The sequence below is a fragment of the Pinus tabuliformis genome, chromosome 4_1 (assembly GCF_031772625.1).
Source record: "Pinus tabuliformis cultivar Carrire ecotype Pingquan chromosome 4_1, CPIR1, whole genome shotgun sequence".
Lineage (NCBI taxonomy): Eukaryota > Viridiplantae > Streptophyta > Pinopsida > Pinales > Pinaceae > Pinus > Pinus tabuliformis.
Window position 1 is genome coordinate 286,598,539 of NC_142303.1, and position 72,089 is coordinate 286,670,627.

At 37.5% G+C, this 72,089-nt stretch overlaps 1 long non-coding RNA gene across 2 annotated transcripts; it reads left to right on the forward strand.

Moving 5' to 3' along the window:
• The first annotated feature begins 12,074 nt into the window (after positions 1 to 12,074).
• On the forward strand, positions 12,075 to 40,645 carry LOC149175383 (uncharacterized). 2 transcript variants are annotated; one of them, XR_016258549.1, is made up of 3 exons: positions 12,075 to 12,407; positions 39,858 to 40,003; positions 40,442 to 40,645. It is a non-coding gene; the product is annotated as an uncharacterized LOC149175383 (long non-coding RNA). The 2 variants fall into 2 exon arrangements; XR_016258550.1 differs by lacking the exons at positions 39,858 to 40,003; positions 40,442 to 40,645 and adding an exon at positions 16,393 to 16,538.
• The last annotated feature ends 31,444 nt before the right edge of the window (positions 40,646 to 72,089 follow it).

Genomic DNA, 72,089 nt, shown 5'->3' on the forward strand with positions numbered 1-72,089 from the left:
TCATTCCTAAAATAGTTCAATAAAAAAATGTTCAAAGGAAATAATAAACCAACAATTGTTACAACATTGCCATTAGTTAAATTCATGTAAAAATAACAATATTTGGTAATCAAATTTCCTGGAAATAATTCACAGAAAGTTAGACTTGAGAAATGTTTAGATAAACATTATCCTTAAGACACAAGTCATTGCAGGATAAGTTATACCAAATATAAATGCATGAAATGAGCTAAAAAAGTAAATAAAAAGGTGTTAATAGATCACTATTTATTTATGGACTAAAGTCACATAAAAATAATGTGTTTTCTTAATAATATTTCATAAGCCAATTCATAAAAAAGTCAGAATACCTAATCAAAGTAACCATCTTATGTTGGACAACTAGCATTGTCGGATGGCTAGTGGCTGTAAGTGTGTTAGCATTGATGTCAACAAGGTCATCATAGGGATTTGTGGCATAAAATGCTTAGGGGTAGTCGTATGGTTGTTGCAGTCTCTGGTAGAGAATCACCATAGCCACATGCTTATTGGAGAAGCCATAAAACAATGACTATGGTGGTTGGGAGTCCAAGATTCCAGGCATAGGAGAAAGACCATGGTGCAAAGAACAAATGAGAGTTTGTAGCCATTCCTTAGATACAAAATGAGCTCAGTCCCTACATCAAAACTTGTCCAATAAAAATTCCTCTAGAAGAGCTTTGAAACAGTCTATGGAGGTTTTCAAATGGCCTTCTGGATCAAAATTTATTGATTGTTGAAGTTAGGGTCTCAAAATCCTCATTAGGACAAATTTTGGAACCCAAAATTTGGAAGGATTATCATATCGGAACCCTGAACTAGGTGAATTTTGGAGGTTGAATCCTAGGGACCATGGAAGGTTAGATATTGAAAGGTCAGAAAATTAGGACCTCGGTGGTTCATTTTCTCAATGGTTTATTTGAAAGGAACCCAATAGCGGAAGGGATGAGCAAGAAAAAACCTCAGCATATCGGGACCTCGGAAGGATGAATATCGAAGTAGGCTGGAACCTCGAAAGGTCGAGACCATTGGAACCTCAAATTTTTGTAAGTCATTATAAATGAATTATTTGAAAGTGTCGAGGTTGCGAGGAAATAAGAATTACAAAGGAATTCGTTGAAAATCCAAACACCGAGGAACCCCTTTCTCTCTCCTCCAATAGGACACATGGCAGTAGGTGCTTGGCCCTATGAAGCTGATGAGGTAGATGGCATTAGCATGACATGGAAATACAATTTAGAATTTTGTATGCTATAATAGGCAAAATTCGTATGACGCTTGTCATCTCTAACGGGGCACCACTCGGAGGTTGGAATTTCAGAGGTTTGATTTTTCATAAATTCTATCTAATTATTTTATGGGAAAGTTATGAAACGATGTGTGGAGCTCCATTGTGATTAGAACATGGTCCTGGGAGACCCAAAGGATCAAGGGTGAAAAGCGAGGCTCATACCTAAGTGCTATGGCATATTTTAGGGGCTGAGGACATCGTAACTCTGCTCTAATTGCAATTTGAAAAATTTACAATACATGGGGCTTTCGATGTATTGGTGTTTAGTAGTGAAAACCAAAAGAAGGAATGTTGAGAGAAAATATACAAAGAGATAGGCCCCCAGTAGGAGCCATAAGGGCTTACCACCTAAGTGTTATGTCCCCGGTCATGACACCTAGACCCATTGAGGAAAAATAATAAGGGGCTAAGCAGAAGGGGTTGAAGGTAGATCAGGGTCTTTCAATTTTGTAACATCATTTTAATAAAATTTATGAGATATGAGAGCTTTGATATTCCAATATAAAGGAGAGTTATTTTTGAGGTCATAGGCAACGGTCCTATGACAGAAATTCAATAAGGAGATAAGCAGGAAGGGGCTAAAGTTATCGAAATTTTGTGATATCGTAATGTCTCACTTAATAAAGTTATGATATGTTAAGGCTATTATATTTTAGTACAGCGTGTTAACGGATGAATGGGTCGAAAACTAGAGAGTAAATGCATGTAAATGAGTTGGTGTCATACGAGTAATGGAGAATACAGATATCATTGGGTCATATTGACGAGGAACACGATTCTAAGAAAAGAACTATTGGGATTGTCTCAATGTTAAAAGAAAGCAATCTTTGATCACCCATGCACACCTTATAGAAATAAATAAAGAATAGAACAGTCGTGTTGAAGTACAGTCAAGCTACGTGAGTCATTAATAAGCATGGGGAGTCCCATTAGAGTGTGCAAGTGGACTGAAATTAAATTCTTAGCATGGAGGATACCTCATGGAGATGGTGAAGTGAATGAAGCCCATTCTTATGTTTTAATCAACGACATAATTTGTGAAAAGAAATAAAACATAAGAATGGAGTGCCATCCCAAGAGTACACTCCCAGGTAGTGTGTATGGTGACAGGCACAACATTAAGTTGAGTGAAATAGAGGAAAATATTAGTATTTCCATTGAGCAACTCGGGGAATACAATATCATTGTGTATATCTTGAAGGGATAGGATCAGAGTGTCTGAAAGTTGAGAAACCGGCCCAAGTGTTGAACTGAATTAGATTGTTGCAGAGTGAGTAGAGGATAGGGTTTTGTAGTATGACATCAAGAGAGCCTTTGGAATAGTAGAGGACCTAGAGAAGAAGTATGGTATTATAGTGAACCAGATTGTTATTTATCTATATATGTAATTTCCTATGTTTTCAATTTGAAAATTGCATGAAAGGTAGAACAATGGCCAGAGCAGGTGGTGGCCTGCATTCATAAGAGGTTGGTGCCTCCTGGAAAGTAGGTTCTTGCTATATTAATGGTTTCTATGCCTCCTATGAGTGGGTGCTCAAAAAAAAAATTATGTAATTAATTAGATGATTAATTTACATCATAATAACAAACATATTGGTGGTCTTTTCCCTCTGGGTTTCCACGTAAAAATACCTATGTCAATATGTGTATGTTTTTCATGTGTGTGTACATGTGAATGCCTTAGATTTTTGACTATCTGTATTGTTTATCGAAGCTCTCACAAGTGACTAATCATACTGAAAAGAGTTAAAGACTTATACTTAAAATTGAAATAACTTCACTATTATTGATTCACCCACCCTCTCAGTAATTCCTTATTCCAACGTATTAAAAATATTAAAGCCAAAGTAACCATCTTATAAAGTAATGAAGTTCAAAATGATAAAAGTTTACAGACATTAAAGCCAAATAAATTCCACAGTCACCAGAGAGTTTTTCAACATTTTCCCCTCCTCCTACAACATACAACCTTCATGTATGTGCACTACCTCCCCATTTTTTACAAAGAATTCCAACCCCTTATATAATAATACATGAGAATAAAATTGGAGTCTTTTAAACCTAAAATATTATTCCAATCAAATTCATAAATCTCATCGATTTCTCCAACTACCAATGTAACAACTCAAAATTCAAACATAGAACTAATTACATCAATTTATGCGATTAATAATCAACACACAAACTATTCAACTAATTAGCATAGAACTTTCAAAACCATTAGAAGAGAAGACTAACCTATGGCAATGATATACCTTACTCGTGACTTCATAGTTATCACGCTACCTGAGTCTTGATGGCGGTAACAAGGTTTTGCGGGTGACTCTCCACCCATTTGTAGGCTCAACTGAACATAATATTTCTGTAGCTCGCCACCTTGAGCCCTCAATAAACTGCTACTTCTAGGGAATCCTTTATCACAACACTCTCCCTTAAAAATAATTAATGAATGCTTCTCATCTCCCTTTTTTTTCCATTAAATGAGACAATTTGTTCCAAAAAGGGAAGGGAATTGGAAAGGGATCCGCATGCACACAATCCATGTGTAAACATGCCAACTTTTGTTTCTTTATTTCAAGTTTCACTTAACTCAATATTTTTTCTTAATTTAACTTTTGATTATTTTATTCTTTCTACATTTTGTTAACTTTATTTATTATTTCTATTTTTATGATATATATATATATATATATATATATATATATATATATATATATATAGATATATATTATATATATATATATATATATATATATATATATATATATATATATATTATTATATATATATATATTCATTTTTTTATTCATTTTTATATTCTCATTTTTTTTCTTAATATTATTATTATCATTGGATTTATTATTATGGGGCATTTCATACTTCACCCTGTTTAAGGAACATCATCCTGAAGTTAAGTTTAATATTTTAATATTTTATTGTTTTATTTATTTATTTATTACTTCACATTGTCTTTACACCCTGTACTGAACTAGTATACCAATAAGCATCAAACGTTACACAACATCCAAGAAATCCCATGGAATCTCAAGTAACATTCCCCCACTTTTAGAACTAGGAATAAAGCCTCATCAATCTGTAACATGGCCCCAAGGCGTAGATCTCATTTTCCCCAAGACAAACATCTGGTCCCAATACTCAAGTACTTTGGGCATCTCACAACACTGGCCCAAGTCCCTCCGCACTCACTAAGGTGCACAAACCCAAGCATTGAGGTCCTTACACCCCCTTTATACTTTGATATCCCAATCCAATATCAGGCACTTAACCTCCTCCAGATGTTCCCATAACCCTTCAAGGGCTATCCATCAAGAGTTATACAAGTGATCTAGGATCTTTTCTTCATTAATGTTTTCAAAAATTCATGAAAAGAGCATGTAGAAATCATATATGCAAATAGTTAAAGAAGAAGAAACATAAAAGAGACCATAAAGACAATGCAGACAATGTCTAATAACAATGTTCGTCTAATATGGACTATGTCTCTGGGCCCTACTTCAATAGTGGGGAGGCTTGTTGTTTTATGTCAAAAAAAATGAAAATGAGTACATGGAAAATACTTCATTATAGCTATAATCTTGAGGATGAACGAAAATTGGGTTGCTTGGTTATACTCTGCCATCGTCAACTGTAGACCCCCTAGAGAATCTATAAGTCTCCATAGCATATTCCTCATATAAATATTCCTGTAATATTCCCATAAAATATACCTTTCTTGAAAAATGTTCCCTTTGTAGGGTTATTCCCTCCAAGTTCTGTCCATGTGGTTCTGATTCTCCTCTACTCATGGATTCATTAGTCCTATTCTCGATCCAAATGGAAAATATGGCTTAAATAAGTTTGGGTGGGTGGAAATTTAAAAGACCCTTCCTAGGGCACATTAATTTGTAGGCTAAGTATAATAGTGGGTGGGTCAAGTTCAAACCTTCGACCCCCACAGGATTTTTTGGCTCATTATATATATATATATATATATATATATATATATATATATATATATATATATATATATATATATATATATATATATATATATATATATATATATATATATATATACACACACACACGCGCACACACACACACACACACACACACACGCACACAACACATTAAATTGTCATCGTTATAACATATTAATGGTTCGTTAAAACATTTGTTACCACTTGATAACAATCCATAAATAGAAATATGATGGGTTGGTTCAACTGAGGTCAGGTTTGGTCACCTGACGATTACCATATATTAAACAAAACAAAAAGCATTATACGATTGTTAAAATTTTTGAGGTATTTAAACATTTTGCCATTTCCACTGAATAATGCCATTTGGGTTTGACTGGGCCATTTTGTCCACCAAAATGGGTGCCATGTGAGACTAGTCGATTGGGTGGCATGGACCCATACCACTAGTAGAAAATGATGAAATTAATGACTAGGTGACTAAAAAGGTTAGTCACCACAATTATTTCAAGTGAATTACTACTAAATTTGAGCAATTTTAAGTGATCGAATTAAAAATGACTAAATTAAATGACTAATTTAGTCTAGGGATAGAATATACGAGTAATAATAAGTGACAAAATTAATAATGCTTAACATAAATGACTATTATAGTCCAAGAATAAAAATATGACTGAATAACAAGTATAACAAGTATAGGAGTTAGTCATTTATATTAGTAATTTTTAATTATGTACCAGTCCATAAATGGAAAACTGCAATTTTGATACCGAAGTGTTACATTTCACTATAGGGGTCTCCAAATACATCCACTATGTTAAAATTTAGAGACAAAGGGGTCTTTCAATCCATTTACAATGTTAAAATTCTATCAACAATGTTAAAATTGCTTTAGAATTTTGTATTTTAGCTATGTTTTGATTTTTTTCACTGAATATTTTCTGGGTTGATTTTGTCCAAAATTGAGTAGATGTTTGTTAAAATTATAAGTTTGAGTGGTTTGATTTGTACAATATATATGATTTAAGGGTTTTTCAGAGTGTGGAATTTATCTATTTAGTCAAATAAATAAATATTAGGAATTTTATTTATGTAGATGCTAGTTAGGAAGATGATTACCAATATTAGCCAAGACAACTTGATTTGAGCATGTACTCATGTTCTACACAGCAATTGTGGATGATACTGCTTTAACTGAAAGCAGGATTATGCATTAATTTCATTGAACCAATGCTATTGCCAAGTTGAAAACAGGCGCAATACAAGTTTGAATGTTGAAAATGGTAATCAATAATACGTCGGATGTTGCCTTTTTAAGAATCAAATGTTGATGGGAGTGCAAGGTGATTATGTTCTAGCCACCTATAGATATCAGTCAAGTACTGTCTTTTTCTTTCATTCTTCAGTCCCTCTGGTCCACCTTATTTAGTATATTCATGCTAAATTCAAACATTTAGGACCTACACTAATACTAGGTAGATGAATGAGAGTAACTCAAATGTTTATCTTAGGAATTTTATTTATGTGGATGCTAACAATGAGATCCATGTATACTAAATTACATATATACATTTGAGTAATAAATTATTAGTACCCAAACTAATAGTAATTAAGTGTTAAGAGAAACCCATGTGATATTTTGGTTGTGCATATCAATATTCAAAAAAGGAAACACATCCTTAAGCATTGTTATCCAAACTTATGTATAATCTAGATCGCCATATAAGTGAGAACCTTGGGTGAGTTTTACGTTGGAAAATTGACTTATTTAATTGAAATCTCATTTTATGGATTTTATCCATTGTGTTAGTGATGTCAACTAATCAAGGGTTTACCATAGAAGGAAACCCTAACTACCTAATATCTTATTTATGGAAAATCCTTTTTAGATATGGAGATCTTTTACTTTTTGAGGTGCGGATATAGGAATTGTGCTAATCACAATTTTTCATTCTTCATGTAATAGTTTTGGGTGCATTAACGTTTTTGCAATAGTTCAATACATGCCATGGGATGCCATTGTTGTTTTAGAACGGTGCATTAATGGAGGGAGAAAACACAATATCCATGTTGGAAGAGTGCAAAGCCTTGTTTTAGTTAGTGAAGTTGACACCATTATAGCCTTATGGGGAGAGTGGTGAGCCAAATTCACATGATATCCCCTTGGGGTGAATGTTGATACAATGACCAAGATCCTTTATGTAACTACTAGTTAGTGAATATGATTACCAATATCAGCCAAGACAGGTAGATTTCAGCATGTACTCATGTTCTGCACAAGCATTGTGGATTACACTGGTTCACCTAAAGACATGATTAGGTAGTAATTTCATTGAACAAATATTCATGAAAAGTTGAAAAAAAGGTGCACTACAAGTTTCAATGTTGAAAATGCTAACCAATAATATGTCAAATGTTTCCTTTGTAAAAATCAAACATTTATTGGAGTTCAAGGTGATTCTGTTCCAGCTACCTATAAATCTCAATCAAGTATTGTCTTGTGATTTCATTCTTCAGTCCCTCAGGTCCACCTTATTTAGTATCATTTCAAACATTTGTACAAACTTTGTCACCCAATAAGTACTCTAATAAGAAATTAAGCACAACAACAACACTTTCAGATTCAACATGTACGATTAGAAAAGTTTGAACGAGTCCTTCCTATTATCACTTTTTACTTCTTTTGGTGCATGTGAAAGAACTGTTTAGGTTGACCCTAAGTAACCACTAGTAGAACTACTGAATTTACACCATATGTAAATAATAAACACTATTAATGGTAAAATAATTGACTCTTTTATTATTCGAGGCATCCATTATATCTATATATTGTTCATAAACATCAAAATTTTAATAATGGGAGTGAAAAAACATCTTGCAGAAAGCAATAATTAGATCATACTAGAAAGACAAGAAACTTCAAATTATTAATGACACCATTATGCAGAGATGTAGATAATAGGCATTTAGCACATGCCTCAATCTTGACAAAATATAAAAATTTGAATGGTTGGTATCTTGTAAATTTACTCCACAACATGTTATCATGTGATATGTGTATGCACATATTTTCTCAAGCTCCACACAAGAGAAGGTTTGAGGACTGAGGAAGATCCACACAGATTCATGGTGAGCATTTTTAGTTTGAGTTGATGTGAAACTTCACATAGTACATACATTTGTGTAACATGCTGAGTTGGATTTGTATACAATGGATTGATAGGATCTAGATACCGCTACAGACATTTTGGGACCAACTTGTCTAGGGCCCGCTCCATGTGCATGAACAGATCATGATAACACCAATATCTCTGCTTCTTTCCTTTGGTGTTTCTCAGATAATATGTGGACCGCAATAAGGGCACTAATGACATATTTTCTACAAATGATAAGAGGATTAGTTTCCACCCTTAAATCATGAATTCCATAAAATTAATCTAGTTAAAATTTGTTGGAAGAAGCTAACATATGTGGCCAATATAAAGCTGTTGAATTCATTTCAAATCTTAATAACAACATCGAGATCAAACAATTACTTATCCAAATTGTAAATACCTGGAACATCTTGAAGCCCTATCCCTTGACCTAAAATCTATGAACACCCTAAGCCTTAACCCCTCATCCTCTTACCTTGTGATCATTAACCCCTAACCCCCACTAGTGCATATGCGTGAAAAATCTAATGTCGTACTTTGATAGGTCAGTCATATAGTTCGATTTTACTAGCAAGTATTTTTTGTATTTAAAAAAAACGACATTTGTCAGATATCCAACAAACAAAATTATCTTCGGATATCCTACGATAAGTTATTCATATATTTGAAGATAATTTTGTTGATCAAATATGTGTGGTCAATTATCTATCCATTGGAATATTAATGATTCATAAAGTCAATATTTTCGCTGTTGGACAACATCTCTATGGTTAACATCCATCGAAAGTTCAATAAGATGGCTATTTTTTATCATAATACAAAATATTCTATTTTTCTAATTGCATTACAAATAGTTAAACACTATTGAGGTTTATTTTTTAAGATAATCTTATAGTTGACCCGTACAAAAAATCTAAGGTCAGTCTATGATTAAAGATAATGTTGATTTTGGTTAAGGTTTAATATAATTAAGAGACTTTCTCAAAACCATAGAGGTGGTTGTCCACATTGGTGAAACAACTTTCTTTTCATCACTAAATTTCACCACCCTTATAATGCATATACACATCCTAATGGAGTACACATGACTGCCAATGAAACATCAAAACCTAGATTAGAGCCCTTGAAGTTAGTTTGGTCTAAGTCTTAAGAAAACCGTAAGGCATCAGTCCCAACTTCCAAGGATGGGATGATAATGATGATAAAGATTATGGTGGTTACATTGACAATGATTATGATAACAATGATGATGATGATGATGATGATGCTAATTACCTTGGCCAATCTTCTCCCTTTTTGATGTCATCATTTTCATAATCATAATCATTATCTTTAACATTGTCATCCAAGTCATCATCATTGCCATTGAATTTTGAGGATTTCCCATGATAGATTGCAAGTTGGATGTCATAGGACATGTTACCTTACTTTCTATATGATTTTTTAAGGATATTTTTAATTTTTGATTGTCATCTCAACCCCTGTGATTCTTTTCACATCAACCATTTCACAACTGATATATATGGATCTATATGTAATTCATGAATGCATCATTGGTTTGATGAAAACTTGGCTTATCTATATAGGACACTAGGTGTAGGAAGAGGTTGCTTTAGCTACCACATTTAGCTTGATATATATGATCCATGTGTATATGATATCTCTGATGATTGTGATCACTTAAGAATTCTATTCTAACTCTTGATGCTTTAGCTATAAACTCTAAGCTTAGTTTTTCCATGTTGCTACTTGTCAGTGGCTCTACATTAATGACATAACACAGTACCATCCTTAATTCAAGGAGATCATAACGATATACTTGTTTTGTTTTGTGATTAGGCTGAGCCTAAGCCACAGCTAGCCCTTTTGTTGGATAGAGGAAGACTGATCTATCCACAATAGGATGTTATTCACCATGATTGTGTGAGGCTTAGTCGATCTTGGATGTCCCTTGGGATAGTTAATTCCTCCAAAGTGACTTCCATCCTCAACCCCTTCCCATGAGGTTTGAAACTGTGACCTAGGGGGAAAAAATCTCATGCAAACCAAGTAGTCTTCACCTCATGGGTCATAATGATATACTTATTAAATGAGAAGTAACCAAATACCCAACAATATTGACAATAAAAATTAAACAATTCCCTTAACTTATTTTAAAATTATTATTATATATAACCGTTGAACAATATTTATTGACTATTAAATACTTATACAATTTGTTCTTAGAAATTCATTAATACTTATGATTAAATTTATCCATTTTAAGTTTTTATGTTATTAAATATATAAATAGATTCAAAACTTAAAAAATAATTCAAAATATTAAGTATATATAAATTTATTTATGTAGGATTTAGATATGTAACTTTATTATGGTAAGAATAGCATACCTAGGTAGACCTCCAATATTCCCTTGGTTTTTTATTGCAATTGCAAATGATAATAACTAGAATAACCATGAAAAATAGTATACATGAGCAGTAGTATACAAATTTAAGGCACTCATAACCCTCATCTTAGCCACGGTACTAGATACTCTTCACAAAATATGTTTGGTATCTCCTTCCAATAGTAATTCTTAACTAAAAGGATCCATCAAACGATATATTAATTTCACGTATTTCTTCTCAATTAATCTAAATGTACAACTACCTTAAGAAGGATGATTCTAGAAAAAAGGATCAAAATTATAGGAAATAGTAGTGGCTAAATCCTTATCTTACTCTATATTCATTGCCCATACCTAGCTAATGAGAACACAAAAACACCTACTTCTTTAGAGGCACCTATAATACTTTTGATGGTTTGACTAATCACCCTTTGGTTAGTGTGTACACACTAGCCTAGATTTTAAAGTGATGTCCTTTCAATAATAATCCACGAGGTGTATTTTCTCTTAAAACTATTCAAAGATAGATGTCCCTTTTATAGCCAAGTTCCACCAAAGTGATTCTTCCTACCTACCTAGTAACTCCATTTTTTTCATGACAAGACTACCCTACAAGCCACAAAATTTGTATCATATCCATGACGTCAATAACAATTTTTGGTTCAAAATATAGCCAAGTTGGAACAAACTTAGCTATAGAGCTTATGTCATTTTTCAACCCCTAATGTTTATGGACAAAAAGATATCAACATTCTAAAGAATGTGGAAGCCAAACTATCACCTTTCCCAAATTGACTCCCTACATCATAGAAAATCTCTAAAAATTATTTATCTTTACTAAACCAAACATTTCATTGAAAATAATTATTACCATAATATTACTACATTGATACACTTTTTAACTACACAAAAGTTATTTTAATTTCATCATAAATCACATTTTTAATGTCAATAAATCAAAATCCCCTGAAATAATGCTTGGTGACATAAAAACCCAACCAGTTTTTTCCAATTAATAAAACCCTATTAACCAAAAGAAAAGACTTACACATTTCGTTTAAATTTCATCCCACTGGAAAAACACATTCATTTCATTTAGTGTTTCATGGGATTTATGTATTTCAAAAATCAAAATAGTTTTTTCCCTCATTTATTTCCCTCCAGTTTCTCGGTTTCTCCAATCATGGTGATTCCCTGAGTCCTTTCAACATGAAATGTGAGTCTTTTCAGCCATTTAGGTCCTTCCATGAGCCATATGGGTTTTTCTAAAATAGCTCAGAGCCTTGTAAGATGGGTATTTTCTATAGTCAAATGACTTCGAACTACCCAAGATTACCAAATTCGAGGGTCAAAAAGTTTTAGGAAACATCATGAACAGAATTCAGGTGATTTTCCATTGTGGAGAATTTTCTTGGGGTGAATTCTAGTGAGAAATTGGGAGAATGCGAAAAGAATTAGGATCTGGAGCTCGGAATTCAGGGAAACCAGGAGTCGCGAGAAATTTGGAGAATGCAAAAAGAATTAGGATGGAGCTCGGAATTCAGGAAAACCAGGTGTCTCTATACTTTAATCAGGTAAACGTTTTGGTTAATGATTTGATTTAATTCATTCAAGATATTGGATTCTCGCTTTCTCCAATCATGGTTATTCCATTCTGCAAAGAGTCCTTTCAGCGTGAAACACAAGGCTCATAAGAAAAAGTCAGTTCTGGTTTTTGATTGAGTTGTAAAACTGTAAGATTCATACAAGGGACATCATATAGATATTTATATTTAGACCTTTGTGACCTCTTCAACCAGTTATGAATTGGGAGAAGGCATGTGACCTACGTGTATTGTCCATTCTAGGCATGCTCCCAAGTATACAGGCGTTTCAAAGACAATCTTCACCTCTGAAATACTACATCCCCTAGTTGGGTGGCCAACAACAACGCTGAAGAGTTGGTTGTGGAAGGTTTTACTTAGTGGTCCTTGCTGAAAGTTTAACTTTTGGTTAGACCTTAAGCTGCATATGATATATAAATGGTTAGATAGTGGGGCATTTTTTCTTCACTTTAAAATTAGACATCTTTCAGTGGCTAAACTGAAGAAATCACCATAAATTTGGATAAGATATTGTATAATTTATCTGTCACTTCATGTTTTTCCTTGGATTCGTCCTTCATTCTATCAAACACATTCTTTTGCCTTGGATTCATCCTTCATTCTATCAAATCCACTCAGATAAAATTTACAGAGCCAAATGCGTCTGCTCACGTAGATTCCACCTCAACCATAGGTAGATAAAATTGAAGGTTTGAGACAAATAATGAGGATGGGTAGACCCATTTCTAAGAGGCTAGCAGAGGTGATTATGTATCATGCTTCCACTAAGAGGCATGATGACGATGTTTACCCGAATGAGAGTGAGAGACTGCAATGATGTTTCCAATGCATGTTCAATGACAGAATGGCTCATCGGCTTCGATTGGGATTACCAAGTTGAGCAACAAGATTCTAGAAATTGACACAGTTGTCATGAAAGTGACTCTTAAGAGTGACATATTAAGATAAAAACAATGGAAAACCCCAATAAGCACAACCCTACGGATCCAGAGGTTACAATCCAGAAGAGATATGGCCATAAGAATGCTTGGCTAATAGAGTGAGTTCTGAGAGGGAAACAAAGCACCCACTTTGTAGAACTCATGTATTTTCTCCAAATCTAACTCATCTCCTTACTTTCCACAAATGGTTGCCACCAAACACCCCACAAAAAAATGGCTACCCGAATCACCAGAAGTGTCATTCTGAAGATGAGATTGGATGCCAGATTCCATAACTCATTGATTTGTTCATTCCATGTGTCAGATAACCAATGATTTATTTATGATGACTAATATGTTGTACAAACTAAAAACAACCTTCTTTTGATGGATTCATGCATCAGGAGTAGCCAACCGTCCTCAACATTTTCAAAGAAAAAAATGGAGTGCTTAGAAGAATGGCTTGAACTTCATGACACCCAATAAATAATTAAATAGGAGAAATATTTTTCCACCTAGGTAGAAATCAATTAGATGAATTCATAATGGTAATCATTGCCCAGATTTAAAAATAAGCCTATGTTATATAATTGGATAATTTGCAAAATAGAATCAGCACGAACAAAGCTCACTTAGTTCCAAAACTCTCAGACTCCTCGGAGATTGCTGCAACAAATCGAATGGCCATTGTTCAAGTGAATGAAATTTTGTAGAAGGGTCAGAAGGATATGCATCTGGCTCTCTTCTGATCAAATTTCTAGAAAGGAGACCTTCATCGCCCCAAATTTTTCTTCTTGTTTTGTCTCCCATTAAATTCTTGTGCATTCACTTTCTAAAATTTATTTTCCATGGAAGCTTTCTATTTTTTTCTCCTTATGCACCTGAAGGTGGAAGTATAGTATCTGTTTGAATCACATCAGGTGCTCCTATCAATGGAAGAAGACCTCCCTTTTGATTATCTTTTTAAAGAAGAATTTCAACATGATGTTTTATTGGAGCTAAATTTGATTAGGAAGAATTCCTCCTTGATGTTTTACTGGAGATGCATCCTCCCTGTCTCACCTGCATGATTTGTCTTGAATGTCCATTTGTGCATGATTTGGTTAATATGTGGTATGAATATACCTTATAATAATGGATTTTGATCCTGCAGACTCCTCATGGTCTTGACCAAATCCTTATCTAATGAAGCTTCCATAATTTTGTCTTCTTCACTTGTAAAGTGTTGAGTGTTTTGAGAAGTAGTCAAACACTTAGTGAAATTAGTCAAAATGATCTTGGAGGCTCTTCTCCACATGGATTTATTAAAATTCAGAAAAATTCCTCTAATATCCAACTATATGTGTCCCTTTTCCTCTTTCTCTTATTTCAAAGAGAACAAATTTGATGGAAGTGAATGTTCTTGCAACCTTCTTCACCCTCGAGAAGTTGGCAGCTGAAGAGATTTTGTAACTTTGGCATACAAAAATTCAAATTGGGTCAATATCAATTTGGTTGAGATCGGTAATCTGATATGCTATAGATTTGAACAAGTAAACTTCTTAGTTTCACTCTTCTGTGTAAGATATTTCTTAAAACTAGTTCTGCTCCAAATGAAGCTCCATGCTAGCTTCTATAGATTCAAAACTTATCATTTTAGCACTTTTTGGTACCCGTACTAGAAGCCTTCAAAAGTTGGTTGGGTGCTTGCTTTTTTTTGCAAATAACTCTCATTCTTTTGTACCTATGGGAAAACTTTCCATTGTTGTGGAAATAGTGAAATAGCCTTCCCATCATTGGTACTAGCCTTAAGTAAAATGGAGCATTTCAGTTTCTAACTTTTTCTTTTAGCTTTTTCACTTTCTTGTGTTCAAATTTTGTGTTTTTAGTTTTTATGTGTTTACTTGCCTGATTTTGATTCTAACTCTTCTTCTTTGCTTTCCTTCTTTCTCTTTTATCTTTGACACTTTCGCTTCCATGAATTCGCCTTTTTGTAACATTTTTTGCTTCATTTTATTTTGGTTTTTTCTTACATTTTTAGACTTTTTTGCTTTCACCTTTTTCTTTGATGCTTTCACATTTTTCTTTTTGGCTTCCAAATTTTATACTTTTCTCACTGACACATTGTATGGTACTGAATAAAAAATTAAAAATTCTTTCATACAGTCATCAAGAAAACGCAAATATGTTCTAGCTTCAGTGGGTCAACTTCAAATGGTAATTGATTTGGAGATAAATTAATCACTTTTTGTGTGAAACAACTGCAAAAACTAAGCTGATACAAAACACAGGCATATTCTAGCTATCAGACACCTAATCTGTAAAGGTTATGGTGTGGAATATAAAACATCATGAGGAGTCCAAGGGACGTTAGAATATGAATCCAACGGTCACAAGAAATTGCATTTACACGTACATATGTTTAATTAAATGTATTCCATGCTTAAATTTCTCTCTGATTTTCAGTCGGGCTCAACCTGATAGTGGTATTAGAGCCTACGTCCTCTTGAAGCTTGTCATATCTGGGCCTTGGTATTGTAAGATCTGTGACCTGCTCAACCTGATAGTGGTATTAGAGCCTACGTCCTCTTGAAGTTTGTCATATCTGGGCCTTGGTATTGTAAGATCTGTGACCTACTTTGGTTTTACATTCCCTTGGCCATTTCTCTATTTGTGCATCTGTTGTGTGTCCATTTTGTGGTATTTGAAGGATTTTCCAGTAATTTCATCATCATTCTCATGTCCAATTGTGTGCTTCTTCCACACACAACCTTCAGTATCAACATTAGCTACCTTTACATGTCCCTCTCTATCTTCTCAGTGCTTCAGAACCTTTGTGGGACATCTATGTACACCTACTTAACACTTTAGAAATCCTGCAGAATGATTCTCTCCATATACTGGTCCACCCAATCGCAAACATAAAACCTCACCTTCACCACATATGGCATAAAAGATGGACACACCCACATCCATTTCATTTTCATCCATTTCGTATCAGATGGGAATTCGGTCTCTTTAGCAGCGGATTAATCACCTCCTTTCATTTCTTGCAGCAAAATTTTGGATGTCAAGTGGGTGATACAAAATGAAAATGAAGGCTTACAGTTTGGTTGGTCCCTGTATCTTGCCAATGTGTTTTCTGAATGTAACATGTTCACAATATATCTCTTAGAAACCAAATTTGGCATACATTGTTTGAGGTATCTATATGGATATTGTTGTAGCACTTCCATTTGTTTATATTGGCCACGTAAATAACTCTTTAACTAATAGTATAGATACTTATGCCTAGAATTCCTTAAGGATATTTTATGTAATCGATGATTCATTGGCACTCTCAGTGTCTGCATGTTATTGGTGAGGACAATTAGTTTATTTGGAAAAGCATTGCATATGTAGTAACCCAACATCTCAAGAAACTTGTTGTTAATCTCTCCTGGGAGCAATGGAGCCCACTCTTGTATGTTGCATATGTAGATGGTTTGGTCAGGGATTACAACATATAGACATTTGTAGTTCATTATATTCTGCAAATTTTTGAGAAATGACGCTTCTGTATCCCCACTTCTTGCAACATGGGTCAAAATTGTTTTTCCAGATTTGATTCTCAACCATATATGTTCTCTACGTATTATTATTTAGAACTATATATATCTTGATGATTTGACATGTAAGGAAAATTGTTGATTCATTTAAAATATTCATTGAGGAATCTAAAGGGATGTTTTGCTACTACTATAGCTGCTAGTATAGTGATGTTATAATTTTGTAACATATATTTTCAGATCTAGATCATGTGGAATAAGTTGCCGTAGAGGACTAGAATGTATCCATGTTTGTTTGGTATCTTTGCTTCTTGGATCTCGTAGAAATTTAAATTGTTTGGAAGTTATATAATGTATTCTTTCTAGTGTTGTTTTTTACACTACTTGACAACATCTCTAATGTTGAAAATTCATAGAGTTAAGATCTGAAAAAACCCCTCATCAATGAGGTAAAATTTATGTTTTGCATTGAAATCTGAGATAACCAATCTTATTTTCTAGAAATTTTACATAAGTTCATATCACTACAAAACCATACACTAGAAAAATCATTAAAATGCAATAAAATTCGACAAAATAAAATTCTAGACAAGCACCAAAACAAATGACTGTGGTCGAAATTTGACAATCACATGAAGGTATCCCAAAATCTAGAGGTTCAACTCTTTATGTTTTGGTGAATTATTTTTTGTAAGTACATGATAATAAGAATGAATGTATCCCAAAAACATTTATGCCAGAGAAATTGTTCATGTTTTGGTGAATCCTTTTTTGTAAGTACATGATAATAAGATCCATGAAATTCATTGCATCAAGCTTTACGGAGAAGTCCATAGCTTTAAAAGAAATGATACATCGCAAGAAAAACTCTTTTGCTTATATTTTTTATGTAATTTGCACCCACATAGAAGGTAAAGTTCACACTATAAGCAATATTAGTTGCTGAAAGAACAAAACATTCTTGTTGCTTATGCTTATATGAGAGCCCTGTAGGTAGAGCCCTGTGAAGTATTTGGAATGAGTTTGAACTTTTAATTGTCTCCAACTATGTGAAGTAGTTTGAATTCTCATTCTTATTGGTTCTGCTTATACGAGTGCCATGTAGGTAGAGCCTTTTCTAGGTAGTTGTGGAACTCACTTCATATTTCCTCAGTAGAGTCATCTATTGCACCTTATTTCTTATACCTTGTGCTAAGAATTTTTTTCAAATATCATCCATGGTTGGATAGCATGGGAGTTTAACTAATTGGCCCAGGTATGTACAAATTCACAATCATCAACCAGCTATGACAAAGTCTATCCTTTAATTTTTGTATTCATGTAGAATTAAAACTTTATTTATTTCCAACTGACACACAAACACTGGATTTTTCTAGTCACACCATGCCTAGAGTCAATTCAATAATACAAGAGATATATCATATCACTATTCCCAAATGCAAATAGACGTGATGTTAATTAACCAAACTTGTATATACATCTACTTTACTAAGGATCCTTAGAATTGAAGCCTAGTATGATCCTTAGGATTGAAGCCTATGTAGTTTATTAATTTGCAAACTAAAATTTAGGAATATACACATTTGAAATGGGAATCATATTTATATCATAAACATCTGGAGACAAAGTAAAATAAAGCGACCACAACAGATTCCCTGAATTTTCTAGCACCCCTGTCGCCTAGGTTCTTAGCATCCTAGATGTTAGGGATTCTCATCCTCTGGTTGTTATTTTGGCAGTGGCTAAGGGAGAACCTAGAGGTTTCGTTAAGGAATAAGGCTATATAAGGGACATATAGTTTAGTTTCATCAACTACATATATAACTTTGTTCCACCTAAGCTAAAAAAAAATGGATCAACTCTCAAACTTATTGGGACCATTTCCCACCAAGGGACTCTCAAATAGAATTTAAGGCTTTTTAGATACTGAATTCATTAATATATATGAGTGAGAAGAGTCTATAAAATAAATGTAGGTTCATAAATAACTATTAAACCATCATGGGATTTATAATTATTATACCTGAGACTTAACCAATGCTAATAGTTGATATGGAGCCACTTCTCCACTAGGGAATTATAGTTTCTGCAATGAGGAGACAAATAATTGAGTCCAACTATGTGAGGTATTTGGAATGAGTTTGAACTTTAAATTTCCCCCAACTATGTGAATTATTTGGAAAGAGTTTGAACTTTTAATTTCCTCCAATTATGTAAAGTATTTGGAATGAGTTTGAACTTTTAGTTGCCTCCAACTGTGCGAAGTATTTGGAATGAGATTGAACTTTTAATTGCCTCCTATCTTTGTTTTTTATTTACTAGGTTTGATTGTTTGGTTAGTTGATTCAAATTCCTTCACACGACAACATGATAGGGTAGTGGGAACTTGTGCTTATTTATTCAAAAACCTTTAAAGGCAAAGAATCTTTAAAGCTTTATGGAATTCTGTAATCCCATGAGTTTGGTGTGATAGATGCCCTTGCTTTTGGTTGCATTATTTAAGGCAACAAACTGTTTTGAGAGAAAATAATTTTGAAAATACCTCCATTTTAATTTACTAATCTGAAAAGTATTTTGAAAATCCCTCCCTTTTAATTTACTAATCTGAAAATTATTTTACAAATGCCTCCCTTTTAATTTTCTAATCCTATTTGAATTTACTTGTCTAGCCATACTAGCAGATGAAAGACACTTGTTTCAGGTTGTTGCTCATGGTGCTTTCCTGAGTAGTAGAAAACTAGCTCCAAATGAGAGCCTTGAACGAGAGCTAGCTAGTAAGCTAGAACATATTGAGGTAGCACAACACATTAGAATTTTGAGATGCCTTTCAAGTCTAGATGGTGTTTTATCTTTTTTGACACATCTATTGAAAATCACAACAATAATGATGCCTGAAATTCGTTTTGGGGATGTAGATATACTAAAGCATGTAGGGAAGGTGTACAAAGAAATAGTCTGCCAGATATCTCTTGTTAGTGATTCAAAAACAGATGTGAAGAAAGAGGATGAACAAGGACCTGCAACTAGAAATTTGGCACCAAATGCAGCAGGTATAGAAGTTGGTAGTGACAATAACAAAGTTTCAGTTGTTTGGTATGTTAACCCAATGTCTATGAAGAATGGAATTGCTTCTCATCGTTCCATTGAACTTGAATATATTTATGTTATACAAACATGACTTCATCGCCATAGAAGAAGGGATCATGGTATTGAAGGGATTTCAATAATGTGTCTTGGTCAGCTTGGGTGACATGAAGATGCATCAGAGGTTGACATTGGAGGTTCTGTAAGTGCAAGTGAAACATCTCAAGCCTAGGAAATTAAAAGGAGGTCACCTGATCTCATAGAATTTGAGATTATTAATAAGGTTGCATCTATAATGTGATCATTATATGTGACTCTTGTGAAGGTTTTGGTAGTGCCCAATCGACATCGTGATGATACAGGATCACTTAGTGCAGCAACCAAGAGTGTGGTGGTTTACATTGCATTTGCTAGTCAGGAATAGCCATTTTGTTTGGAACCTGCTCTTCCTGACAATGATTAGCAGATGCATGGACCCTTGCCTTATATGGATAAACTTGTGATTGAAACATAGAGATGACCTTCTAGAAGGGTAACCTTCTTTTCTCCATGCTGTCTTTTTTGATCTAATTAGTTTGATGACAAATTATTCCACATTTCGTTTTTTTCCTTTTTTTAGTGATTTCCTTAGCATGCAAAGATGAAGGATATTTGACAGAATGCTATTTTTCTTAATGTAGGAGTCTGAAGAGCACTATCCATATTCTCTTTTACAATCAGGTATTGTGTCTTGAAATATAAAAGGTACATCCACTTAGACAACAAAGAAATTAGGTATTGTGTCTTAAAATATTAGAGATACTTCCACTAAGACATTGTTTTTTATTCAAGGTGGTGAAGGTGCATTAGGGCATCAACCTGTAATGGGTCAGCTTGCTCACTTGATACATCAAAATAATAGCCCAACCTCACAATCAAGGCTGTGAAAACTTGAAGTTTCTGTTCTTGGCCACAATAATTAAAGTTCTAGCTGAGCATATTCATTTAATTTAACACATTCTGTACGTCACTAGGTACAAAAATTCCATTAGGAATGGTACCAAAATCTCAGGAAAATTTTGAATATTCCCTTAGCTATGATCCTCCAAGCTTTGAATTCTTGTCACGTATGACACCATCATCAAGAAACATTTATTTATCAGAAAGACAACAATCACAAAGAATTTCTTCTCTGTCTCCTATCACAAAATATATACAGCCTTCTATGCAAATTTTGACACTTATACCTCCATCTGCACCACCCCTTCAACATCATCTGTTTCAACCACTAATCCATCATCCTCAAACTAATTTCATGAAACCTAGTCAATCACAAGTTCAACTTCCTTCTCTCCATTCCCAAGGTCATTATTCACAAATCTTTCAACAATATCCACTTCAATCACAACCTATTTAACAAATTCCTAAATAGCTACCACAGTTACAACAAGTGTCACAATCCCAATCTACTCCAAATTTGTTGAATTAGTTATCGGACAACCTTTCACAAGGTGACCAAATTCCATAGTAGTTACCAATACCTCAAGAAGTACAACCAATTCTCCTTACTCCATTTCAACAAATTACTTCACCTTAAGCAACATTGACACAATCCCAACCTCCACAAAAATCACAGTTAAGTTATGGAGCATCCGAAATAAGGGGATCTATTGTGAGTAGTAGCATGATGAATCATAATTTAGGCTTAGCGTCAAGGCTTGCTTTACTTCCTCTATTGCCCAATAACTTATCTTCCTAGGTTTTAGGAGTGTAGCATCCTCTATATCTTGCCCCACCACCAACTTCATTATTGGTAGCATCAACATCACAAAAATCATAGTTCACAACTTCAAACACCACATTACCATATTCGATAGGCAATGTGTCGTCTCTTTCATGGTCACTGATGGCACGGGGTGTAATATGTACAAAAACTTAAGCTACCTCTTCCTCTAATCCATATATACTTGTTTCTTTAGCTACAATAGCAAATCTATCCTTAGATAAAAATGAAACTATACATGTCATTTCTACTACAACATCCTTGCTTCCAGCCCCATCTTCAAATGAAACATCCCCAATGTCAGTTCCAGCTAAAACACTAGTTGTTGCTTAAAATATCATTGGAAATCAATTCAATTAAGATATACTCAAAGTTCTTCATGATTTTTCCTTAGTGAATTGTATGAGGATTTTCCAGGACAATGCACAACATGTGGTTAGCACTTCAAGTTTGAAGAAGAGCATAACAATCACATGGATTGGCATGTGTCTCAAAATCAAATTGTATCTAATATTCCTAAGAAAAAGTACCAACAATTAATGTCTCGAAAATGGTTTTTGTGAGTGGCAAGGAATGGTTTAGAGGAAAAGAGGTGTCAATATCTGAGGTTGTTTCTACCTTTTTCCTTGTGGAAACAACTTTGGATAAAAAAGAGTGAGGAAGTGGCAGTGCCTACTAATGACAAACATAGTGTCTAAGTTCTATGTGGAGAACTCTGATTATTCTATAGAAATGAAAAAAATGGATGGATGTATAAAGGAGAAGTGTATATGAAGGCTCCTATTGGGAGCAATGAAGGCATATAAGGGGCTAAGTTGGGTCCTATCATCCATGCCAAGTGCAAGTTAGAATCCTTGGGAGCTTCTTTTGTTGATTCTGAAGAGGATGAACAGGTAAGAAGTTTTAAAAGATATCTAATTTTTCTTTTCTTTTCTTTTCCTTTTTTCTATTTACTGTTTGTGATGTTTATTATAACATGTATTCAGAGTATATAAATTTATAAACAATAGCATGAAAAGTTGTTATAAAGATATTCTGGGGAATGGGATCACATAAATTCTTCCCTTGAAAGTATAATTTTGTGCTTGAACTTCCTACTCTCCTTAGTCTCCTCTGTCCATAATGCTTTGGGTTGTTTTTCTATGTCTTCTTGTGCATTATCTTGGATTGACAAGGCTTGGTTTTGGCCTTGTGCTTGGAGATTATATATCACCTATTCTACCGTTGTACATTGTAGTCACTTGTTATATTCCTCTATTGTTTTCACTATGCCATTTTATTTGTGCCCAATAACTATGTTGTCGAAAACTTGCAGAAGAAAAATACCAGGGGATCCTACAATTCATTGGAATCAAATGAAAAAGTCCATGTAAACACAAAGAATAGCTATCTTGATTGCAGTTTCATATAAATGATACAATGTGTTTACATTTCAAGTTATGAACCATAGTGTTTAAACTTTAAACTGGACTTTCCAAGTGACTACTGATCTGGTTGCACGTACCTAGATGCAAGATACCCTCAACATGGATTGCTCATGAGGACTTAATGCAAATTCATATCCAAACACTAGTTGGAAAATGCCACCTATTAGTTTTGGTATTGATGCCCAATCGGAGATGTGGGTAGTAGAGGTAAAGTTGGCATGGAGGACAAAGTGGATAGTTTGTCAATTCTAATGGATCTTATAGAAAAGGACTGGAAAATGAATGCAAAGTCAGTTTTAGCAACGTAGGATATGGGAGCCCCATCAACTAAAACCAGATCATAACTTATAATAGATAGCAGCAAGAATCCTTGGGTGTGGTGGCACTAATGGAGTATCATAGTGACGATTATTAGGGTAATCATGAGATAGAATAAATGCCTATCTCGAGTAGGAATGAGTTGGGAATATAAGAAGTGAATATAAACATGTGTAGTTCTCTCCTTTATACATCCTTAATCACTTATCTGTTAGAGAAATGGGATAAAAACTGAATAATAGAAGGAGAATTACTCTCCTTTGTTTGGCCATACTATCTCTAGTTCCATTTGTTGGGCTTCCCTTTCCTTGTGGTAGCTTCAAATGTGCTCACATCAATTGAGGGTTGAGACAGATCACCATCTTCCCCTACCAGAAATTCTTTGTAGACTTTGCTTTTTGCGTGAGGTAGAGACTAAGGAGCACTTTATGTTTAAATCCCCTATCTAAATGAGATAAAAGGGAGGTTTTATTGCATATACATGGATTTGGGCATAATTTTATCAACATTCTTCAAAAAATTTAATTAGCAATGCCTTGCCTTGCAAATTAGAGATACATTGTCTCTCAGATTGTGCCTATTTCAGAGACATTCTAGAGTAGCTACAGACAACGCCTCCTCTTTTCATCAGATCTTGGATAATTTGGGATTGATATTCTTCATGACACTTAGTTGGACAATGCAATAACCATCCAGCATTTCTCCATGGCCCACACCACCAAGGCTCCAAATTATTCCACATTGAGGGGACCTATGAGAATCAATGCTGCTTGGAAGCATCACCACTCGAGAACGCATACTCAGAGAAGCATTACTGGTTTCTCCCCATATTTTAGGAGTTCTTCAAACCTGTATGTGAGGATTGGTTCTAATTCTTCTTTTGTCGCCACTCCAATCAATAGTCAAGAGTATTTTTATGTCAACTAGGATTATTCACCATGATGTTGTTAGTCCAAACATATTTCTAGAGGAAATTATTCAACAGACATGTGGTGTTCATGTCCATACCATTAGGTTAGATGATGAGAAGGAATATCTACCTCCTCTAGTGGTAGTGCCACCTTAGTTCAAGAAATGCTTCTTTTACTTCCCCTTTGTCACTTTCCAAGATTTTCCTTCTTGGGACACTACTTTTGTACATCTATTTATATTTCATTTCATGTTGCTCTTGTACTCATTGTTCATTTCATTTCAAAGGGGCTTTCCTTTTTCCCTCCTATCTTTTTTTTGGCTACAATTGTTGGTTGTCACTAGTTCCTTAGGTCATATTAAGTTACAATTATGATCAAACTTTGACCAGATTTGTCCTGCCCATACGAATTGTACAGACACATGTATGGATACCAAACACACATTGGACTGAGCAAAAAAACTACTATATAGATGTTTGGCCTGCCCACACATAGTGTATGGACACATCTATGGATTGTCTATATAATTGTATGGATTCGAACAATACTATCTGTATGACTATACAAATACGTATTGTGCTATCCATGCAGAAGGAAAATACTAGGGGATCCTATAGTTCATTGGAATCAAATGAAAAAGTCCATGTAAACACAAAGAATAGCTATCTTGGTTGCAGTTTGATATAGATGAGACAATGTGTTTACATTCAAAGTTATGTATCACAATGTTTAAACTTTAAACTAGACTTTCTAAGTGACTACTAATTCGGTTGCATGTACCTAGATGCAGGCTACCCGAGCAACATGGATTGGTCATGAGTACTTCATGCAAATTCATATCCAGACACTGGTTGGGAAATGCCACCTGCTAGCTTGGGCATTGATCCCCAATAGGAGATGTGGGCAGTGGAGGTAAAGTTGGCATGGAGGACAAAGTGGATAACCTTTCAATTTTTATGGATCTTATATAAAAGGACTATATAATGAATGAAACGTTAGTTTCAGAAACTCATGAAATGGGAGCCCCATGAACTAAAACCGGATCATAACTTATAACAGATAGCAACAAGAAGGCTTGGGTATGGTGGAACTAATGCAGTATCACAGTCACAATTATCAGGGTAATCATGAGACAGAATAAATGTCTTTATTGAGCAGGAATGAGTTGGGAATATGGAACAAGAAGTGAATATAAAAGGATGCATTTCTCTCCTTTATACATCTTTAATCTCTTATCTGTCAGAAATATGGGACAAGAACTGGACAATAGAAGACACAATTATCTCCTTCGTTTGGCCATACTATCTCTAATTCCATCTGTTGGGCTTCCATTTCCTCTTCGTAGCTTCAGATGTTCTGATGACGGAGAAAACTACCTAAGGGTAGTTTAGCTCCATACTTATAAAATAATACACAGACTTGTGGGTTATGGCCCACCTATACAAATTGGAATCGGTTACATTGGTGGATTTTAACAAAATCCCGACCAATCACCAAACATCGCTTTAACACATAATATGCCAACGAACGTTGGTCCCACTACAAATGCACAAGACCGGACCCCAAATAAAATAAACTCACGTCCATAAACTTCTTGGGTCCACTCAGGCCCAAGCTTTATCAGCTTCAATCTCCAACGTCGATCTTACCCTTCAATCTGACGGTTAATGGTACACCCGATCAATGAAATTAATCGTCGATCCTCCACCATTTGATCAAGGCATACTTCATTCAACGCTCAGCAGCGATATCAAACAGGGATCATGCGCGGCGTTTAAGAACCCATATGGAGCCGATAAGGAATATAAATCCTTGATCAATAAATGTTCGGGTCTGATTTCGAAATTAGAGTTTGATCACTTTATGACCCGATATCCGTTGGATATAAGAGGACATCAAATCTATGGTTTACGAGACTTCAATTAGCACACTGATTAAAATAGGCTTAACCCTTGCAGTTGACTGTGATATAATAAGTTGAATATGATATTGATGGTTGTGAGAGATTGTTGGACTTCAGCCACGATCAAGAAAATCCATACTCTCCTACCCCCGTAGTTGTTGATCACCATCGATCTAACAGATCTGTCGATCTGACGATCCAGATCTATTCCTCCGCCATTATTCTTCAGCCATTAATATCTATCGATCTAAACGATTTGACGGATCCCTATGCACTTATTCACTTATGATGGGATTTACCTTACAACATAGATTAACTCTTCCATACTCTTTGTACACACCCACAACACTCATACAACAGTTAACGCGTTTTATCGTTGGATTGCCATCGATCGTTATAGTGATCAATGGTCGATCAACAACTTGTCACACAAAATTTAACTCTTCCAGCACATACATCGGAACTATAGGTCAAACATACACATATACACGAAAATCCAGATAACACGTTTATTTCTATTATATACATAATTCAATTATAGACTAAGGCATTTCAGCCTTAGGCACAAATTCTCCTTTGATTACATTGTATTCTCACTCTCTATCTATGCTCTCTCTATCTCACAATGCAGAATACATAAGCTCATAATATATAGAAATAACTATAGAATCATGGATCATTCTAGATCCATGATCTTCTACTAAAATCATTCAAACAAACTCTTAAATCTTTCGTTATGCATACGTGGCAGATTAAACACAATTACTTAAGTCTTCTAGAGACTTATCAATTCCATCAAATTAGCTCTATTTTAATATAATTTTGCTCCTGGTTTACATGATTGTCCACATCTCCTTATCCATAGCTCTAACTTTGACTTTTTATTAATGGTGGTTGGATGCTCCTACATCAGACTCACGAGGAACAAAAATTTATGACCTCCTGGTCGTATGCTTCTCCTTCATCCCATAGAAATTATACCCACTTCCTTAGTGGAGCTGCCTTCATGATATTTCTGTGAGCTACAACATACCTCTACAGTAACAGTCTTCTCTAGTACACGATACCTCACCAAGCTTCTCCCTCGAGCTTAGTCTTTTGGCATCTCTCTAGTTCTCTCTTCTAAAACCAATTGAGCACTCCTTACTCTAGGTTGTTGCAATTTTCTCATCTTCTGCTGCCACCATTTGTACGAAAGTGTAAAGACCACAACTCACCAGTCTTCAACATAACTGTACCTCCTCCTTTTGCACACAAAATCTTCTTTCTCGCAGGAAACCCTTCCCTGCTCTAACACCACTTGATGATGGAGAAAACTGCCTAAAGGTAGTTTAGCTCCATATTTATAAAATAATATGCGAACCTGTGGGTTAGGGCCCATCTATACAAATTAGAAGCGTTTACATTGGTGGATTTTAACAAAAACTAGACCAATCACCAAACAACGTTTTAACACATAATCTGCCAATGAACCCCGATCCCACTTCGAATGCACAAGACTGGACCCCAAATAAAATAAACCCACATCCATAAACTTCTCGAGTCTGCTCAGGCCCAAGATTTATCAGCTTCAATCTCCACCATTGATCTTACCCTTCAATCCGATTGTTGATGGTACACCTGATCAATGAAACTAATCATTGATCCTCCATCATTTAATCAAGGCATACTTGATCCAATGCTCAGTATTGATATCTGAAGGGGATCATGCAAAGCGTTTAACAACCCTTATGAATCGTATAAGGAATATAAATCCTTGATCTATAAATGTTCAGGTCCGATTTTGAAATTAGATTTCGATCACTTTATAACATGATATATGTTGGATATAAGAGGCCATCAAATCTACGGTTTGCGGGACTTCAATTCGCACACTGATTAGAACAGGCTTTACCCCCCAGTGGAATATGATCTAAGAAGTTGAATATGGGATTGAAGGCTATGAGCGAGTGCAGGACTTCAGCCACGATCAAGAAAATATGTACTCTCCTACCCCTGCAGTTGTTGATCAACATCAATCTTATAATCCAGATCTATTCCTCCGCTATTAATATTCGTCGATCTAAATGATCTGAAGGCTCCCTCTGTGCTTGTTTTCTTATGATGGGATTTACCTTACAACACAAATTAACGTTTCCATACTCTATCTACACACCCATGACACTCCTACAATAGTTCACTCATTTTATCGTTGGATCGCCATCGATCCTTATAATGATCGATGGTCGATCAATAACCCGTCACAAGAAATTTAACTCTTCCAACACATACTTCTGAACTATAGGTCAAACATACACATATACATGGAAATCCACATAACACGTATATTTCTATTATATAATTCGATTACAGACTAAGGCATTTCAACCTTAGGCATAAATTCTCCTTCGACTATATTGTATTCTCACTCTCTGTCTAGGCTCTCTCCATCTCACAATACAGAACACGTAGGTTCATAATATATAGAAATAACTATAGAATCATGGATCATTCTAGATCCATGATATTCTCCTAAAATTGTTTAAACAAACTCCTAAATCTTTCATTATGCATACATGGAATATTAAACACAATTACTTAAGTCTTCTAGAGACTTATCAATTCCATCAAATTAGCTCTGTTTTGACAGAATTTTGCTCCCAGTTTACATGATTTTCCACGTCTCCTTCTCCATAGCTCTGACTTTGAATTTTGGTTAAGGGTGGTCGGATGCTCCTGCATCATGTGCTCGCATCATTTGAGGGTTGAGATAGATCACCATCTTCTCCCGGCAGAAATGATTTGCAGACTTTTCTCTTTGCGTGAGGTAGAGACTAAGGAGCACTTTATGTTTAAGTCTCCTGTCTAAATGAGATAAGAGGCAGGTTTTATTGCATATAAAGGGACTTGGGCATAAATTTATCAACATTCTTCAAACACATCAATTATAAATGCCTTGCCTTGCAAATTAGGGATTCACTTTCTCTTAGATTATGCCTATTTTAGAGAAATTCTAGAGCAACTACCCATAGTGCCTCCTCTTTTCATCAAATCTAGGATAGGGGATTGAAATTCTTCATGAAACTTGGTTGGACAATGCAAGAACCATCTAGAATTTCTCTATGGCCCACACCACCAAGGCTCCAGATTGTGCCATGTTGAGGTCACCTGTGAGAAGCAAAGCTACTTAGAATCATCATCACTGCAGAACGCCTACTCAAAGAAGCATTACCAGTTTCTCCCAATATTGTAGGAGTTCTTCAACCCTGTATGTGGGAAGTGGTTATACTTCTTCTTCTGCCTCCACTTCAACCAATAACCAAGAGTAGTTTGATGTCAACCAGGATTACTCACCACAACCCTATTAGACTAGGCATCTTTCTAGAGGAAACTATTCAACAGACATGTGGTGTTGATGTCCATACCATTAATTTGGATGATTAGAAGGAATGTATACCTTCTCTAGTGGTAGTGGAACCTTAGTTTAGGAAACACTTCTTTTACTACACCTTCCTCGCTTCTAAGGTTTTCCTTCTCAGGACAATGCTCCTGTACATCTATCTTGATCTCATTCCATGTTGCTCTTATACTCATTGTTCATTTCATTTTAAAGGGGCTCCTCTTTTGCGCTCCTATATTTTGTTTGGCTACAATTGTTAATTTTCACTAGTTCCTTAGGTCATATTAAGTTACAAATATGATCAAACTTTGACTAGATCTATCCTGCCCATATGAACTATATAGACACATGTATGGATACCAAACACACATTTCACAGAGAAAATGACTACTATAGAGATGATTGGGATGCCCATACAAACTATAAGGACACATGTTTGGACTATTTATATAATTAAATGGATCCTAACAATATTGTCTGTATGACTGTACAAATCCGTATTGTGTTATCCATGCTACCGTATGGGACTGAGTGTTGTTGGAAACATCTCTTTCATAGTTACCTGCTCTCTCTCCCTCTATGTGCCTCTATGTTTCTCAACCTACTCAACTTCCCAAGTGTGTTGAAAAACTCTACCTTGACCTATCTATATACTTTTAGCAGAGAATCTATTTTTAAGACTCCTCCTAGTCTAAGTTACCCATGAGATACAATCTTAGGCTCAACTGCTAAACATAAGAATTTCAATTTTTTTACTAAAATGAATTACAAAATAGAAATACTTTTCCAAAAATATAATTATTTTCAAAATTATTTCAAACTAATTCTTATGTTCACACTGAACCTATGCAAAAGTACATGTCCAAGCTATAATTCTCAATAGTGAGATTTTTAGTTGATCTAAAATTGGATCCTAGATAAACCTCAAAGTCTAAAAGATTTCATGTAAGAGGTGAAAGGTGCCAATGGCACACATACTTTTTAAATCAGAGGAAAATGGAAATATCAAGCCACTCTCAGAAATAGTCTCATGGTAGGAATCCCTCCATTCTGAATCCAACGCAACTTGAATGGGTGAAAACAGATTTTAGATGGGAAAGCTATCATAAAATGAATCTGCCCCTTTTCAAAGGAAAAGGAGGAAAAATCCCTGAAACAATGGGTCTAAAAACCCTCTAAGTCTTCCAACTATCCCAAAAGGGAAAGACTAGCGCAAAGGTGAAGTTTTAGACTTATCGCATTACACTATCGGAAGGCTAAAAGCATGAGAAAACAACGAAAAACAAGGTAATTGAATGCTTTAACAATGAATGCACAGGGGCTTTTGGATCTGGCTGATCAACAGTCCAGATCCGATCAACATATTGCATTGGTGGTGATCGGCGGGTCAGAGCGGAGGCATGGTGCAATGGATCGGGGTGATGTCATGGAGTGATTGCTGAAATCGGTAGATCACCATTGGCGAACACAATGGAGTGGCCATATTACATGTATATGTGTGATAGTCTGATTGCGATAACCGATATTGGTGGATCGCTGTCGGAGATCACAAAAGGGAAGGACCCCCAGGCCTAGCGACATGTGATATGTGATATGGACGGACTTGATAGGGTTCTGGAATGGAAGCATATATATTTTGAAATCCACCAAATGTGATTTGTAATTTATTTTGCTTGTTTCGTTTATTCAACGACAAACAAAGGGGTAGGCCAATTGTGATTGCGATAAGTAATCCCCAAGTGGACTCGATAGGGATATAAAGCGAGATTATAAAACATTAAAGTCCAGAACTGTGTGTTCTATAGATTTTTCCCGTGTGTTTGCAGCATTTTCATGTGTGTAGAAAATGGCTATTTCAAAGGAATTTTAAGCATTTATTGCACTGTTTGTTACCAAATATATGGCATCCATCCTAGGAAGCATTTAGCAATGATTGCTAACTCCTAGAGGAGGAAAATGAAGGGACAATGGCTTGAAGACAGAGAGCCTGAGAGGGGAGATAAATAGGCAGTGTGATTTGGCTTGAAAGCCACAAAACGGTAGAGAGCAGAGGCTGTTGGGTTGTAGAACAGTGGCCAAATTATGTTTTCTATTGAGTTGTTGATGGTGACTAACTTGCTCTTGTTGTTGAAGGTTGCTGCTAGGGTTTTACTATGAAGCAAAAGCCAAGGAGGCAGCGTAGAAGCCAAAGAGGCAGCATAGAACAAAAAGATCAGCTAAGTGAGCCTTTGGGGCCACTTGAAGTTCAAGTGAAAAGCCAGAGAGCGTGAAAGTTGCAGAAGGCAGAAAGAAGCCAGAGGCGAAGGGCCAAGAGCTAAGAGCTAGAGCCAAAGAGCCAAAAGTCAGAGGTAAGAGCCAGAACCAGAGCCAAAGAGAAAGAGTTAGAGCCAAGAGCCACAACCAAGAGCCAAGAGCCAGAGCAGAAGAGCCAAGAGCCAAAAGCCAAAGCTTAAAGAGCCAAGGGATAAAAAGGTTTTTGAACCCACTGTTTATGTGTGGAACAGTAGGAGTTGAGTCAAATACTTGTAAAATACTTACACCATAATCCTAGAGAGCCAAGTCAAATTGACAAGAGTTCACAGAGATGTAGCCCAAGAGTTGTGGGCGAACTCCAATTAATTTGTTGTCTTATGTGTTTGTTTCTATTGCTGCTCTATTTACTATTGTATGCATTAATATATTAGTTTAAGCACATTCACATATCAGCACCAACAACAAATTTTAAAGTAAATAATTAGCTGAAACAAATACAAGCCTACACCCATATTTTCAAGCATTTTTTAATTCTGCATTGGTTAATTAAATAGACTTGGGAATATTCAAGATTTGGAAGTGGGAGAGGTTCTTGTAAGTTAGACAAGAAGCTTAAGTGCCCCATTTTCAGATCAAGTGGTATTAGAGCTAAGATTGATTAAACACACCTTCAAGGAAGGATTAGATCAAAATGCTTGTTTACGGACTGACTATTTGTTGAGTTTGCAGAGGTGAAGTGAAAGCTATTGATAGCTTAGTCCAAGAAGGACAAGAAGGAGAAGGGATGAAGGCATTCTTCTATCCCAAAGGACCTCAAGGCAATCCAAAGCACAAGAGGTTTGTTGCAAGGTGTTTCTTAAATAAGCTCTTTATTTGTCTTGTTGAAGTTCTTTTTATTCGTTGGCATAATGACAACTTCTACAAGTGGGTCCTCAAATTCTCCTCCCTTCACAAGACTCTTTGATGAAGACATGAAGCAAGAATTGTCCACCATGATGGATATGGTGAGAGAAATGTATGAGTATGGAAGAAAGAGCAGCATGCTTAACGAGGAGTTAAATTTGATGAAGGAAGAGAAGTAGTTTCTTGCTAACAGACTGCAGGAAATGGAGAGGCAACTTCATATTGAAAATATAAACCTGAAAAGGATGCATGAGTTGGAAACACAGCTCTTTGTTTCCCAAGAAGCCTTAGTCAAGTACTAGCTTGAAGAAGAGGTAATCCATTCCAGTTTGTCTTCAAATTCCTCTGAGAATGCTTGTATTGGTTCTTTTGAGAAACATACTAAAGGCATAGGATCCAAGCCAATGTCCAAGATGGGCTATGAAGGAAAGGGCTTGGGAAAGCATGCGCAAGGTATTGTTGAGCCAATAATGGTTGAGTAAAGGCCTAAGTATTTGGGTCTTGGCTATGGACATTCTTATGGGCAGAGTTCCAAATCTTCCATGAAATCAATTGAAACAGTCCCAAGAAGGAGGTTCATTTCATGTCCTCTACCTCAGAAGTGTGAAGGTTGTATCCAAGAGGAATACAATAGCTTGAAACATCAATTGCAGGATGCAGGTGTTCAGAAGCACACACTTGAACCAAAGAGTTGGGGACACTCTAACAACCTTGAAGAGTTTGATGGTGTTCCAAAGGGAGCCACTTCTTCATTTGCTTCACCTCCTCATCAAGGCAATAAGGGTGAAAGAGGCAGGTATAAATCTGGTTCCAATTATATTCCTTTTGATTTTGCAAAGCATGATAAATTTACACATATGTATGGGGAATGAGTTGCGTGTTCCTTTTTTGGTTTGGATAATCATGATGTTTCTATATGTTGGAAGAGAATGCCCGCATACAGGAAGTAGAAGAAGGAAAAGAAGCAAGTAGCCAAAGGTCCATTGGATAAGGAAAATCATGCTGTCAAAAGGATGCACATGCATTGAACTTACTGCCATAAGCAAGGACATCTTGCTACAAAATGTTGGACTCTGAATCCAACAATGCTTCCACCAAAGCTGAAACTTGAAAGAGAAGGTTACAGAAATGGAAGTGAAGATTCCATGAATGATGTGTCTCAAAATGATTCACATGATGATGTTGATGTGCAAACAATGGTAGCACCTTTGAAAGGGATTGGTAAGGAATAGTTAGATTTCTTATCTGATTGAGATTGCATGTCTATTGATGCATCTACATTATATGTTCATTTTAGCTTTGAAAGCACACTTTACTTATGCCAAAGTTGAAGGATGAAACATTATATTTCATTACAAATTAAAAAGTACAATGTGCTTAGGTGAAAGTTGAAGGATGAAACATTATATTTCATTACAACCTCGAAAGTACAGTGTGCTTAAGTGAAATTTGAAGGATGAAATGCATGCATGAGAATGTGATGCCAAGTTAACTTGGTCTCCAAATGGAGATAATGATGAAAGTTTCATCTTTTGAAAAAGAGTCCTAATTGTATTTTTCTACATGCCTGACTTGAAGGGTCATTATTTAAAGGCATGTTTCATGGGATTTCTATCTAGTCCATATTTTGTATGCAGGTGTAAGACACGAAGGTGTTCAAAAAATGTGAAATTTGTTTCTTTTGTCGAAGTAGGAGTTAGTCCATCCAGTTGTTGTCTGTATGCCTATTGTTGTTAGTAGTTGTTGTTGGCAGCCTTTCAAATAGGTACAAATGAAAATTTTGTGGAGCAGATGTACTTCAAATTTGTTGAGCCACCTTGGATACATGATCAAGCAAAGAAGATCAAACTACCTTCTATGACCATTTCAGTAGATGTTTTACAGGAAGGCAAGGAGGAAGACAATTCTTCTCAGGAAGACCATCCCATCCAAAGAAGGGAAGTGGTCAGAAACTTTGGTTCAGAGGAACTATGCAAAGGCAAGTGTAGGGAGGCTGAAAGAAGAGGGTGAGTCACTCTCATTTATTGTTTAGATCAGTATATTAGTGTTTTGGAGACCAAAAGTTCTTTTAGTGGGAAGGCGTGATCCAAAATTGGATCCTGGATACACCTCTAAGTCTAAAAGACTTCATGTAAGAGGTGAAAGGTGCCAAATGACACACATCCTTTGTAAATCATATGAAAATGAAAGTCACAGGCTACTCTCAAAAATAGTCTCATGGCAGGGATCCCTCCATTCTGAATCCAATGCAACTTGAATGGGCAAAAATGAATTTCAGATGGGAAAGCTATCATAAAATGAAGCTGTCGTTTTTCAAAGGAAAAGGAGGCAAAATCGCTTGAAACAATGGGTCTAAAAACCCTCTAAGTCTTCCAACTATCCCAAAATGGCAAGACTAGTGCAAAGGTGAAGTTTTTGACTTATCACATTACACTATCGGAAGGTCGAAAGCATGAGAAAGCAGCAAAAAACAAGGAAATCAGAGGCTTTAACAATGAATGCATAGGGGTTGTCGGATCTAGCTGATCAACGGTCCAGATCCGATCGGCATATCATATTGGTGGTGATCGGTGGTTCGAAGTGGAGGCATGGCGCGATGGACCGGGGTGATGCGATGGAGAGATCACCGAAATCAGCGGATCGCCATCAATGAATACAATGGAGCATCCATATTACATGTATATGTGCGATAGCCCGACTGCGATAGCCGATATCAGCAGATCGTTGTCGGTGATCCCAAAAGGGAGGGACCCCCAGACCTAGTGACATGCGATATGCAACATGGCCAGACCCAATAGCGTTTCGGAATGGAAACATATATATTTTGAAATCTGCCAAATGTAATTTGTAATGTATTTCGCTTATTTCATTTATTAACTGAGAAACAAAGGGATAGGCCAATTGCGATTCCGATAAGTGATCCCCAAGCAGACCCAATAGGGATATAAAATGGGATTATAAAACTTTGAAGTTAGGAGCTGTGCGTTCTGCAGATTTTTCCTATGTGTTTGTAGTGGATTTCTGTGTAGCAGAAAACAACTATTTCAAAGGAATTTTAAGCGTCGATTGCCCTTTCCATTACCAAATAGGTGGAATCCATCCCAGGAAGCATTTAGAAATGACTGCTAACACTCAGAGGAGGAAAATGAAGGGACAGTGGCTTGAAGATAGAGAGCCCAAGAGGGGAGATAAATAGGCAACACAATTTGGCTTAAAAGGCATAGAATGGCAAAGAACAGAGGCTGCTGGGTTGTAGAGCAATGGCCAAATTATGTTTGCTACTGAGTTTTTTACGGTGGTTGAGTTGCTATTGCTATTGAAGGTTGTTGTTGGGGTTTTGTTGTGAATCAGAAGCCAAAGAGGCATCGTAGAAGAAAAAGAGTAGCTGAGGGAGCCTCTGGGGCCACTAGAAGTTAAAATGAAAAGCTAGAGAGTGTGAAGGTTGTAGAAGGAAGAAAGAAGCTAGAGCCGAAGGGCCAAGAGCCAAGAGCCAGAGCCAAAGAGCCAGAGTCAGAGCCAAGAGCCAGAACCAAGAGCCAAGAGCCAAAGCGGAAGAGTCAAGAGCCAAAAGCCAAAGCTTCAAGAGCCAAGGTATAAAAAGGTGTTTGAACCCACTGTTTATGTGTAGAAAATAGGAGTTGAGTCAAAGACTTGTAAAATAATTACACCATAAACCCAAAGAGCCAAGTCAAATTGAGAAGAGCTCAGGGAGATGTAGCCCAAAAGTTGTGGGTGAACTCCAAATTAATTTTCTATCCTATGTGTCCGTTTTTACTGCTGCTCTATTTACTATTGTATGCATTAATATATCAGTTTAAGAACATTCACATATCAGCACCAACAACAAATTTTAAATTAAATAATCATCTGAAACAAATACAAGCCTACACCCATATTTTCAAGCATTTCTTAATTCTGCATTGGTTAACCAAATAGACTTGCGAATATTCAAGCTTTGGAAGTGGGGGAGGTTCTTGTAAGTTAGACAAGAAGCCTAAGTGCCCCATTTTCAGATCATTAGTACCTCAAAATGTGTTAAGTAAAGCACCATTAGTGGCAGAAATGAGTAGAAAATATCTTGGCAAAATGCATCTTGATTGTCAAATATGGTTAATATGATTGATTGGCCATCATAGATTACAAATCATCTAAGGTCGATATTTATTTTTGACAATTTGTTTCTTTTGGAAATTTCCTTACTCATTGCGCCATGTAATTATTACATGTAACCCCTCTAAATCAAATGGTGTGTTTAAGTTTAAGAGAGACACATCACATATATTTAAGTGATATACTCATGTAAATTGATCCCTACACAGATGAAATGCAAGGGATACAGTTCTTGGCTAAACACCTCCACTATGTATTTCTTTCCCTAGTAGGTTGCTCAATAGAATTTAGAAGTGAGCTTCAACAATATTAGTCCACTATCTCAATATAAATTTCCAAACTTTTTATGTAAATTCTCCATGGACTCTTTGTAGTCACAGTGAAGTTTCTTCAAAATTTTCTCTATATTTTCCATGAACTCTTTGCAGTTATATTGAAGTTTTTAGGAATAAAATTGCTAAAACATTGATGATGGAGTTTTAGTGATTTAAAAATTCCAAATGCATTTGATTTGTGTTTTTCTTGAAGCCCATATGTACTGAATGTTTGAACAAACGGTAAAGCACAGAATCACTAAAGCTTTTGTGAATTTTCATTGTTGTTTGCAGCACCATGTTTGCCTCAATGGTGTTTTATTAGAAATTTTTATGGGTGTTTTATCTTGGTTTACTTTTAGCAATTTTAATGGGTGTCTTCTCCTTGATTATTTTTAGCAATTTTGTAAGGTATTTTGTCTAATTTGCAGAGAGCAATATCGTAGACTAGAAGCTAATGGTTGTATTAATACTTGCATGGAGCATTGGGCGTATCTCAAGTTTCAATTGTTCATTAGGATCCCTTCACTCAAATTTTGATGTTGCCCCACTTTTGTGGGATGACACTATGAACATGTAAGAATAAATTGATCTCAACAATAAAGAGCAAATGTATTGTTAGCATTTATTCTCAAAGATACAACTTTTATTGAAACTTGCAATATGTTTTGAATTTGAACTTTGAGTTAAATCCATAATTGCACATAAATGGTAAATGGTAGAGTTTCTGTAAAAAGAAATTTCAAACTATTTGTGATAATTTCATTGGAATATAATGCTATCAAAATTGCAATACCCCATGTAGAATGTGTGCTAAGGAGAAAAGTGAGAAAAGATAAATTACAAGTAACAATGGTAATCTTAGTGTCCCTATGAGATGAGTTGAATGTGAAGAGTTTTGGGAGGTGAGATATGTTTCTTACATTTGTGGAAGTGTTAATCAAAGGAGAAGTAGCACTATCTATAAAACTTAGTGAAAATGATCTTATTTTCTAATGGAAGAGAAAATAATAGCTCCAAACCAAGAGACTGTTATTGATAGTCTTCTCAACCTGAAAAAGCATGTCCCTGATGCGTATTGCCTCCTTATATGTCAATGGTGGCTTGGAAGAGATGCCTTCAGCTTCCTCCTCCACTTACACTATTGCTTTTATTGTGACCTTGATTGTGTGTCTACGATGAGGATGAGTATCTCTTATCATGATGTATATGCTTTTCTCTTTAACAAATACCTCATATATTTCAAAATTTAGATCACTGAAACCGTTAACTTCATCTCTCCACAACTCTTGGCACAAGCTAGTAGCTTGCCCCACCACCACCCTCCCCCAAGGCACCAATATGTGATCATTGAGCTCTTTCCTTTACCTTTAATGTCAATAGACTCATTTTCAACTCCCTCCAACTTCCTTCGGAACATTATCAAACATTGTCTCTTAGAAACACACTCTATAGTAATTGTGTGTGTGCATGTTATGTGCAACTTTAGTAAAAATAAGACTTAAGCAAATATTACTAACAAGCCAAAACACTCTTTCCAAGCAAGCTTAGATAAGAAAACCTCCAAGATAAGAGGGAATGCTTTTTTCAACAGCTTAAGTAGTATGAAACTCCTCCCCCACCAATATTTCACCATTAAAAATGTAAACCAAAACACCTTAGAAATGCTTCAAACACTACTAGAAATATTTCCAAAGCACATATTTCTCTTTCCAACCTATAGGGTGTTTCCAATCCCCCTAATTTTTCATTATGCATTTGTTTATAAAAAGAAAGAAAAATAATAAGAAATAAAACCACTTATAATTTTTAATGAAAGGAAAAATACCTTGCAAGTTAGTTAATTTCAAGCATTTTTGGCATTTTTTAATTTATGTACAAATACAACCTACATAACTATCAACATTCTCTACATATGAGGACAATGAGATACATATCATGGAAAGAGTTATCCCCTAAGTGTGGCAACATTTGTAATAAACTAGGGGAAGCACGTTTTGGATAATTTGAGTGGAATTTGTCCCTAAGTTGGAAACTCCTAATGGATATAACACTATGTTTATTGTTTTCGATTTTTGAGTAGCCAAATAATCTTTAAGGCTAATTTTGGACATTGTAAATGAAAGGCTAAATGGGAGTCAACATATAAATGAGACTTTTATTAATTTGTTGACTATGTTTATCTTCGTAGTTTTCTTGACAATTTGCTATTATAAAATATATAGTCTACTTTAGATTATATTACAGCGTTCATTGTCTTTCGTATCTTATACTTTGGATTATATCTTCTTTCATTTTCATAAGTGGAACTCAATATTGATGGGAAGAAGTAAGAATTGAAGAAAGAAGAGAACAATTCCTTGGCAACACAATATGAATTCATTTTCTAATTTGCTTATTTTAAAATTCATTAGCCATTAGTAACATAATATGAATTCATTTTCTAATCTGTTTGCTTTGAAATTCATACTATGTTGCCATTAGTAACTAATCTGCTTGCTTTGAAATTCATTTTATAATCTTTTACACAATTATTTATGTATCTTGTTTTAAATTTCTATCATCATATCAATTCAATGAATAAATGATTGCTTAATGTTGTTAATTAGATGAATGTGCAAGAACTGCCTCCAAATTCAATTGTGAAGGATTTGCTGGGAAAAGTAGCTTATGGCAATTCACTGTGTACATCATATGGTTTGCCAATGCAAGAGGAGCTAAGGCACTTGAGCCATCAACTTTGGAAATGTTTCGAGTAAGTATTACTATGGTTTTTAATGTTGTGATTCTTTCACCTCATGGTTATTTTTGGCAAACAAATGTTTTAGGAATGCTAGACAAGAGACCAGTGGACAGGTAAACATATTTTTTGTAATCGCAATGTCCATTCCATAATATCTTCTCTTTTTAGATTTTGATGACTCTTAGAAAAGTTTACTTTCATGTTGTTATTTGAGCATGTTCTTTTCTATGGTGACATTCTATTTGCTTTGTTTATATAGGTCATCTGGCCACATAGTGACCACTTTCACCCAAGTGAAGAAAACTTGTTGTATGGGGAAAAATGGCATTATCATTATTGATGTTGATGTATATGTCATATAAATATTTTATAGTATACTTTAGTTTATATTCCATTATTCATCGTTATTCATGTCTTATACTCTGCATTGTATATTTTGTTTGTTTTTAGGAGAGGAGCTAATCAATATTGATGGTAAGAAGCATGAATTGAAGAAAGAGGCTGAGAACATTAACAATGGAATGACAAATACAAAAAGAGAGAGCGAAGAGAACCGATCTAGTGATACCCTTAGAGTCAATATCCCACATAAGGCACACACATAGAGATTGATGTTCAATTATTCAAAGTTGGTGAATTCACCTACAATGCTTTGGCAACACAATGATAATGTTTTGAAGTGATGAAACATCATTTCATGTGTAAATTGTAGTCCAACCAATATTAAGTTCGAAATTCATATTGTAATACTTTAACATTTCATATAATATAATGTGTTGTTGAAATTATTTTTTTTTGTATTTGATATTGTTTAGTATTGTAATTAACATGCAACTTTGCGTTTTCATTGTATGACATTTTTTAAATTTAGTCACGAAATCATACAAATTAATTCATGCTGATTAATAATGAACACATAAAATCAATCTAAAACCACTAAATTAATAGTTTATATTGATTAGTAATGAACATAAATTAAAAAAAATGAATATACGACTAAATTAGTCATTTATAGTGATTATTAAAGAAAATAAATGAAATGAATATAAACTACTAAATTAGTCATTTATATAATGAATATGAAACTACCAAAAAAAGATAAATGACTACTGAAAATGATGAATTTTTTATTGCAAATGACGACTAAATTTTGTATATATATGACTATTAGTAGCTAATTTACATTATCTTATAACATGACCAAAATTTAATCATATTTCTCTAGTCATTAATTTGTTTCAAACAATAACTAAAATTTGCATATATATGACTATTAGTAGCTAATTTACAGTATCTTATAATGTGACCAACATTTTGGTCATTAATTTGTTTTCTCGTGTGATCATATAGTAATATATTTTGTTGGTCATTAATTGTGACAATTAATTACTAAATCAATGACTAAATTAATGACCAAATTTATGACTAAATATACTACTAAACGATAAAATTGAGACAACCAATTAATGACTAGGTTATCTCGTGTAATCATATAGTAATATATTTTGTTGCATATTTGGTCATTAATTGTGACAATTAATTACTAAATCAATGCCTAAATGTATGACCAAATTTATGACTAAATATACTACTAAATGATAAAATTGAGACAAGCAATTAATGACTAGGTTAAAAACTACTAAATGTTGGTCGCATTATAAGATACTATAAATTAGCTACTATTGGTCACTGACTGAAAAATAGTCATTTATATGCAGATTTTAGTCAGGCTTTTTTTAGTAATTAATTATCCATTTTCTACTAGTGTACTATTGGGCCATGTCTTTTCCTCCAATGTTAGTGGGTTCCACCATATTTGGCAGTTCTTCCAACTATAACCACAATTAATGTTGGACAGTTTTTTATGGAATGCGAGCAGCTACTAGTGTGTTGGCATTGGTGTCAACTAGCTGATTACCATTTATGTAGGTGGAAACACATGTGTTTTCATTGATTTTAAATAGGTTAGAATTATTGTCCACTAAGCTATTGTGAAGGAAACTTGTCTGACGTTGATTTTCTTGGTGTGTCAAGATTAGGGGTAGTCCCATGGTTGTTGCAATCTCTTGTAGAGAACCATCATAGTAGCAGAATTGTTGAAGAAGCCATAATATAATGACTATGATGGTTGGGAGCCCCATGATTTGAAGGCATGTCTACCTCAAGATATCAGTTGAGATGCTCGTGTAAGTGGCATAGTTGGATAGGGCTTGGAAATATATTTCGAAAGGTATGTTGGATTCTACAAATGGCCCCCTAAAGCAAAAGTTATTTCTAGTCAAAGTAAGGATCCCCAAAGTAAGAGTTGCAGTACCCAGAAGCTCGAAACCCAAAAAAATATTAATAAGTGACCCAAATAGTTTGGAGTTGGGCTAGCAGGAACAATTCCTAGAAGGCTGGAAGCCTAGAATCCCAGAAACATAGAACTTTATTAATATGTGATCCAGATAGTTTGGAGTTGGGCTAGCAAGAACAATGCCCAAAAGGTCAGAATCCTAGAAGGTCGTAACTTTATTGATAAGTGTCCCAGAAATTTTGGAGTCCGACTAGCAGGGAATAAAAACTAATGGACCCACAATCGATGGAAACTGTAACATGGAGTTCCAATAAGGTCAGAAGCTAGGAGGCTTAGATTTTCGTAAGGTTGAAAATCTAGAAGAAATTTCAATTAAGATTTGGGCATTGTACTGGTACCTACAGGTGGAGTTCTTCAGTACAAGAGGTTGACAAATGGAAAGTAGGCCAAGCTTCGAACCTCCATGAATAGGAATGGTAATTTATAAGTGATCATTGCTAGTGGGCGCACACAAGTGGGCCATGCTGAAAGCATACAAAAATTTATATCTTAAGGTGCACTGTTAAAAAGAGACACAGAATTTAGGCATCTGAGCTGCAGCTCAGTAAGGGCATACGTATATGAGTGGGGCCTAATGAACATCTAAGTGAAAGTTTCACATGTTTTGATGACCAAAGATAGTGTGCAAATAAAAAATAAAATGGCCCCGTAGGCGTATGGTTCAAGGGATAGATGAGTCAGCATATCTTTGGCATCATGGTCCATGTTTGGAGCTTATGTCATATTTGGGGTCTGCTACATATATAAGGAATTAGCACCTGTGGATATGAATGGTTCAACAACATTAGATATGTGTCCATCCATATTTGGCGGTTATGTGAAATTGTTTATTAGCCATAATTGGTTCTTGTGGGCAGAAGTTTACAAAAAACTAATGAGTTGAAATCTCTTTTGCATTATGAGCTAGGCATGGAAATTCTGTCGTATTTGGATTTTGTTATAGCTTGGAGAAGAAGGCTTGAACGTGTTATCACTTTTCTAGTAAAATGCACTATAACTGGAGTTATGTCATCTCCAAGGGCTTCCCAGAGTGTTGGGTGCAGGATTCCCCAAGGGAAGTTTTGGGGCTTCGAGCCCAGATTTTGGTCAAAAGCTGTAACTCCGATGTAAAGACTTTGGATTTTGTGGCCATGAAGTCCGTAGCTTGTAAATGATTCATAGGGTTGTTCGCCCTTAATTTTGTAATGTAATGTCGACTAAAGAGATCTACCCATGGTCCGTGAATAATGGGATTGTATAAATAGAGCGAAGCTCTAAGTATTAATACATCATTTGATGATCATGGAATAAAAGCATAGAGGAAGATTAGAAGTGTAACGTCTAGTTTTGGGTCATAGTGTAGGAGAAGGCTTTGTAGCTGAGTGCGCAGAGGCCTAGCAGTCTGCAGGTGAGTGCGTAGACCCTTGCAACTGAGTGCGTAGGGCGAGTCAATTCTATAACAGTTGGAAGCATTAATAAAGAGAAGTTTTATATCATTCTTGTGTATTTATTTCTTGTTTTCCACATTGAGTGTATTGGGTATGAATTGCATTTCTATGGTTTATATGGTGCATGAACATATGTGACTGTGATAATTAATTGAATTTGAGATAAAGTATCTGTTTACGCAAAGTTAACTAAGATCTTTAAGAATATAAGTAAGATCCATGGCATAGTTTGGGGAAATAGTGCAGATCACTACCATAGTAATGCAAAAGCACCTCAGCCCTTAGTTAGGGCTGGGAAAAGGTGATTATAATAGACCACGAATGTCTCGCAGGTTAGCACGGTGCTTGAAGTGACTTGCACGAAGGTAGGAATAGTTGTACTAAATCGACACCTTAGACATCTCAAGGGTGGGTAAAATTGGTTCTAACATCCTGCCATACTATTTTGGGTGAGAATTCAGTGTGTTCCCCACGGGATGATGCCAAAAGGGCCAGTAGTGTAGTGATATTTTGGCTAATTAACTCTGAACTTGGGTCAGGCCCCCTCAAGCCAACAAATGGTTCCATTTCTGGGACTGGAATTTGCATAGAGATGTCTAATGTTGTATCATTGGAATCCAACTATGAAGGAAATTGAAGGTTGGTTGGACAAAAGAATTCACGAGTTCACGGCACAGGGGAACAGGAAACTGCAACTGACAAAAGAAGAGTGCTTAGACTGCTACCTGTACACAAAGATCCATAAAATCTTCTTCACGTCTCTCCCTACTAAGCTGTACAAGTGGATCGAGAAGCTAGCAAATAGCCAAGGAAGGTGGAAACTCGACAATCCTGTTGTGTGGACGCTAGATTTAGTGCGAAGGTTGGAAGCATCAAAGGATAAGGTTACAGCACCATTGATCATTGCCTTGATCAGATTATAGGAGGATTCATTACTGATTTCACGATTGACACCTTAGCGAGCTATAGCGAGGAAGAGCAACGCTTTCTCAAGGGACCGCGAGGTAAGTATGTAAAGTATTTTAATACTTGGATTAAAATGCTATTGTGCAAAAAGAGGGTTATGCAATTACCTTGATGTTCGGGGCTACGTGAAGTGGAAAATATTACAGGAACGAAGGAAGTAAGTGACTCGAAACTAGCCCCTTGATTTCACCTTCATGAGGGGATGAGGAAGAGCTTACGAAGGTATCTCCGTGAAGTGTGATCCATCTAATAAGGAAAAGAATTCTGTGAATACCACGCCCACCCACAACTCCACCAACTTCATCACCATCACCTCCATCTTCACCCATACCACCTCCGCCACCGCCATGAGTCAATATGACAAGCACAATGAAGTTTCATGTGTTCAAGGGTTTGGGAAATAAGGATCTCAAACAATTTTGGTTTGTGGTAAGGGTTGTATGGGAAGTTCAAGGAGTTACATATTACAATATAAAGAAAGTGACACTGGTTAGCACTCTGCAAGATTGCGCGCTGACCTGGTATATTAAGCGCTCCAATGATAATCCAAATGCGGGAATCACGTATATCCAAGCAACACTAAACAGATAATTTAGCAAGCAGAAGTCCGAAGCACAGTCGATCATTGGATTCAAAGATATCACAATGCTACCTGGTGAGACTCCTTAGGATCTTGATCAGAGGTTGAAATTCACAATTCGCAAAGCTAATATGAATCTGACGAATGGACAACATTGTGAATGGTTTGTAGCGTTGCTAACGCCACATCTTAGGAGTGCGTTATCACAACAAAAGCTAACAACTGAAGAAGAGGCCTTAGAGATCATGATTAGGCTGCATGAGACCCCAATGCAGGATCCCAACTTGGGAGTTCAGTAGATCCACATGCAGCTGAAGAATTTATGCATGGAGATGCAAAGTCTGAAATAGGATAGGATAGCTCAACCAGAAGTGCATGAAGAAGTATGGTGTGAAAAATGAAATGGTCAAGGTCATGATAAGGACCACTACCTGGTTTTCACAATTTACCTTGCAGGAGGAGGACCAATGTCTTAAGGCCGGAAGCACAAGCAAGACCTAGTGCGGCACCTGCTTTGTGGTGCGTGATTTGTTAAATAGTTGGAAAACATTGCACAGAAAACTACCGTTTGTTATAGAAGTGTATATAAAATTCTCAAAAATTGTTCTGTAGCTTTTGTAGATCAGTAGGACACGAAGAGCAAACTTGTAGAAGCTTTGAGTTAATGATGGATAGAATTCCCACCTATAGAGTTCAGGCCAAAACATGGCCCCTTGGTCAAAATGCAGGAATGGTACGAACATGATTTCAGGGGCGTCGATGAGGTTGAGGCGGATGATGACGTAGAAGAGGTTGCAGACAGTTGACATGCTACAATTGTGGAGGGCTAGGACATTATGCCTCCAATTGTACAAATCCAATGTGCCCGTTATGTTTGTATTGCAACTTGTTTGATCACGAGACCAAAGATTATCCTACATTGATAGCTAGGATACACGACAAAGGAGCACTACTACCTCCCCTGACTTAGAACCTGCAGATGATGAGGTCTAAGCCACCACGCGATGAAGATCCGAATGTAAACATTGAGCTCCGAAGTGCAATTGTGATGATAGATGACGAAGGCAAACAACCATAAGATATTACTTGGCTTTGCAAAGCTCTGACGAAAGAAGTGGAGTTTGATTTGGAGTGCACCCAAGAAACTTTCATGGAAGCTAAGAAGAGCTTCGTTGAGGCCTCCACTTCGGGAAGAAAAGATAAATCAGAGCTGGAGATGGACCAATCCATGTTCACAACATTCTTGGAGACATGTATGAAGGTATTGTGCGACAATAAGGCAGTAAAAGGGTTACATGAACTCATTAACAGATGCGCTAGGATCGCGCCAGGAGAACCGCATGTAGTTAGGAAGATCGGAAAACATAAGACAAGAACAGGAAGAGAAATGAGACTAACCACACAGATTGGAGAATATGAGGTGGATCAAGTTATCCTGGATTTAGGATCAGATTCAAATGTTCTGTTGAAGCAGACATGGGAGCGAATGGGGAGACCTATGCTGTAGTGGTCTCCTATTCAACTGTGAATGGCAAACCAATAGAAAATAATACCAATGGGGTGATTACAAGGAATAACCATGGACATTGAGGGAGCGAGCGCACCAGTAGACTTTGAAGTGATAGATATTGTTGATGACAACAATCCCTACCCCGTGCTCATAGGAATCGATTGGGCCACTGACATGAACAAGGTGATTAATCTGTAAAAGTGGAAAATGATTTTCGAAAAGAAGTCACTACGCGTAAGTATACGCCTGGACCCTGCTGAAGGATTGCGCTATACGAATCTGGTGTGCGACTATGAAAATGATGATGATTTGGACTACATCTATAAGATAATAGCACGAAACTAGGACTGGGTGAATCCCACCATGGATGGGCAGCTTGCATGGGAGCGCGAAAGCTCCTATACTTCAGATTCAAACGAGGAAATAGATCGATGGCAGAATCGATTACATGAGGTAACTAAACTTTGTAATATGATGACAATGTCGTTGCGTTGCGTATTGACAGAACTAAGAGACCTACCTACTTATGATGGCCTAAGTGAGGTAGATACCTTCTTGAAAAAAATTGAAGGGGAGGTGCTGGAAAAGAAATGCTTCCGGGCCTTGGATTGGGTACTACGCGCTACACCCGCAAGGTGGTGGGGTACGCACAAAGGGAGCTTTGACGACTAGCATGAATGTAGGAAAATGATGTGCACATAATTTGGGAAGCCTAGGGTGTGATTGACAAACAAATACAATGAATGGGATGATCTGTGTGTGAGTCTAGCCAGGTGGACGCAGGCATATGGAAAACAACCTACACAGACGCACATGAAATCCACGTTGAAAGGTATGATCAATAAACGTGTGTTGGGGGGGAAAATGTGCAAATGGCTCTTTATGTTGGAGGGACATTATGTAGGAAGAACAATCATGGAGAAGGTTATCCATGCGAAATCATTCAACAAGGTATGCAATGCGTTGAACAAAGTATGTAACGTGCAACAAAGTGATTGGTAACTGCACATACATGCAGTATTAAGGGCTTATAGGACGACATGCAAGAAACTGATGGGACAGACACCTTTTCGGCTTGTCTATGGAGTAGAAGCTGTAATGCCTATGGATTACATCATGCATAGTGTACGCATAGTGATGCTCATAGGTATGATGGATCGCAGAGCCCTAGAGGAGAGGCTCGCGCAGTCGGAGGAGATCGAAGAAGAATTATTTTTGGCTGGATTCCACTAGCAGGTGCAAAAGTAGCATGAAAAGGCCTGTCACGATTGACATATTAAGTTGCACATATTCAAGGTGAATTATTTGGTGTCTTTGTATGATAGTAAGTTCAATAAATTCCCAAGGACGCTCGGAATTCATTGGCTGGGACCATGTGTTATTAAGGAGATCACAGATGGTGACACGATGCAATTGGTAAAGCTAAATGGAGAACTCTTCCCAGGAAAAGTCAGTGGTAGTCATTTGAAAGCGTAGAGAGGTGGCTCGACCATCTGACTAGCTGACAGAAGCATAATCTGAATGCTTCAGGCAGCTGAAAGGAGGTGCGGGACTATAAACTACTCTACTCGGGAACTGCACGATGTCAGGACTGCACACAGTAGTGAAGTGTCACAAGGTCCATGACAGCATGAGGGTAGTTATGCTACCAGGCGGGTTGGCTAGAAAGTGAACGTTACAGTCACTATTCATGATGTGATGCTTGGCTTGAGACCAAGTGGAGTGGGCGGCAAGAATTTAAGGCAAACTTTATGGGCTAGATTCTTGAAAATTTTCCGCCAAGTGAGCTTTAATGGACCAATTGCGGGGGGAATGTTCGAATTTGAATTCAAAAGGTGCTATAAATTAGAAAGGGGTGTCCAGCAAACAACACTTGGCAATTTCAGAATTGAGTTGTTGCATGTCCAGAGATTCATGAACCCAAATTCGTTTGATCTTTTGAAGTCGAAGTCGTTTTTTGAGCACTTACTCAAGCTATTGAGAGAATTCTGGAATAGTAGTATGGAAAAGATTGAGGAAGCCATGGATACCAGAGAAATGACCGTTGAGGAGGCCACGTAGGCCATAATGGTAGGAGAAGCGCCAGAAGGTGTCGGGATAGTTTCAGAAATCCCTAAATCGCCACACACGCCGAGACCTAAGAGAGAAAAGCAGCCTATGGTACCATTGCGCATGTCCCCTAGAAACCTGTTGAGAACTAGGCTTACTATGGAAGAAAAGGGGAAGGCTATCAACTTGGAAGCCGATGAGGAGGAGGAAGACTTTGAAGAAATCCTGGTAGAAGAGGAGGAGGATGTAGAGATGGAGGTAGAAACCCAGGGTGCAGACCCTTTGACCAGGTTGCTCGCGTATGTTCCACTGTGGAAGGGGAAAGAAAGGGTGCCCAAAGACCTAGATGAGAGAAAAAGATCTATGTAGACTCCATTTCTCCCCAACGACGTCGTTTTTTATGGAGCGCACTTTAGGTGAGTGTCTATGCTGAAATTTGAAGACTGGGATCTCATAGACCATGAGAAGTTTCCATATTTGGCAACTGCATAGCTAATGCACCAGAAGAAAAACACACCGCCTGGAGTCATCGAGTTGGAGCCATGCTAGTGGTGGAGAGGTGTAGAAAGGGTAAGACTGTTAAACCTGCTCTAGGTGCCGCACTACCATCGCACCCCAGTGACTATTTTCATCATCAAGTAGCTACTTTACCTGGTGCATGATGGCTGCTTATGGCTGGAGGAGCCCATCCCCATTATGGAACACTTAATTCATAGAATTACCTGGCTCCCTTACAAAGGGGAGAATCCAGCGAACATATCGGAGGGTAAAAGTGATGATTTGGCCATCGTGGAGGCCATGAAGAAAAAGTACAAGATAGAGAAGAAGAAGAGAGGATATGTGATTTCCAGCATCAACAACGCTGTGGTTAAAGTCACAATGTAGATACTGGCTGCGAAGGTTATGCCGAAGTGCTATGCGGATGAGGTGCCCGCGTAGGTGGTTGCACTTGCCGCGCAATGTGATGAAGGGGTCTAGTTTAATTGTACAAACTACTTGTGCAGAGATTCCTTGATAGTTGTTGCGAGGCGCAGGAGTAGGGGAAGACTTTTCATTATGCATGGCTGCTGTTGTCTGTCATGCTAGTGGCATGGGAATTGCTCGAGGACAGCTAGTTCCCAATGATTGTGTAGGATCTTCCAGAGGCAAGGAAGTACACTTCGTTGTGGGTAACAAAAGATGCGCAGAGAATCAGGGACAATAAGATATTATTGGTGTTCATGGAGATGAACATTTAAATGGGGATTAACCGCAAGTTGTGGTTATCGCCCACTATTTATAACAGTCTGCAGAGCTTCACGGAGTTCAAGGTGGACTTTGATCACGTATACATCAAGGCATGCAAGGACCCCACAGATACTTGGAATGAGCCCTTATCTGGCGACGGACAATGTCATCTTCGCCATCCTTGAATCGTGGATGCCAGAGTGGCACGCTCCATCAAGCTCTACGGTGGAAGCAGAGAAGTCTGTTGCGCAGGGGAAAAAGGATGAGGCAAAACTGCGTATGGCATAGTTGGTAGAAAAGGGAAGTAATGAAGCAGCAACAGCCAAGGCGTAGCAGGTGCGCGATGTTGCGAAGGCGGTGGAAGAGCAACAAAAGGTAGCAGAGAAGGAGTGCAAAGGATAGAAGTCACCTTCACTTGAATATGAAATAGATCCAGAGGAAGGTGGCACAAACCTATAGACGACATCCACACAACTGAAACAATAGCACCCAAGAGAGCAGGTAGGGCTATGGAAGAAGTTGAAGGCTTCAAAGACTTCTTTGGACTGGATCACCCTCACTAAGGGGGATCTACATGACATTAGGGAGACAGTGAGGGACATCACCGTGGAGGCCCTCCAACAATTCATGAAGGCAAGCTAGATGGTGTTGGGGGCCCTCTGGGCATAGATATAGGAGTTTTAGGTGCGCACTCCACAGGCTGGCACTCTCTCAATGAGCCTCGCAGTAGGCATGTCCGAAGCTAAGGAAATGTTGCATGCTAGAATGGCCAAGACTATAGTGCTACCAGAGGGAGCACTCGTTATAGAAAATGAGGATAACAGGTCTATGGTTAGTGGGCTAAAGGGGATCAAGATAAATATGGTTGCTCTCCCTCGGGAGGCCCTCTACATTTTGCAGGACAAAGTTACTGCAAAACTGAGCCAGGGAGGGTTGCGCGCTCCAAGTCATGAGCGAGCAGCGCATCAACATTAAAGAGTTGAGCATGTAGCATGACGAGGTAGTGGTATAGAATCTAAAGCTAGTGCAGGTGGTTGAGGAAGCCTGCCAGATTGTCCCGGAGCTAGCCATCCAAGCAGAGGAACCAACAGAGGCATTCATCCAGAAACTACCAGCAGGGGTGTGCGAGGCAAGGGAAGAGATGACCAAGGTCTAGCAGGAACTGAACCTTCAGATAGTTGAACTACAATTGAAGGCACAACCTTCAACTCTGCCAGAGGTTAACGAACAAGACGCTAGCGTTATTACAGCAGCAATAGCAAAGGTCAACAGTGTAGTGAATGACTGCACAAGGCTATTCGAGGAGTCGTTCGAGGTTCTCACCACTCTACAGGAGGACCCGAACATATAGTGCCTAGAAACAGAGGCACGTGAGCTACAGTAGAAATATGATGAAGTAAAAGGGACCATGCAGATAGTTTACCTTACACAAAGGCTCGCGCAGATGCAACAGGCGAAAGCGCTCAAGGAGTAGGTGGACATTGCTTGAAATAAGGAAATAGTTTTGAAGACGCGCTTACAACTATGGATTGATGAGGCATACATCATTACCATATATATTGAAGTAAATCTTGCACATATGCAAGGAATGCAAAAACAGGTTCAGGGAAGCAGTTCAGCGACAACAGTCTCTAAACAACATGTCCAGGAAGTACAGTAGGGAGTCGCTCAATGCATTGTCGATCTTGTAGCAATCTAGGTGAAGTTGGGAGGTCTTTGTGCAAAGATCTTCGCATCGACAGAGTGACTCGAGGGCATGTAATGATGTTTGTGTTGGGGGCCTATTGGGTGCGGGATCCCCGAACGGATGTTTTGGGGCTTTGAGTCTAGATTTTGGTCAAAAGCTGTAACTCTGATGTAAAGACACTGCTTTTTGTGGGTGCGGAGCGCGTAGCTTGAAAATGAGTCATATGCTTGTCTTCCCTTAATTTTGTAATGTAATGTTAGCTGTAGAGATCTACACATGGTCCACAAACCAATGGATTGTATAAATAGAGCGAGGCTCTAAGTAGTTAAGACATAAATTGATGATCATGGAATAGAAGCATAGCAGAAGATCAGAAGTACAAAGTCTATTTTTGGGTCATAGAGTAGGAGAAGGCTCCGCAACTGAGTTCGCAGAGGCCTAGTAGTCCGCAGCTCAGTGTGCGGACGCCTAGGAAGTACAGTAGGGAGTCGCTCAATGCATTGTTGATCTTGTAGCAATCTAGGTGAAGTTGGGAAGTCTTTGTGCAAAGATCTTCGCATCGACAGAGTGACTCGAGGGCATGTAACGATGTTTGTGTTGGGGGCCTATTGGGTGCGGGATCCCCCAAGGGATGTTTTGGGGCTTTGAGTCTAGATTTTGGTCAAAAGCTGTAACTCTGATGTAAAGACACTGCTTTTTGTGGGTGCGGAGCGCGTAGCTTGAAAATGAGTCATATGCTTGTCTGCCCTTAATTTTGTAATGTAATGTTAGCTGTAGAGATCTACACATGGTCCACAAACCATGGGATTGTATAAATAGAGCGATGCTCTAAGTAGTTAAGACATAAATTGATGATCATGGAATAGAAGCATAGTAGAAGATCAGAAGTAAAAGTCTATTTTTGGGTCATAGAGTAGGAGAAGGCTCCGCAACTGAGTTCGTAGAGGCCTAGTAGTCCGTAGCTCAGTGTGCGGACGCCTGCAGCTGAGTGGGGAGGGCTAGTCGAGTCTGTAACAATTGGAAGCATTAATAAAGAGAAGTTTTATACAATTCCTGTGTAGTTATTTCCTGTTTTCTGCAATGAGTGTATTGGGTAAGAATTACTTTTCTACTATTTATATGATGCGCAAACATATGTGACTGTCATAATTAAGTGAATGTGAGATAAAGTACCTAATTATGTGAATTTAACTAAGATCATTAAGAAGATAAGTAAGATCCATGGTATAGTTTGGGGAAATAGCACAGATCACTGCCATAGTAGCGCAAAAGCACCTCCGCCCCTAGTTAGGGTTGCGGGAAGGTGATTATAACAGATCGTGAAGGTATCGTAGGTTAGCACATTGCGCAAAGTAACCTTCACAAAGGTAGGCATAGTTGGGCTAAACCGACACCTCAGGCATCTCAAGGGTGGGGAAGCTTGGTTCCAACATCCCGCCATACTGCTTCGAGTGAGTCTTCAATCCACGCTTCGCGGGCTAATGCTAAAAGGGCTGGTAGTGTAGGGATTTGCTTGGCTAATTAACTCTGAACCTGGGTCAGGCCCCCTCAAACCAACATAGAGTAAGGTTGTAAAGAAGCTCTGGGTGGAGATAGAGAGGACCATGATTTGAAAAGGTAGCAATTGACTCTAGAACAACCTACATGATTGAGCTTTCTCACACATGATAAATAATTAAATGCAAAAGATGGCTAGGTTTAGAAGCTTTAATAATAGTCTTGTAGAGCCATGTGCAAAGTACAAACATGTTGGTTGAATGGGGGAAATTTAATGGAGGAACTCCTAGCATGCATAGTTTAACCAAGAATCAATTCTCAATAAGGAGAATCACACAGGTGCCCATTCTTATTGTTACCCGGAATAGTGTCTATGTAGAACTGCTAATCCCACTAAGGCTGGTAGCTACCTTAGAAGCAAACAAACTAAAACTACTTTCATTTTTCTTTATGAAACATAGATGAGAGAAGAATAAAGGAGATGAACCTCTGTCTTGCGCTTGGTTCCTTGCTCGATTCCCCACTCTTCTGATAGTCCTTTGCTACTTTTTTTCATACCCAACTTCACAAAACCTGTAGAGTTAAAGCAACATAGCACTATACGAGAACATGGATCTATTACCATAAGAAATATAGGATTTGATCCATATTAACCACACAAATGCATAAAACATCAATCACACAAGTGTATGGAGGAAAACTAGAATAGTTTTATTGATAATCAAGAAAGAACCAAGAGAATTACAACCAATTGTTCTAACCCAGCATCATACTCTCAGCAAGTAAGCCCTTCTTTACCTCATGAAAAGCTTAGATAACCCAGCACTATGATGTTGCCTCAAGAAGCCAACAACAATTCCTTACAAGATGCAAAATTCTAGCCTCCAACCTCTAGATCTCTGGGATGAGAGATCTATATATGGATATTTGCAGAGGTGTGAGTCAGCTCTGGGTTTTTTATTAGTGTCTTCTCTATGATAGTTCTTGATTCCACATGAAGATCTCATTGATCTCTTACTCATCCTTGGGCGATTCTGAGAGGTAAGTGTCAAAGGAGAAGTTTTTGGAAGATTCCATGATCATCCACCTCGCAAACTGTCTCCGCCACTTGTCTTTTCTCGTCCATCGCACCCCATAGAAGGGATTCTCAACATGCATCGCACTTCCCGTGTGCATTAGGTGGGATGCATCGCACTTTGACCATGGAGCATGTGAGATGGTCCAGGTTTGACCAGTTATGAGTAGTTTTTCATGGAGAACTTCTGGGAGATGATGTAATCAACTGACCTTGTTCTTTTAGGGGTTGGAACAACACTTTTAGGGACTTAAGATCCCTTGGTTTATGGACATTTATGATTGGAGTTCCAGTGCCCAAAAATGTCTATAACAGTTACCCCCTAAAGCATGAGGTTGTTAATCTTTTGATGTCGGGTGAAATGCTTTATCATGAGGATCCGAAGTTAATTCATGCTGGAAGGTGACCTGTAATAAGATAAATACAATACATTATCTTCATAATATTTTCATGATCTAGCTGAGGCGGGCATTCCCAGGCTCAGCTTTATAAATTCATTTTCATGTACATGAGACAGACAATCGTCTGAGTGTAGACTGATGATTTTGGTAGAGCCATCATCCCTTAGATTGGATGGTTATCTGTGCCACAGTGATGTACATTTGATGTCTCTATTTTCCTGAATACATATCGCAGCCTGGATGGATGAATCTATATCTGGGGTCTTCAATCTCGTTCGACCTTAACTCAAAGTACAAGTCGATCCATGTGAGAGATGTTTTGGAGTCAAACATGGAAAGACATCGCCTGATTACCAGCCAATGATGTAAGTTGTTAACAGGCGCGAGAGGAATCACTGATAATGATGATGACCCTCAAGGTACTACAGTAAAATTCACATGGTGTGAATAAGGGACTTGGCATCGAACACCACGCAAAATCTTTCGATCGAAGGCCATTGATGTAAACCTGTCGCCGAAAGTGAGAAACTTGCCATTGAGGCATGCATGCTTCAAAGTACTGAAAGGGTTGTTCCTAGACCAATTTCTTGGATAATGAGCTGATGTAGACAAGAAGCGATCCATCATATGATGGCCTTAGTGAATCCCACATCAATGACATGGAATGGAGCAAATGATTTTAATGGAGGTGAAAACGATCTTGTGATATAAGGTTCAGGGTGGCAGTCATGAAAGAATGGAGCGTGAATGTATTGCAGTGGGTGAGACACAGGTGAATTCTCTGAGTGACTTCTCTTGAACATATCGGCGACACTGACAGGATGGATTGGTAGCATTAACCCCAAATGTGGATGGTGTGATGGAACCATGGTAATGTGACCAGTGAATGGAAGAACCCAACTCGACTCGGATGCGGAGTGAAAGTGTCATGTTCAAGAGCGACTTGCTACCAACAAAGTTTCTTCAAGTTTTCTTCCCAATTTTTTCCCCAATCATTGTTGACTAGTACCTCTTTATTTTTTTCAAGCTTGAGGAGGATAACATATGCTTGTCCTATAATTTTCCCTTCGGGGAAACCCATCGCTATGTTTTAATGAGCCTAGTGATAGTGAAACTCATTCTTGTCTGTTATGGACAAGTTTGTCGCTATTAGGTTTTAACGTGTTTAACGACAAAGATAACTCGGTCCTTTTAAATTTTAGAGAGTCTGAAAAGGAACGTAAAGGAAACTCCAAATATCCTTTTTTGTCATCTGTTAGCACTCGAATTTGCCTCAGGCTGAGGAAGGGAAAACTCAAGGAAACATCAAACCACGCTCAGCCTCGTAGCTAGCCCTACGAGGACAGGAGAGGGCTCTCTCCGGGTCAATATCAGAAAAATATAATCAATGAGGCTCGATATGACTGAAATTGTAACTAATTTTAGGCTAGGTATTAAGTGTAGAGGTTTAAAGATGATTTTTTGGGGTTTTTGTTGAATCAAAGGGAAATGCAATTTTGGGTGAGGGGATGAGACACGGTTTCTGCAGAGGTTTGATTGGAGCAGGGTAGGCAATTATTTTGATGCTTTAAAAGCAATGAGGTGAATATATTAGACAGGTGAGAAGCTAAGGAGAGCAAGAAAACCTCAAGATTTCTGCTTAAATAGATGAAAACATAGGATATCAAACAAACTTAAAGGCAGAGCATTACAGATTATGAATTCTACCTTAACACTTCATTTGTTCAATTGTAGAAGATGAGAGAAGGAAAATGATACACATAACAAACTTACAAGTACTGAAAGAAGCACACCATCAAGACATAAAGCCACAAGAATTCCAAACAGTGCTGCAAAACCCTGGTCTTTCCTTTGCCAAAATATTGAAGTAAAATGTACAATAAAGTCTCAAAGCCTCTTCCCCAAGAGTCCAACCATGAAAATGACTTAGAAAATAAATAATATAGGCAAGCAAACCCATTCCATTGCCTCTAGGGTTCGAGCTCCTCCTTCTAGGAGCTGTTTCAACCAATTCTAAACAAGGAACTGAAAACTAGGTAGTGAAACAACTAACCCCTATATGCTAGGAAACTGATTGATTCATTAAATTTTTGCTATTTTGTGAATGAATCATCTAGAATAGGTAATATAGTGAAAAAATTACATCATATACATCAAATTACATCAAGGAAAACCAAAAATTACATCAAGAGGTGAAACTGGTCAAAACTGGCCGAAATTCTGAGCTGGAAGGTGAAAAATTGGCCAAAATCCTCAATGCGCAGCGCCCTGATCTCTACACGAAATGCACTTTTCAGGCTGATTTTGAGGCACTTCCCAGCATCCAAATTGAGCTCAAGTTGGCTTGTTGGAAATTTCGTTGAGTCTACTTTCCAACCCAATTGGAATGCTTCCATTTAGAGTTCATTTTCCTTGTCAAAACTCAAAACTCCCAAGACTGGTCAAAATGTGCCAAATGAGGCTGCCTCAAGGAATAGTGTTGTTGCAGTCACATTTTGAATGCTTTCCTCAACTCCACATTGAGCTCATGATAGCTCATTGGAAAGTTATTTTTGTCTAGTTATCCTTTGACTCGTCAAGAAAGTTATTTGGCCAACCAAGCTAGGAGAAAAAATGATTTTACCAAGGTCACTTCAGAGGTGCATCAGTTCTCCCGAGGCGATTGTATTTTTGACATTTTTCCAAAACCATTATACCGGTGTAAAAAATGAAAGAGGTTTTTATTTCTTGGAATGTTTTGAACAAAAACCTTTCTCTGTTTTCCAAAATTCATCTTTTATTTCTATGAAACATCATTTGAGTGAAACCTATCCCGATGTGTGAAACAAGGGATTTTGTCGAAATGAAGCGAAATGAAGGGGATAAGGGGCTTCTAAATTCTTGGGGAAATTTTTGGAAGTAGGGAGGGAGGTTAGGAAGTAAGGGAAAGTGGAATCTTGGAAATAGAGTTAGGAGAAGGGGTCCAAAAGGGCAAAACACAGGCCCAACCTAGAAAATTGCCAGGTTGTAGCAAGAAACTAGGGTTTGTGGAAAAATAAGGAATTTGGGGGATCTTAGTAATGGGAAGTGCTTGATAAGGTATTTTAAGGATAGAGGAAGGTGTATGAAGATCCGGATACAAGGTTTGCTAATGATTTGACCATCCAAGAGAAATTAGCTTCAAAATCCTAGGAGAGGGAAATGAACCTTGCCTAGGCGCAACTGAAGCATGAACAAGGTGTAAAATGACCCAATGGAACTTGACATGATGATGAAAACCCTCTGAATGATGATAGACTCAGCTTAATGATGACATGGACTGCCATTTGGACAACTTTGAAAAGAGTGAAAACAAACCCTAGACCTAATGCCTAGTGACCAAATTTTGCTTGAAGACTCTTTGAAATGACAAAATTTGACCTTGACACCTTAAAATCACTTTGTAAGAACATATTTGATCACTGGAGGAAGGCTACAAAGGCTGACACTAAATTGGCTCCAATGGGGATGGTAGCTCCTTGGAAGTGCCAAGAACGATAGATCTCTGGAAGAGCTAGACAGTGCCTTCATCCATTGGGCAATGGAGTCAAAAACTCAAGCTGAAATGCATGACTGAAAACCGAGACAAACTAACTTAACAACAAGACTGACAATTGATTCACAAATGACTCTTGACTCAACTAAAAATTGACGCGATACTTAAACACAACCGACAAACTGAAAATGATGCTCAAATGGGAGTTTATTCATCACAACCTACTCTAACAATTTCATTCATCACCTGATCAAGTGAAATGAAACAACCAGTGCAACCAAGTAAGTATTCCATCTGTTGTTCGAATTTTCCACAAGTTCTCACTTATGAACAACAAGCGAGAACTACTGAAAGGAAACTCCCATGATAACTTAGAAACATATCCGTTGAATGATATGAATTCTCTATCCGCCTCCAAAAACACTGCATAAGGATCTTGAAATTCAAGCACACTGGAACTTAGCTCATCCAATGGATTACTTCTCTTTTCCTCATAACATGAATGCAAACTTTGATCTGAGCCTTGTGACGAGACCTCTGCTGAAAATGACAAAGAAACCAGCTGCCGGATCAAGTTTGTATCAATACATGTTTCAAGCTCACATATAGTCAATGGAGAAAGACTTTGACTGCAAACCGCATCCAAAACATCAGCTATTGGATCATGAAAAACTTGAAAATACTGTTGCAAACCATTTTCTATTGGTTCCAATGTGATTACATGATTGCCTACATGCTGCTCATTCTTTACTGAAGATTTACTATGTAATTTTCCCTTCAAAAACTGAAATGATTCAAAACAAAATGGTATGGAATCCTCTTGCATCATTTGGTCATATGTGTCAACTTCCATACCTTCCTCTGCAACTTGACAATCAATGGCATCCGGGGGCTGCAAAGTTGGATATGACAAGTCTTGAACAAGGTTTTCATTGCTCTCAAGATGGTCTAAATCAAAACTTGTTGACAGCTGATTTTTGATTGCATGGAAGTTGTCTCTGATGAACTGACATGAATCAAAACAAAAAGGCAAAGATCCTTCACTTACATCAAAATTTGCTGCACTTTCCTTGTCATTGTCATAGCTAATATGTGATGGCTGAACATTGTATTCAAGCTGCTGAAAATGAACTTCTTCCTCCCACAAACTAGCTGTTGGTTTGTCTGTAAGATTAGCTTCTGTTTGGAGAACATAATCATCATCATACTGATCAAACTAAGGCAAATCATCAGTATAAAAGACATCATCAAGCATACATTTCATATCAACAGTTCTTTCTTCGCCAAGGTGATCTACAAAACAATCATTATCAATCTATGACAACTAGGATAAGAAACAAAATGTTTTGGAGTGGCCATTTGTTCTTCTTCAATCAACAAGCCATGGGCTTGAACATCATAATCATTCCTTGTGTTGATCTTGTCCATCATGTTTTCCACTGCACTAACCAAAATGTCAAGCTTCACCTCTAGAGATGTTGATTCGATCGGATCTATGTTTTTCATCTCTTCTTCTTTCAATCTTGCCCGTCGGATCAGCAAGTGAGCCTCTGCATTTACTGCACTGTTTTGCATCTCATGAACCATTGCAATATCCCTTTCTCTCAGCTGAAACTCCATCTCTGGATCAAAGGCACCCGGATAGTGCAAGAGAGCAGATCTAGGAGTAGGCCTTATCTCAACTGGCATTGAATAACAAACTTGATTAAATCTAGCCGAAAACTATTGCACTGTCTCCCCTGGTAGTGTTTTCAGCTGGTTATACTCTTCTTTAATTAAGAAAAGGTTCTGCCTGATCATCCACCTGTCGAGAAAAGCTTTGACGAACTGTTGAAAATCTGAGATGCTCACATCAGGCAAGGTTTTGAACCAACTCTTCACTTTGCCTTGCAAAGAAAGAGCAAAAAACCTTATACTGACATCTTCTTCATAAACTTCAAAAAGATCTAGAAAAGACTCAAAATTATGCACATGTTGCTCAGCGTTGACATTCTTACTTTCACCATCAAACCTCGGCAAGTATAGATCATAGTTTTTGGGGAAAGCATGGAGAATAGAAGGTAAAACAAGAGGTTTATACCGATCTGGAATTTTATAAGGTGTAGGGGTATGTATAGCAGGTATGGAATTAATCTTGGTCTCTTGAGGTTCATCAATTTGAAGATGGTCATCAAAACATTCGGAAAAAGGATCCTGATCAAGCTCAAAGGCATGTAAATCTTTGGTATTCACAATCTTCAAAGGGAAAGAATCAACTACAGGCCGAGGATCTCTTCTCAAATACAGTATACTTTGCAAAGTTGTCTTGACATTCTTGGGAAAAGAGAAGAAATAATTTATGACAAAGAACAAAATGTCTTGGATGAAATTCCAACTTGAATCCGTGATCTTGCCATATTGTCCTTTCATGTTTCTGCTGGTCGGGATCATCCTCCAGTGGAGTTTTAGATCTGATCTCGAAACTAATTTAGAGTCGCCAGGTGAATGATTTCAGTCTTGTCAGTGCCTGATCTTTGTTCACCATCAACCATTAGATCTGAACTTGATACATGTACTGGGGCAATTAACAAGTTAGATGTCACGTTTACAAGCTAGACCAGATATTGACTGAAGCAACATTTATCTACTTCCGCTAATACAAAGAAAAAGTGTTTCGAAGGCTACCTGGCATAACTTTAGGCTCCTTCTGTAGCTTATAAAACAAATGACATCAACAAGAAAACCATTTTCTTCCCCAGTATGGTCGCCACTATGTTAGCACTCGAATTTGCCTCAGGCTGAGGAAGGCAAAACTCAAGGCAACATCAAACCACGCTCAGCCTCGTAGCTAGCCCTACGAGGACAGGAGAGGGCTCTCTCCGGGTCAATCTCAGAAAAATATAATCAATGAGGCTCGAGATGACTGAAATTGTAACTAATTTTAGGCTAGGTATTAAGTGCAGAGGTTTAAAGATGATTTTTTGGGGTTTTTGTTGAATCAAAGGGAAAGGCAATTTTGGGTGAGGGGATGAGACACAGTTTCTGCAGAGGTCTGATTGGAGTAGGGTAGGCAATTCTTTTGATGCTTTAAAACCAATGAGGTGAATAGATTAGACAGGTGAGGAGCTAAGGAGAGCAAGAAAACCTCAAGAGTTCTCCTTAAACAGATGAAAACATAGGATATCAAACAAACTTAAAGGCAAAGCATTACAGATTATGAATTCTACCTTAACACTTCATTTGTTCAATTGTAGAAGATGAGAGAAGGAAAATGATACACATAAAAAACTTACAAGTACTGAAAGAAGCACACCATCAAGACATAAATCCACAAGAATTCCAAACAGTGCTACAAAACCCTGGTCTTTCCTTTGCCAAAATGCTGAAGTAAAATGTACAATAAAGTCTCAAAGCCTCTTCCCCAAGAGTCCAACCATGAAAATGACTTAGAAAATACATAATATAGGAAAGCCAACCTATTCCCTTGCCTCTAGGGGTCGATATCCGCCTTCTAGGAGCTGTTTCAACCAATTCTAAACAAGGAACTAAAAACTAGGTAGTCAAACAACTAACCCCTATATGCTAGGAAACTGATTCATTCATTAAATTTTTTCTATTTTGTGAATGAATCATCTAGAATAGGTAATATAGTGCCAAAATTACATCATATACATCAAATTACATCAAGAAAACCAAAAATTACATCAAGAGGTGAAACTGGTCAAAATTGGCCGAAATTCTGAGTTGGAAGGTGAAAAATTGGCCAAAATCCTCAATGCGCAGCGCCCTGATCTCTACGCGCAGCACACTTTTCAGGCTGATTTTGAGGCACTTCCCAGCATCCAAATTGAGCTCAGGTTGGGTTTTTGGAAATTTCTTTCAGTCTACTTTCCAACCCAATTGGAATATTTCAATTTGGAGTTCATTTTCTTTGTCAAAAATCAAATCTCCCAAGACTGGTCAAAATGTGCCAAATGAGGCTGCCTCAAGGCAGAGTGCTGTTGCAGTCAACTTTTTAATCCCTTCCGCAACTCCAAATTGAGCTCATGATAGCGCATTGGAAAGGTACATTTGTCTAGTTATCCTTTGACTCATCAAGAAAGTTATTTGGCCAACCAAGCTAGGAGAAAAATTGATTTTCCCAAGGTCACTCCAAAGGTGCATCAATTCTCCCGAGGCGATTGTATTTTTGACATTTCTCCAAAACCATTATACCTGTGTAAAACGTGAAAGAGGTTTTTCTTCCTTGGCATGTTTTGAATAAAAAATTTTCTCAGTTTTCCAAAATTCATCTTTTATTGCTCTGAAACATCATTTGAGTGAAACCTATCCCGATGTGTGACATAAGGGATTTTGTCGAAATGAAGCGAAATGAAGGGGATAAGGGGCTTCTAAATTTTTGGGGAAATTTTTGGAAGTAGGGAGGGATGTTAGGAAGCAGGGAAAAGTGGAATCTTGGAAATTGAGTGAGGGGAAGGGGTACAAAAGGGCAAAACACAGGCCCAACCTAGAAAATTGCCAGGTTGTAGCAAGAAACTAAGGTTTGTGGAAAAATAAGGAATTTAGGGGATCTCAGTAATGGGAAGTGCTTGATAAGGTATTTTAATGATAGGGTAAGGTGTATGAAGATCTAGATACAAGTTTTGCTAATGATTTGACCATCCAAGAGAAATTAGCTTCAAAATCCTAGGAGAGGGAAATGAACCTTGCCTAGGCGCAACTGAAGCATGAACAAGGTGTAAAATGACCCAATGGAACTTGACATGATGATGACAACCCTCTGAATGATGATAGAATCAGCTGAATGATGACATGGACTGCTATTTGGACAACTTTGGAAAGAGTGAAAACAAACCCTAGACCTAATGCCTAGTGACCAAATTTTGCTTGAAGACTCTTTGAAATGACAAAATTTGACCTTGACACCTTAAAATCACTTTGTAAGAACATATTTGATCATTGGCGAAAGGCTACAAAGGCTGACATTAACATCATCAATTCCCTTAAGTCTAAAAAAGCATAAAATAATACGAAAGGGATGAATTTTTGGTAATTTTAACAAGCCGAACAAGACAAGCGCTCGATCTTTTTGTGTAACAATCCCTCAGGTCCAAAAAGATTAGAATCTAAAGGAGGGATAGCACTTCCGGTCACTTTAACAAGCTGGAGAGGCCAATGGCTCGACAATATTTTCATATTTTACGAGTCAGTTGACAAGAGCTTAAAGGAGACTCGTTTTTTAGGAACGAGTGATAAATTCGGGTAGCAGTTGATTCTAGGTAAGGTTTGGAATTTTCCAATCATGGTAGTGTCACAAGGATGGCTAACAAGATCACTCTTCACGGCTGTTCCTCAAAAGGGGTAAACAATCAAGTGGAGGTGAATGATCGGCCAATACAGAGTGGAGGTGATGATGAGAACACGACCAAGGCTTTAAAGGCTGAAGTAATACATTCACGATGGTTATTTATTGGAAATTAGTTCATTTTTTAATGAGCTTAAATGCTGGGAGAACACATGCTCATTGCTTATGTTTATTTTTTAACAAGCTTGAATTCCACATTAAAACTGATTGAGGCGGGTTTATTTTTTAACGAGCTTGAACCCTGCGGTAACACTACTCATGATAAGTTTGCATGCCCCCAGCATAATAATGCAAATCGAGGTGCATGCCCCCCAAGCTTCATTGCATTCATCTCGGTGGTTGGAATGAAGGTTTACGTTCGAGATCTTCGAAACACAGTAAAAGAACTATCCTCATGACTCGTTGTTTCATTTTTTAACGAGGCCGACACGAGATAAGAACCATCCTCGGAATCCACCGTATTTACAGTATTTGATAGAAAATAAAAAACTGAAGGATGATTAAGGTTGTTGGAATAATCTTCATGGTAATCTGAAAGATGGGAGCGATGGTGGTAATCTTCCCATGGTGCCTCCCCTAACATCATTGACTGAATGATTCCTTTGTATGTAGAATGTACATTCGACCAAGGATCTGAAGAGGCACCATATTCCTTAGACCTATCTATCCAAGCACTCGATGAGTATTGATTTGGGTTTGCCCCCCAGGCCAAGAAAATTGATTGCTACAATATTTCTAAAATGGCGATGATCCATGCTGACAAAATGTTTAGGAATCTTTCAAATCCATTAGATATAGAAGATTTCAGATTGCAGGTTTCCACTGTGGCCACTTCCGCCAGATTACTCGGAGGCGGTAGGGAAAAAGTACCCATTAAGGCAGGGTCTTTTAGGAGACCTACTCTGATATTTTGAAGAAAATGATCACTTCCATGGATCATTGGAATGCTTCCCGTAACTTGTGAACTGTTGGGGAGAAATGTTTGTTGGTTGACGATTATAATTCCTCCTTGAAAGGGAAATGCAATCTTCCTGAAGTAGGTCGACACAACTGCGGACATGGCATATATCCAGGGGCTTCCTAGTAGGATGTTGTAATCGAGGTTTCCGTCGATTACTTCAACATCAATCTCTACTGTTTTTCCCCCTAGTTAAACTTGCAAGTTACTTAAAATCCTGTATGGAGTGTATGATCGTCCATCAAATGCTTTTAACATTGTTGATGATCACGACAAGGTTGGTGAGACTAAATTTTTCCAGCAACTCATCGACATAATACATGTAGATGCCCCCTCATCAATAATTGTTCGATGAACAGTTTTGTTGAGGGCTTTCACTTGAATAAGGAAAGCTAGTTAAGATAGAAACTGAGGGTCATATCCTTTGTGATTAAAGGATACAAGATTGGAATCCATTGGGTCAATCCCACCTATTACTAATCCATAGCTGTCGAATAATAAGGCTAATGAACAACCTAGTAGTTCGACAACAACTTTGACCGAAGTTGTGCCACCCATCATTCCTGAACCAATGATAAAGCTGCCAAAGGGAGTAGTACACAAATCGACATTTAATCCTCGTGCTAAAGTAGCACAGAATTATAATATAGTAGGTTTTTGAACTCTTAAATATTTTCTTAACTTCATCTTTATGTGGAAAATCTCTCGTCCGATGATCCTCATCGCATATCTGACACCCCATAGGGGGTTTCCTTTGCCCAGAAGGGTTTGCAGAAGGTTTTTCAGGAGATGACTCATCCTGCTTCTTTTTTCTCCCTTTCTTTTTCTTCTTTCCCCCTGGTTGCTTCAGTTGTTTGCCCTTGTTGGTTGACATGGCATTTACCTCCGAGGCGAGAAGTTATTCATTTGCATTTTGATAAGAAATTTTGCGGGCTTTCTTAGATGTAGCCTTTGTCGATTTCATGCTTGTCATACCTATCATGCTGTCACCAACATGAGAGTCTTTGTTTGATTTAGGAGGGGGAGGAATGGAAAATTCCGGTCTAGGAGCATCAGTTATTTTATTATAGAGCATGCCAGACTGAGTATAGACCAGGTCTAGATATTGTGCACGAGTAATAACTTGCTCTTCAATGATGACTCCTCCCTTTGCCACATCTTCTGTGATAGAAGGTAATAATGACTTAATAAACCATTCAGCTAACAACTGATCAGGAACATATGTTTTTACCATTCTGCGACGACGTCACCACTCATGAATATGATCAGATATGTGAGTGGTCGTTGTCTGCTTGAAATTGGTAAGAAGTTTGTTCCCGTTTCATACCTTATCGGTAACTGAAAATGGGTTAAAAAGGTTGTGGCTAGGGTACTGAAGTTGTCAAACGAAGCTCTGGGTAACTCGATATACCATTTTGTTGCCGAACCAGTTAACGTCCTATGAAAAAGGTGAAGCCTAATCGAATCATCGTTTAGGGTGTTTGATGAACACCACAGATGAAATGTAATCACATGATTCGATGGTCTTCACTCGGATTTCCATTAAATATAGGAATATCTGACGGAAGTTTATGCGGAATTGCTGGCCACCAAGGGGCGTAAGCAATTGGATCATTTGTTGACCTATTTAGATCCAGTAAATCCAAAGTTGCCACGAAGGGTAACTGCTGATTCAGGTTTGGCGAAGCATACCCAGTATATGACAGAATTACCTTAGCATTTGGTATTTGCATACCAACATAATGCATTTGATGTTGGTAACTTTGGTAAGGTTGATGGGCATAACCATTGTAGAACGGTTGATTTTGACTATTTTGAATATACGGCTGCCCACTATTTGCAAAGATTTGTTGCTCAGATCCTTGGTATACCTGTTGGAATTACGGTTGTTGGTATTGCACTAGCCATGGTTGCAAAGCCATGTGCTGTTGTCCAATACGGATTGTTTGACCAAGATGAGGGGTAATTGTACCCCTTTGGGCCTGTGTCATTCCACTAGTTGGCGATTGTGGCTGAGTCGCAGGGACAAGAGGTTGTTGCATTACCACCTGGGAAACCTGAGGTTGGCATACAACAGGTAGCACTTGTACTTGTGACACCGTCACAATAGCTAGCATAGTCAGTATATTTAACATAGGTAAGCATTGTTGCATCGAATATACAACTCTTGGTTGTTGAGGTAGTATCGGTACCCAACCACTAGATGTAATTCTAGTATAACCTGAATTTTGTTGTGAACTCCCGTATGGTTGTCCTCCCGGAGGAGAAAATGAAAGGGTATACTGACCCCCGTACGGCGGTAATCCGGTACTTAAAGGTATGGTTTTCCATTGAGGACCAGACTACCCTATTGACACCTTGAAGGATCAATTTGCTGAGACTCAACATAAGAGTTTCCGGGTACTATTCCGGATGAAAAAACAGGAACTGACCATACTATCGAAATAGCCCCTGAGTGGGCCCATTCTAGCGATTGAGAACTAGTTGGGACAGATGGTATACCGACGAAAATTGTTGGAGTGACAGCAGGAAGTTCTGCCATTGCTGTGTCAGACGAGACAGTCCTAGATGTTGACGGTTGTTCAGACATTTCTAGTCTATCCAAAAGATTGCCTAGAGATTCTACAGGAGCTTCCGATGGTGGTAGACTAATTTCTGATGAAGAAGGATACAGAGTGATCCCGACTCCAAATTGCGATGGAGTACTAGATGGAGGATCCTCCACAATCTCTTCTATAGCAATTAGACCAGGTGGAAGAGGTAGACCATCTGGTTCGTAAAATATTTCTGGTGCTGAAGAAGGTGTTGAATCTGCAGCGACAGATGTTTGGGGAGTAACACCCTTCGAATCAATTTTAGATGGAACCGGTTCAGTAACAAAAGTGTTTACCCTCGCACTAGGATCAGTTCTACTATCCTTCGGTGGCTGCTGAACTTCTTCTGTAAAGGCAGGGATACCAGAAATGTTTGGAGTAGCTAGAGTCTCTGATGGTGTTGGAACACTTGTTCTAACTTTACTAGGGGATTTGGAACCGGTTAAACGAGTTCGCTTTGTCCGTAATAGTTTTGATTCCAGAGACAAAGACGGTTGACTCGTAAGCCTCCGCAAACGACGGGGTTTCAATTGACTTTCTTCCATGATTTCAGATTACTCGATAAACTTAAAATCAAGGGGAAGTATATTTCTGAATTAGATGAATTTTAGATTCTTTGACAAAACTTGTTTTTTCAATTTGTAAGAGTCGAGAACAAACAACAGATGACTCTAGTCGCCTTCGATTTTTAACGAGCCTGAAGTGACAAGTGCTCAGATGGATCTTTTTTGTTAAGGAGTCTGAAAAGGAACGAAAGGGACCACTCTGGAAATCTAGACAGAGGGATTACCAAGCCAATCGCAAAACCGCAGAATACTTTTTACGGTATGACAGTCAATCTTCCTGAATGTTGTGTTCAGTGCATTGTGATCGATAGCGCGGCAGACACGGCTTCCTATGGATAAAGGATTAAGCCTATTGTTGTCTCCCAAAATATACTCGATGGTACATGGGAGCACAAGTCCATACTGGCACTTACCGTCTCAAAGTGGAGGAATCACCCAACCAACAGTGAAAACAACAGTTACCAGGTTTTATGACGTTGGAATACGTCTCTAGCCTAGACTTCTAGATGTTGTGCGTTAGGTTCCAAAGCGTTGTTAGATTCATTAAATTTATTTTATAGTTGATCTTGTTTAAGAAATTTGCCTTTCAGGTTCACCGCGTGATGTAGATGTACAATTCCTAAAATGCAATCTAAGATGATAAACAGTCATTTAATCTTCTTTTCTGCAAATGAAAATCCTAGCTACTAAGGAAAGAGAGATGGCGTTCATTCAACAAAGAGAAAAGAGCACACACTATATGCACTGTCCTAAATCAAACCAACAAACAGTCTAAATGCAAATACACGTGCATGTATTTGTTTTCAGCCTTCTTAATGTGTAAATGGTAAAAAGAAAGCTAATGCGCAAATCTGAATTATTTTTCAAAGTGACAATTACTAACAAGTTTCTTTTCAAAACAAAATGAGGACAATGATAACACTTTGCGATTTGGAATTGAAAAATTGCTTTCGACACTAGAAAAAACTACTAATTCAGATCAAATACAATCATAATAGGGTAATCAACTATCAAGAGAAATCAGACTCTCTTCTATGACTGAAAATGACACTTGCGACACTTTCAAATCAAGAAACGACAATACAATTACTTTACTTTTTTGTAAAGGAGAACTGAAAATGACTCAAAAAATACATAAAAACATTTACAGTTCTTTGCACAATGGAGGCGGAATAACAGCAAGGAAAGGGGTTTCAAACAGAGGTGTACTGACTACAGGCAGCAAAACTCTTGAATAGATCTGAAAAGAGTGAACACAGAAACCAAAATTTAGGAACAATGCCTGGTCTGATGAGCGCACCTGTAACACAGTGAAATTGAAATGCAATGCACCTACTACACTCGGGAAGTATGCTGAATTTGAAGTTCACAGAACAGACAGTGCACTGGACCAAGGACAAGACTTTGATTGGGTTCTCGGTCACAGTTTGTAGTTCAGTTCAGGGATTTTGGCCGAGCAAGTGGTAATCAGTAAATCAATCACAGCGGTAGATCTAAGGAGGTTACTAGAGCCACCACAAGGGCAATTAGAAAGCTTGTAAATCAATTGCTTAATTCATAAACAAAACCTAGAGATTGACTGAAGCAGCGTTGATCTACTTTGCACTTGTATAGCAAATGCAGTTCGAAGGCTAGCTGGCTTGACTTCAGGCTCCGTCTATAAGTTTATAAAGTAAACAAATGTAGATGAAAAAACAATCTACTCGTTGCCCAGCGGAGTCGTCATTTTGTTACCGGGAATAGTGTCTATGCAGAATTGTTAATCCCACAAAGGCTGGTAGCTACCTTAGAAACAAACAAACTAAAACTACTTTCATTTTCCTTTATGAAAGATAGATGAGAGAAGAATAAAGGAGACCAACCTCTGTCTTGTGCTTGGTTCCTTGCTCGATTCCCCTCTCTTCTGATAGTCCTTTGCTACTTGTACAGAACCTGTAGAATTAAAGCAACATACCACTATACGAGAACATGGATCTATTATCATAAGCAATATAGGATTAGATGTATATTAACCACACAAATGCATAAAACATCAATCACACAAGTGTATGGAGGAAAACTAGAATAGTTTTATTGATAATCAAGAAAGAGCCAAGAGAATTACTACCAATTGTTCTGACCCACCATCATCGTCTCAGCAAGTAAGCCCTTCTTCACCTCATGAAAAGCTTATATCACCCAACACTATGATGTTGCCTCAAGAAACCAACAACAATTCCTTACAAGATGCAAAATTCCAGCCTCCAACCTCTGGATCTCTAGGATGAGAGATCTATATATAGATATTTGTAGAGGTGTGAGTCAGCTCTGGGTTTTTGATTGGTGTCTTCTCTCTGATAGTTCTTGATTTCACTTGGAGATATCATTGATCTCTTACTCATCCTTGGGCGATTCTGAGAGGCAAATGTCACATGAGAAGTTTCTGGAAGATTCCATGATCATCCACCTCGCAAACTGTCTCCGCCACTTGTCTTTTCTCGTCCATTGCACCCCATAGAAGGGCTTTTCAACATGCATCGTGCTTCCCATGTGCATTAAGTGGGATGCATCGCATTTTGATCATAGAGCAGGTGAGATGGTCCAGTTTTTCAGCTGACCTTGTTCTTTTAGGGGTTGGAACAACACTTTTAGGGACTTAAGAGCCCTTGGTTTATGGAAATTTATGATTGGGGTTGCAGTGACCAAAATTGTCTATAACACTTATGCTTTCAAGAAGTATGGAAGACAACAAACTTAACATCGATCACTATCTTATAGTGAAACAAAATCCATGATTTCAATTGAGCAAGTGGGGAAATCCATCATGGTTGAGTGATCCGAGTGGAAAGATCTATGGGTGAGTGCTGCTGAGAAGAGGCCAAGTGTTCCTATGCTATTTTGAAATTTTGAGAGTGTCTATGTAGAAGAGAAAGGCCCATAGTGTGACTTTGCATCTGTGAGAGGTCGAAGGGTCTACAGAAATTAAGGGGTAGAGAGATGAGTATATGTTGTTGAGAGCATATGGTCATTAGCTAAGTGTATACTGTTGTAGAGTCAGAATAAACAAGAATGTTACAGTGATGAGTAGAGAGGAGGATGTAGAAAAGAATATAGAGCCGAAATGAAGGAGAGTTGCTGCCAATTACAAAGAGAAGATATTTCCTTATTAAGTGTGGGTTGGAGCCTATAAACTGGGATATGGTGTTTCCATCTTAGCGAATGTCTTAGTAGAGCTTGGGGGCTAGAGTCTCCTGCAAGTTGGTTCGTTTATAAATCCAAGGAGTTGCAAGTTGGTGCTTGCAACAAATGCATGAAGTTGGTGCTTCTGGTAAGTTAATCAGGTCTCCCTAAAAGAAGGGAGTTGGTGCTTCCTGCTAGTTGGGGAGTAGTATCTCATATTTACATCAAAGAACAAACAAGATTTGGTGGTTTTTCTCCTAGAAGGGTTTCCATGTGAAAACTTTGTGTCTCATGTGTTTTCTTATCATGATGTGTGAGCTTGTGTTGATTCATATGGTTGTTGCTATGATTTTTTAATAATTTGTCCCTTAGAGAATGCGAAGTTAGAATTTTGAATGTAAATTGGAATAAAAGTATAAAATTAGCCTAAATAATGATTCAGCCCCCTATCAATATCTAACATTGTTTCCAACAATTGGTATCAAATCCAAGTTCCTTCAATAATAACCTAACTGCGTGAAGGTAGAGGAAAAGGAAACATGGCTAATCAAGTGTGGCTATCACCATAGGGAGTTCCATTCTTGAATGGATCAAACTATGAGCTATGGAGGACTAGAATGGGAGCTTATTTGATGATCATCAATGAAGACGTTTGGTTGTTTGTAGAAAATGGAGAAATAATGAATTTAATACATAAACCAAGAGGATTATCATGAAAGGGCTATCAAATCTAGATGTTGATAAGATGAGGCATTGTGAGACAGTAAAGGAAATGTGGGACACATTGCAATGTTTTAATGGAGAAGATAGAAATGTGGCTCAAGAGAAGTTCGAAGAAACTTGTTTCTTAAGTAGTGAACCATAATATGTAGTTGTTGGTGATAAGAAGAAAACGAAGAAGAAGAAGAATGCATCTCAAAGGAAAGATGCTCAAAATATTGAATATCTTTCTTCTAGTGAGCAAATTGTTGATCTTCACTCTAAGGATTGTGAAGAAAAAGACTCAGAATAAAGGCCATGCTACTCGGGATGTATGTTATTGCTATGTGATAAATGTAAAAATATAGGTCATTTATCTTCTAGATGTTCATGTGAAGGTTCTAAAGATAGAAATGAAAATAGTAGTGATGTAGATAGACCTACTTTAGTAGCAATAGAAATGAGGGATCCTCTAAGGAAGAAGATAGA